General features: G+C 32.0%; 3 protein-coding genes across 9 annotated transcripts; 1 reads left to right on the top strand and 2 right to left on the bottom strand.

The window, feature by feature from the left end:
* Nucleotides 1–14,591: 14,591 nt before the first annotated feature.
* LOC120087017 (tubby-like F-box protein 5) lies at nucleotides 14,592–17,740 on the top strand. 2 transcript variants are annotated; one of them, XM_039043871.2, is made up of 5 exons: nucleotides 14,592–15,069; nucleotides 15,494–15,914; nucleotides 15,996–16,083; nucleotides 16,553–16,682; nucleotides 16,758–17,740. In XM_039043871.2, exons 2-5 carry the CDS (start codon nucleotides 15,558–15,560, stop codon nucleotides 17,422–17,424), a joined length of 1,242 nt encoding a protein of 413 aa, XP_038899799.2. In that variant the 5' UTR covers nucleotides 14,592–15,069; nucleotides 15,494–15,557; the 3' UTR covers nucleotides 17,425–17,740. The 2 variants fall into 2 exon arrangements, with proteins under 2 accessions (XP_038899799.2, XP_038899791.2); XM_039043863.2 differs by having other exon boundaries at nucleotides 14,605–15,069; nucleotides 15,490–15,914.
* Nucleotides 17,741–26,483: 8,743 nt separating this feature from the next.
* Nucleotides 26,484–29,343, bottom strand: LOC120069301 (uncharacterized). The gene is made up of 6 exons (XM_039021051.2): nucleotides 29,160–29,343; nucleotides 28,712–28,760; nucleotides 28,577–28,595; nucleotides 27,226–27,303; nucleotides 27,023–27,127; nucleotides 26,484–26,928 (listed from the first exon to the last, which is right to left on the bottom strand). The coding sequence occupies exons 2-6, from the start codon at nucleotides 28,714–28,716 to the stop codon at nucleotides 26,812–26,814; spliced, it is 324 nt and encodes a 107-aa protein (XP_038876979.1). The 5' UTR covers nucleotides 28,717–28,760; nucleotides 29,160–29,343; the 3' UTR covers nucleotides 26,484–26,811.
* A 1,685-nt stretch (nucleotides 29,344–31,028) lies between these two features.
* Nucleotides 31,029–36,374, bottom strand: LOC120082223 (ARM repeat superfamily protein). Of its 6 annotated transcripts, none has more exons than XM_039037503.2 (7): nucleotides 36,271–36,374; nucleotides 35,524–36,015; nucleotides 34,967–35,042; nucleotides 34,291–34,476; nucleotides 33,598–33,705; nucleotides 32,301–33,424; nucleotides 31,029–32,089 (listed from the first exon to the last, which is right to left on the bottom strand). In XM_039037503.2, exons 3-7 carry the CDS (start codon nucleotides 35,021–35,023, stop codon nucleotides 31,348–31,350), a joined length of 2,217 nt encoding a protein of 738 aa, XP_038893431.1. In that variant the 5' UTR covers nucleotides 35,024–35,042; nucleotides 35,524–36,015; nucleotides 36,271–36,374; the 3' UTR covers nucleotides 31,029–31,347. The 6 variants fall into 6 exon arrangements, with proteins under 6 accessions (XP_038893431.1, XP_038893438.1, XP_090173520.1 ...); XM_039037510.2 differs by having other exon boundaries at nucleotides 35,524–36,012; nucleotides 36,271–36,343; XM_090317394.1 differs by lacking the exon at nucleotides 36,271–36,374 and having other exon boundaries at nucleotides 34,291–34,465; nucleotides 35,524–35,574.
* Nucleotides 36,375–70,594: the final 34,220 nt, after the last annotated feature.

The raw sequence follows: 70,594 nt of genomic DNA, 5'->3' as shown, positions 1-70,594 counted from the left end.
ATATCGAGTGGACATAATATATCTACAATGAGGGGAGTGCAACTATGGGCTTTGGTGGAGTGATCCATTAGTTAAACGAATGAGGGTTAATTCGGTATAAAGAACAATTAACCTCGGATCATTGGAGCCCATGATCTGTAGGTCTACAAGGTATCCCTACTAGCTCATAAATGGATTATCTATAAAGTAGCGTGATAAGTTATTTTGAAATGTTCAAATTAGAATTAAGGGAATTATTAATTATATGAAACATAATTACGCGTTTAATTTTGGAATTAAACGAAATTGGAGAATCAATTAATATTTAAATATGATTTAAATATTAAATTCATGAATAGGGATTCATGAAGAGGTGGAATTTATGTAAAATTAATTTAATATTAAATTAATTAATCAATTAATTATTATTATTTTTATTAGAAAATTAATTTGTAAAATTAATAAATGTTTTCAGTTTTGAAAAACAAAATTCCACTCACCTACCAAGTAACTCACTTAACATCCACTTGATTTTGCTTCAATCTTCCAGGCATGAGTTGCACCTCATGCAACCTTCTTCTATGCATGATTGTCATGCAATAAATAGAAAAGATGGAAGTGGGAATCAGGCATGCATCAGTTGAATTTTTACAGAAAAATTAGAGTTGAAGAAGGTGTTCTTCAAGTGGGAGCATTAATGAGTTCTTCTCCAAATTTCCTTTATTCAAGCTTATTTTGACTCCCACAACTCAATCTAAAGCTCCAAGAGAATAGTAGGGAAGATCTTGAGGTGGTTCACAACGAGATTTGTAGAAGATTTGCAACTGAATTTGAGATTAAAGAGGATCTAAAAAGATATTACTTGAAACCCTCTTATTATTGTATGAGCATGCTTAATTTATAGCCAAAATTGATGAATTAGAATGTTTATTGATCCTTGTTGCTTCCACTGCATGCTGATATATTCCTATAATAACATTACATGAAGAGTTACATACCATTTATTTCAACATTCCCCCCCATAAATGGTAAGTTGACAAATTAAGATAGAAGGTACAGGAAAATGTTTGGTATTTCCCAATGAAAAACTTGCATCAAGATAAGTAGTAAACACTTTGAACTTTCCCTAATGAACATCAATCGAGTTTACTTAGCTAATTAGTGGACTTGATGCCTTGAATTGTCAGCCGTTCTAGAGTAAGTTAAGACAAATGAAGTCACACAGTTTCTCATTATAACAAAGTTGTTAGGTCTTATGTCTTAAAACTTATGGTTTGTAAACATAAACTCATTCTATAAATCAATGAAGTTGTTATTGAAGTTTGATTCAATGAATTTGTATTGAATATATGAATTGTTTATTTCGTTTTAGAAATAAATCTAATAAACTAAAAGATCCATGAATATTAATTGAGTACTTGAACTTTATTTAAGAGTGAATCAGGTTCGAGTAAATAGTTTAAATGATCTATAGTATATGAATAAGGTTGGGTGCCTTATTCTGGTAACACTATCGAATGCGACCTATTCTGTAGTTGTTACAAGGAGTTGTAAAGTGCTACAGATGAAGTGATCCTAATTCGTACATGTAGTGACATGAGGAGTGGGGGCGTCTTGTGCAATGAGTTTGCGTAAGATCGGACCAAGAAATAAGTCACTCTTACTTTATAACATTGTTTACTGTTTAATACTGACTATTTCAAAACGATGACCTAGGTAACTTAACCTGAATCCTGAGCTAACTATGAACTTCTGTTTCTTCGGGATTATCCTTAAATTTGCATAGGTGAGGGTTGGCTCAACAGTGTTGGCTCAATAAGCCTTCCATTTCAAGGGTAAGACCGGGTAGATAGCTGGGGACATAGGATGCAAGATGGAATTGACTCCTACCCGCTTTGAGGGATAGTAGAGAGTTCAATCCCTTAAGTGCTGACTTCGGGTCTTGAACAAGGGACCCCACCCTCTCATTGGCTCGAGAGGGACTCGGTTTGATGATCGGATCACAAACCAATTGTTCATTAGAAGATCAATGGGACTTAAGGAATAAGAGGTAATCTCGGGGGTAAAATAACCATTTGACCCATCCATTATTACGAACAACCTGTGAAGTGTTAACTTACTAATCATGGTTATATCTAGTGGATACAGTGAGGGGAGTGCAACTCTGGGCTTTAGTACTTGGAGTGACCTAGTAGTTAACAAATAGGGATTAATTCGGTGTAAAGAGTTTAACTAATTAATTTATGATCTTTGGAGTCCATGATCTATAGGTCCACTAAGTCCCCCTACTAGCTCACAAAATGATTAACCTTAGAGTAGTGGGATAAGTTGATTTAAAACGATCAAATTAGAATTAAGGAATTAGTAATTATCTGCTATATAATTACACATTTAATTTTGGAATTAAACGAAATTGAAGAATTGGTTAATATTTAAATATAATTTAAATATTAAATTCATGAATATGGTTTCAAGAAGGTGGAATTGGTATTAAATCAATTTAATATTTGATATTAAATTAATAGAATTAATCAAATTGTTTAATTAATTATTAATTATTAATTTTATTAGAAAAATTAATTTTGAATTAATTTTTGTAAAATTAATAAAATTTTAGTTGTTTCTTTTGAATTAAAAACTGAAAATCTTTTTTAATTTTGAAAATAGCTTTCAAAATAAAAAAGGAAAAGAAAAATGAAAAACCAAAAGTGGGTTTTTTCCACTTTTGGATCCAAGCACCTTACTCATATTTTTACTTCAATTCAAACTCAATAATGAAGGTGGAGCTGGAATTCATGTATAAGGTTTGTTGCTTGAATGTCATGCAGTATAAACTTCAGTTCTAAGTGGAAATCGAGATGCATAAGGTTGCAATTTTGCTGAGAATTTGTGTTTGAAGAAGTGTTCTTCACACTATGTAAAACCAGTAATATCATCTCCAATTCCCTTTGTTTCAAGCTTGTTTTGAGTCCCACAACTCAATCTAAGGCTTCAAGAGAATAGCAGGGAATACCTTGTGGTGGTTCACAACCAAAGAAAAAGGAGATTGCAGCTGAAGATCGTGATTCAAGATGTACTTCAAAGATTAGTGTTGAAACTCTGGTTTTAATTTATGAGCATGTTGAATTTGAATCCAAAATTAAAGAATTAGAATGCTCAATGATCTTGTTTTCTTCCGATGTTTTCTTCCTTAATCCAACAAAGTTTGTTCTCATCGTTGTGTTCATTTTGGCCTTGAACTCCGCCTGGTCTCATGAGTGTTTTAGAGAATTCACCTTAAAATTCTCATAGAAGCAGCCCTTTCACACTCAGATAGGTGATTCCTATAAAAAAACATCGTATATGCTATTTTCATAAATAATTATTCAAAAACTTATAGGAATTATTAAAAGCACAATGCTTACCCTAAAACCACACTTGCACTGTCTCATCATCCTTAGAATGGATAAGAGAAAATTCAACGCAGTGCTCACTAAGTTATCTAGAGGTCAGTTTGCCCATTGAACCTAGATCTTGGGATCTCCAGTCAACTAGGTCGGGTTGTTATGAAGCACAGATACTTCATGTGAGACAAAGAATCAGTATTAGACACGTATCGAATACTGAAACTTTCAGATACTTCCCAGATACGTATCTGACACTCGATTTGACGTAATTTCTATTCGTACTTTTTTAAGAAAAAAAGACAGAAAAAATACAAGTAACTCATTTAATCTTTCCTAATCTAAAATTAGGCAACCTATTTAAAAAGCTCACTACTTGAGTTCGAAACTAAAAGAAAAAAAATTAACGGACCAAACCTCAGACTAGAATCACCTAGTCTCAATCTTCACATTTGAGTCCCCACAAAGTTCACCAAAATATAAACCATTTGAATATCTTCAACAATAAGTTCTTCGTTTATCTTCATACTTCTTTCTCTAATATTCTTTTTCTTTCTTTTTTGCAATATGAGTCACTTTTCTATTGCATTTTAATTATACTTCAACATCTTAGATGTTGTTTTTTTTTGTATTGTATTTCATTGTTTATATTCTATTTTGTGCTATTGTTATTAACTTGTATGCTAAATTTATCTATATCTTAGATTTTTTTAGAGAAAAAAATGTATCTTCCACATATTAGTATCCTCGTTTTTTTAGAAATATATATATTAAAAAATATATATAAAAAATGACGCATCATTAGACGTATCCGTATCTTAGTTTTTTAGAATTTGGTAGTTTTTTAGAATTTGGTGAATCGCCGTATCCGATTGTATCCGTATCTTGTAGCCGTATATGTGTCTGTACTTCATAATCGGGTTGCCTCTCTGGTTAACTTTTTAAAATTAAAGGCTTTAATTCCATTCTCCTTTATAAACTTTCCTCCAACTCTTTAGTTAGACCTTTTACAAGCGAATCTGCAATATTATCTTTTGACCTTACAAAGTCAATTGAGACAATTTCACTATAAAGTAGTTGTCTAATTGCATTAAGTCTTCATCATATATGTCAAGACTTATTATTATTTACTAAAAAGGTATAGGTTGTATTCACACTTTAGGAATACTATACAAACATTTTGTAGCCAACTCAAACATGTCTCAACCTCTTTATAAATTATTATTCAATATTCTAAATCTTGGATTATCAATGTAGGAATATCACTTTTTCCAAATACTCCACAATAACATAAGACTTTAAGAAGGTTTCAACCTTTCCTTAATTCACAAGGACTTTCCTATATTTTGATATATGGAATTCCACATAAAACATAATAAATCTTCAACTATGGAGTGACACATTCACAAAATGTGTCTTATCCCAATTTTGGAATCAATCATTTTATATATCAGAAAATTTCTGATTATAAATTTCGTTGCTATGACATCTTCTGTCTTATATATATTATTTTTTCTCCAATGATTTTCATAGTTTTTTTTCCAAATCCACAACTACACACATTATATAGTGCGTTATCTAGTCCACTCAAAATGTGGCTCTTACATAAATATTTTGCATATATTTCTATGCCTCAAGTGCAAGACATTTTTCTTTGATGGTTTCTCCCTCAAACATTATAATAGTATGTTCTTTCAAAAATCTTGACAAAGTCAAAGCACTTGTCATCATTTGGAATTATTGCCATTAAATTTCTCCATGCTTTCCACAAAAAATGGTGCAAGATTTTGTATCGTTGATTACATTTACGTGAAGGATCGCCAAATAATTGTAAACCAAGGTAAATAACTTTACCGAACAAGTTCTCACAAAAGAAAACTTGAGACATTATTCATTATGTTTGAAACGTAAAAATACGAGAGAAAATTATGTTTGATACCTATTATACATAATAGTAATAATGGATCGAAATAAGTCAATTAAAAAAATTGAAATACTGCAATACTCATGGCTAAATCACTGTAGTCATACATATAACTAATATATACATATCATCCTAAATTTTTTTTATGCACAATAAAACTTACAAAATAAAATGGTTATATCCAACAAAATTCGTTTCTTCACAAAAAAAAAAAAAAAAAGAAAAAAAAAAAGAGAACAACTCAAATCCATCACTTGAAAGAGGTAAAAAGTCTCATTTGATTACCCAACAAAATTCAAATCCGCATGACCATTAAACAAGACATTTTTCTCTAATAGCGAAGTGATTATAGGTACTAAAAAGTTGATGAAACTACACAAAACTCATGCAGGCACATTTTCACAACTTTCAGTATGAATAGCCATAATATGAAAGTTTTTTTTTTTAATAAAAAAATATACATATATATAATACAACAATTTCAATATCCTTCCAAACTGGAAAATTACTCAATTTGAAAACATACCGAACAACATCTTTTGAATTCATAGAAGATGTATAAATAATTCTAAAATAGAACACATTAAACCAACGGAACAACGCACATTTTTCTTTTTAGTGCCAAAGTCTATGCCACTAACGCACAATTTTTTTTCCACTAATCTTAGAAAACATATATATGTAACAAACAATTATTTATATATATTATATATAAATAAATGGAATTCATTTCCATAACACAATCAATCCAAAGAAGAGATTTCATTTTTTTTTAAAAAAAAATGTTAAACCGAAACAAAGAGGAAAAAAATCACAATATATAGTTCAATTATTCAATTTTACAGAAAAAGAAAATATCTTGAAATCACCCACATTTTCAAATTGTCCATATTAACAAAATAAAAACCAGCTCATAGATGCACTGAGGAAAAAAAAATACCATATAAAATAGTGAAGATTACAAGATTAATATTCTTAATTCCATTTTTATCTGTAAAAAAAAAAAATTGCACCAACTGGATGCATAACAGAAGCAAAATTAGATATACAAAAGGCCCGAAGGATTAAAAAAAATAGATACATTAAATTTCACAAACATTGATACAAATGCACGAAAAAAAAGTAGGAAATTATATATACAATCAAGATGCACTATATTTGTCTTGAGATTATTATGAAGGTAAAAATACATGAAACTAAAAACAAAATATATACATTAAAGATTTGAGCTCAACAAATTCACGTTGTCTCTTTAAGACAAATTTACTCACCTTGTGTCCCAGGATAAAACATATCACATTTCTTATGGATATAGCACTCCGTCCACAAAATCAATGAACTAAACTTTGTGGATATACTGAACTTGCATAAATTTATAAAAAGAGAGGAAAGTTTTAAGATAGAAAATGCTTATGGAAAAAATTAAGAAAACAAACTGAAGAAATGACATATTTATAGACTAATTCGTGGTCATTCGAATAGTCGTGTCCTTTCTTCAATTTGGTTATTTATGAAGGAGGCAACAATTTATCAAAGAATACAACTTATGGGAATTGAAAAGATATAACCCTACAAGAAAAGTTATGTACCATTTATTCCAACAGAAAAATCTATGAAATACAAAAAAAATAAGCATTAAAATGCCACTAATGTAAATGACATGTTAACTTATTTGAAAATCATAAAATGTTTATTTATTAATTTGAATTTATTTTTTGAATTTTTGTTTTTATAACTTTTTCAAAAATATCCATTGAAATCTACATTTTGTTGATATTTCCATCAAAATTTTTGTAAAATTAAGATTTCGATATTTCGACTGACATCGACAATTTAAACCTTATGATTGTTCTTTTATAATATAACTCGGTTCAATCTCTCTTCAAAGAAAAAAAATCGGTTCAAATATATTTTTTTATATTTTTAATCTAATGTATATAACTAGAGTATATAAATTATAGGGTAATTATTTTAAATGATAAAACTACAGAAAATATTTACAAATATAGCAAAATATTACTGTTTATCAGTAATAGACCACGATAAACATCTATCGCTGACACTGATAGATGCTAATAGACTATGATAGATATCTATCACAGTCTATTGCGGCCTATCACAGATGAACAATAACATTTTATTATATTTGTAAATAAGTTGTTTCATTTTTTTTTATTTAAAAACAACCATAAATTATAAGCTCTTAAGTGAATTATATTTTATAAAAAGTACAATTCAACATTTTAATATCTAAGGCATGTTTGAAAATCATTTGATTTTTTATTTTTAGTTTTTGAAAGTTAAATCTATAAACATCTCCTACACCTCTAAATTTCTTGCAATGTTTTTAAAAATAAAATCAAGTTTTGAAACAAAAAAAGAGTAGTTTTTAAGAATATATTTTTGTTTTTGAAATTTGGCTAAAAATTCACCTCTTATACATTAAAAAAATGAAAACCATTGTAGCAAAATTGAGAGGAAATATACTTGATTTTCAAAAAAAAAAAAAAAAAAAAAAAATCAAGAATCAAATGATTATTCAAACGAGGTCTAAACTTTTAAGATAGTGATTTTAATTTTATTCTACACCTATTCAAATTCAATTTATTTATATATTATACTCTTTTTCTTAAAAAAATTATCTATTATACAATTAACCACAAACTGTAAACCCCTAAACTTGTTTTACTAGCTAATCATGTTTAAGTCCTCGTAATTATGTATTTAAACTCTTGTAATATGTATTTATGATGTTGTATTAGTAACAATATATAGAAGGCTTAATGAATATGTATGTAAGATTGAATGAGGAAAAATATGCTAAGTATGGAATGTTAAGCTCTCGAGTGAAGTAGAAAGAAGTTAACATTTAGAGATTAATAGAGGATTTTATGCATTGAAGCTATGACACCCCATGCGGCCAGTTTTGTTGAACTATGCGGCCAAAAGTCCACGAAGGGGACATTATGGCTAAGAATAGCTAAGTGGTATGTGAAAGGCCATGGAAAAGGTAAGATGGCTCTTGGATGAAGAGGAATGGTTGTTGCTAGTATGGGGAAGTATGCCACCAACCTCATATGCAAATGGTGAGGGCTAAGTTGGCAAACGAGGCGATTTTGGACTGATGCATCGAAGGTGTCGATCAGAAGATGCAACAATGAGTAGAAGTATGTGATGACCAGAAAAGGGCTTAACTGGTCGCAAGTCCATGTAGAGATGTCCAAAAGTCTGCGGGATTGGGGCCCCGTTGGGGCTGTGAATCCCCGAATACACGGGGAATGGGGAGGGAGTAGGGAATTTTTTTCCCCGTTTACAATTTGGCCCCGTCCCGTTTCCCGCCCCACCCCGACTTTATATATAAATTATAAATTTTTAATATATATATTGTAAACTTTATTAAGATAATTATAAATGTTTTAATTATTTAAGTTCAAGATTTTTATTACTTTAATTCTTTAGATGTTGTAATGTTTAAGATAGGATGCTCTAAATGTTTAATTTTAATTTTTACAAATGATGAGAATTTAACATTTTAATTATATATTTTAAATTGCATGTGTATTATTGTTTTAATTAGTAAAATTGATAATATTTCATTTAAATGAAAATTCCATTGAAAATGTTTAAAGAATTGTAAAAAAAAAAATATTTAATTGAAATTAAAAAAAAGTTAGAGAAAAATAAAGGCGGAGAATTTTTCCTCGCAGGGAACCTGATCCCCACGAAATCCTCGCCCCGTTCCCCGCGGGAAAATTCGTGGGGACGGGGAATGGAATAGGGGAGCCTCGTGGACATCTCTAAGTTCATGCCATGGAGTTAAGCTGGAGAGTTTAGCTTTAATCAACCAGTGAGTGGACTAGATGGCAGTCTTAGGAACATTAATTGAGGATTAGGATGCCAAGTGGCATTTAATTAAGTCAGCTGAATCATGTAAGCCCACATATAAATAGAAGTTGAAAAGAAGGGAGTTGTCTTGCCAAAATTTTCATATGCCTAAGAGAAAGTGTTGCTGCCATCTGAAGCTGAGAAGGTGTTGAAAAACTTTTGGGCAAGTTTGAGATAGTTGAGGATTTCCAACCGATCCAAAAGAATTTTATGCTCAAATTCTAAGATAAGAGAGTTAAGATATCTACGAGCGCATTCATTAAAAGGGAATCTAAATTGTTAATGGTTGGAATTAGAACTATGGAATCTAGAAGATTGAAATATGAAATGATATTGTGGATGAATAAGTGGGTAGCTACACATGAAGAACAAGCAAGCAGTTAACCAGTCGATGATATGCATTGATGCATGTAAGCATTAACAAAGTATTCACAGTCGAGGCACGTTGAGTGCGTTGCAGAGTGGATGCTCATTGCATAGGCTAAGATGGGTGTTTTGATGCCTACCGAGCACCATGAGATTACTAGTATGCGATGAAGTTAAGTTTATGCACTAAGCACAAGAGGGAGCTAATTATTCTAACCAAGAGACCTTTCCTTATTTCAGGGCATATGCAGATAGGAGAGACTTACAGACCCTTGGATAAATAGCTTAAGACAATGAGTGACAAGTTTTGATAAATGTTTTCTAATGATCAATTTTGCATCACGTATAATCGATTCAACATGCAGTTTTAAAACCATAATTTCTATGGCAAATGCTTTATTCATCTATTAGACGCATGACCCATGTTTTCAAATAATTGAAATTTCATATGTGAGTTTAGCATTCGATTTCAATAAGTTTATGCCTGTGATTTATACTTAATTTTACAAGGCACTATGCGATGAAATGAAATTTATGAAGTATGGTTAACTCATATGAGTATTTTGTTGTTACATTATATTTTAAATGTTTAAATGTCTTGTATAAACTCTACTCCAATGTTGGTACCAAAGGCATGGTAAGGTACTCAAATTTCAGTTACACTAGGAATCCTTGACACTGAAGGTATGGTAAGGACATCAGGACCCAATCCAACTCTACATGTATGTAGGACCCATATTATCAACATTGATGAGATTGAGCAAAAGGGCTCTCTCTCAACAAAGATTATTAGGGATTAAATAAAAGGGTTCTCTTATATGTTCAGATAGAGGAGTAGAGGTGCTTTACAGGAATAATAATGAGCTTCAATTCAGGGTTTAATATATGCTATACTTTTGTGTTTTCAATTTTAGTTCTAAACTCTGGAAGTGATCATGTAAATGTTTTATGGGAAGCCATATCTATGTTATTTATGTTAAAATGTGTTTTATTTTAAATAGTCACTCACTAGGCATTTTAAGCTTATACTTTTAAATGTTTTCTCCCCAAGTAGCGATCGATGTCCCGAAGCTGAGTAAATCCGCCATTCATTCACTATCAAAATTCTTCAGTAATTTGAAGTATTCTCGGAGTAAGAATCTAGGAGGTGTGGGCTCTATTAGATTTGGTAGAGGGAAGGAGGAAAGAATGATCGTATTCAACGACCAAGTAAGTGGGAGAGTTTAGAGTCTATCATATAGACTTATGTTTGATCGTTTAGAAAAGGTGCATGAACGTTTAGTAAAACAGGTCTAATCGCTTAGACGGTCGTTTAGTGAATCTTACTCAGGCGCGCGATCGTTTAGATAGATGCGTGTGTACACGATCGTTTAGGAAAAACACTTTGAGCTGTCATATAGGCTCTCGTGAGCTAAACGATGGGCAGTGTATAACTTGTGAAACAATTATCTGATTCCTTTGAAAAATGAACACATTTTTCATTTTTTCCTTTCAGTTATGAAAACTGAATGCAACCTCCCACTTTCACGCACGGCTATGGAGAAAACCACCAACAATTATCTCATAATTGTTTTAATTATAAATAAATATAATAACTAACTTATCATATTATATTTATAACCTATAGTTTTAATATCACATCATATGCAACATTTAAACCATAGTCATTTTCTCCTTTACTTGATATAAATCATATTTATATCTATTTCCTCCAATTAATGTATCTCATACATCATGTCAATTATATCATATATAATTGAACCAGTTTAATCATATCATATATAATCAAACTCCCTTTTGTCAATTTGAACACTTCAAACTGACCCAAAAATTGATTCTCAACTTGAATCCATTAAGCAACCAAGGGGACCTTATGGACCTGTAGCTTGAAGCTCCAACAGTACGTGAATAGCTGACTAAACTCTTTAGTCACGAGATCCACCATTCGTTAACTGTCGGGTACTCCACTAAAGATCGACAGCTGTTCTTACCACAAATATATTTATGTGTCCATCGGATATAACCAGTCAACAGCACGATAACTGTTCACAGATGCTCGTAGATACAGCTGGGCCAATTTACCATTTTGCCCATGTAGTTATATCTAACTCCTTAAGTACTATTGATCCCTATAATGAATAATACATCATAGTTCTACTATGAGTGGACACCTCCCGGACTATGAGAAGGTGTATAACGCCACATCATTTAAGCTCCGGAATCAAACCTTAAGGGAATAATCTATCTACTTACCCCTGCTTTGGGGAAGAAGTGAATTCCATCTTGTGTAGCTAAGTTCCCAGCTCCCGAATCAGACGAATCCCCAAAATGGTAGGTTTAAGTCGGAAATTTGGCCACTCGCACCTATGCAAATCAAAGGACCGCCCTCAAAGGTAGGAGTTCCCAACTCACTCAGTATTAAGGTCATGTTACCTATGGTCATCCTAGTGAAGTGAAGTCACCGTCATGAACGACGTTATATAACGAGACTATACACTTCGTGGTCCGGTCTTATACAAACTCCTTTGTATAGGACACCCCTGCTCGGATGTCTCCACATGAATGATCATGATCAGACTATCTGTAGCACGTCACAACACTTGTAACTATCTACAAAGCGGACCACATCCGTAGTGTCACCAGGATAAGGTTTCCCTCCTATATCCATATACTACAAACCATTTTGGTTATCACTTAAGGCATGATCCACTTGTATGTCTCCACATACATGCTTAAGTTATAATGACAACCAGGGATCTTAGTTTATTGGTTTGTGGTAAAGCAAATAAAACATCTCACGTTTCATAGGCAATAGTGAAGAAAATATCTCATATTATTACATCACAAGCGTTTGTTCAATATAGGTGTTTACAAACTACAAGACCCAACAAGAGTTTAGGGCATCAACCCGAACACCACTTGTCATATTTTAAACTCTAATTTTGTCTGTACACGTTTTAGGTTTTGAGGTAGAATTTTGGAGTGAAAGATGTATTTATAAATGTTTAATATCTAGATGACTGTAATATAATGGATGTAAATTTTCTGAATAGTAGCACCTGTGTAGTTAAGTGATAGTTGAGAGTATGTATGTAATTACTATAAGATTTTTAACTGCTATCAGGTCCATAGGTGCTAGAAATACAGGTTCACTAGTATAGGTTGGGCAATACTTGCCATAAGAAGGTTGTTAGCTACTTTCTTCACATCCTTTCTCAAGTTAAGAGGATAATTTGAGAGAAGGTGTGACACAAACAATGTTAGCTTTAGTATAGTTTAGCTAGTTAAAAACACGTCTTCAATCATGATATTAAAGGCTTTTAACCCCACCTTCATGAGTTGAATTTCAAAAATTGGTAAGTGTCCATTTAGAAGGACTTATTAAAGTGTTTAAAAAAAGTTTTCAAGTCTATAGAAAGTCATTTCAAACAAGCTAATAAACTATTAGATAGTACAGAGATTAAATTAGACATTCTAAAAGTTGAAACTTGAGTTTGACATTCTTTCTAATTTTGAAAATATTTTATAAAACTATTAAGGTTAAATTACAAATTTAGTCTTTATGGTTTGAAAGGAGTTAAAATCTAATCCTTATAATTTATAGTTAGAATTTAATCTATATTGATAAGACTCATTTAAGTAATCTCTATTCTAAAGGTTAAATTGTAACTTTTAAAACTATAAGAATCAAATTTGTACTAACTATTAATTTCATAAATCGTGTTTTAACGAAGAATGGTATTAATTAAAATCCTTTTGTGTTCGTTACATTTTTTTTTTGAAGTGGTCTCGATTACAAATTTATTAGATTATTGTATATCTAAAAATGATTCTAACGACTTCAATTACCTTAAAGTGATTCATTCTCAAAAAATTTACAATGACGTTATGGAAAATCAACGTAAAAGTGATATTTTAAAAATAAATTTAGCTAAGCTAATTTTTCCAAAGTGGTTTCTTTAGTTGCCAAAGACTATAATTAAAAATTTCAGTCGAAATTTCGAGATTTTGATAAGACTCCAAATTTTGGTAAAGAGATTTTTTTATTTTTCCTAATTTCTTGAAATTTCGATGGAAATGTTGAAATATTGATGGAAATTTTGATTTTTTTTAAACAATTAACTATTCTAGCTCAAGTGAAGTGCAATTAAGGTTTTTTTCTCTTTCACAATAAAAAATCTTCGTTGTCAAGAAATCATATTTTTTCATTCAAATATTTTCTATTAAATTTTCACATAATTCTACCTCAAACTTGAACTTATGTGAGTTATCTAATATTCCTCTCATTTTTTTTCTCAAGCTCCATCTATTTACTTGTAGATTTTTCTTTTTCTTCTTTCTTTTACATTATGTTGTTATCAATTTTTCTATTAGTATTATGTTAAGTTAGTTTAATGCTATGATTTTTCATTTTTGTATCCACTTCGTTTAATAATAAACAATTTATCGTTATTTTATATGCAAATATTTCATGTCATTTAATTAATCTCCAATTTTAATATTGTTTTTCATTTTGTTTAAATTTCTACCCTCTATCAACATTTACAGAGATATTTTACAATATACATCTAAATGTTATCTTATTTTATAGAAATGATCGATTAAAAAAGGTCAATTGTAATCTAATTCAACTACAACCAAAGTTTCATTAACTAATTACAATAATTTTTATGAAACATTATGAAATTTTATATAAATATTTTCATAAATCGAGATCTCGATATTTTTATCCAACCCTGCCTCCTTGGTAAGGTTTTAAAGAAAAATTGGATTTTTAAAACCTAAGTTAATCCAAATTGAACCGATAAATAAGATCACAAGAACGGAAAATTCTTGGAAAAAACACACACGACGAAAGAAATATTTTCCTACCATTTTTTTAAAATTGAAAATAGTAAAATAATTTTAAAACTTAATTTATAAAACATGAATAAATATTTATTCCTAAATCCGCATCCTCCATATAAAATAAATATTTATTTTGATTTTAAAGCTATAATCCAACCAAGAATGCAACGGGGAAAAAAAATCAACAATAAAATAAAAATTTAATGGATATTGGAAAATGCGAAAAAGATACAAACTGAAATTTAATATTAAATATGAAAAAAAAAAAAAAGAATTAAAGAAGAAATTGGCTGGATCCGTTTAAGCTCGCTGGGCCATGTCTTCTGAATTGAAGCTCTCAGCCTCTGGTGGTGGCCAAGCACTCCTTTGCTTCGCTGTTCAACTCTCACCCTCTTCTTCATCCGCTTCTCCGCTTCAGTTTTTCACTTCACGATAGCCATGGTTGAGGGTTTTGAAACGACGACCAGAACGGGATCTGGGGTTTTGATGTAGCCGAATTGATGAGACTTGTTTGAAGATTTCATGTCTGCTCGTGTTTCTCTGACTCGATCCATGTCCTTCTTCTGATCCGGGAATTTGTTTGCTTCCCAACGAGCTCCTGCATCTTTTTTTAGGAGGCATTGTGGACGGGGAGTTCTGAGTTTGAGCTGTTTTGTGTTCCCGATCTGAGTGATCTTTGAACAGGTTGGTTTCTTCTTTGGAATTTTTAGCGGCATTTTCGTAACTGTGAGGTTCTTTTTGTGGAGTTAGTGATAATCTATGTGTGAGATCACTGAATCCGTAGTTTTTCCCGGATCCCTGTTGAGAATTTGTGACCTAGCCTCGAATTTTTGTCTGGAATATGAGGAGAGTAAAGTTTTTCTTTCGAGGTTGCGAAGAGGAAATTGTAATCTGCCCTTGTTTTTATCATGCGCTATGACCAAAGTAATGATGAAATAGCTGTATCAGAATTTGCAAGTTAAGTTGTTTTAAGTAAGCGGAATGAATGGCTGCACTAGTTTAATTTAATAGCTGTAACGTTGGGTCATGAGAACGCACATTTAAGTTTTTCCCACTTTAGTTTGCTTTGTCATTCAACTTTTTCCATTTATATGTTTGATTTAGTTAGGGCGGTCGGTGGGAGGCTTGATTTTGACAGAAAGGGTGCTTGTGATTGCTTATGCTGGAGAAAGATGTCGCTTAAAAGCTTTGTTAGAGAGCTGCGAGAGATGAAAGATGGAATTGGGAGCATTTCTAAGCGAGGAGAAGAAGGAAGTAGGCATTGGCGAAACCGGACAATGTCACATATTGCACCAGATCAAGAACCTTCTCCATTGGAGTTAATTCAGCAAGGTCGATGGGCAAACTTGCCCCCTGAATTACTTTTAGATATCATCCGGAGAGTGGAAGAGAGTGAAACTTCATGGCCTGCTCGAGCTGTAGTTGTTTTTTGTGCTTCAGTTTGTAGGTCTTGGAGGGCCATTACAAAGGAGATTATCAGAACTCCTGAGCAATGTGGAAGGCTCACATTTCCAATCTCATTAAAGCAGGTATTGGGTTTTTATCCTTTTTCCCTCCTTTTGCCGAACTCCTTTCATATTCTGATTCTGATTTTCTTTTTATAATTAAAGCCTGGCCCTCGAGAGTCTCCATTTCAGTGCTTCATCAGAAGGGATAGAGCAACTTCGACCTACCTCCTGTACTTTGGTTTGGTTCCTTGTAAGTCATCTTTTTTCACGTTGAATACCTTGTCGTTGATGAATTTGAAGGGAAAAAAAACCCGAATTACTTGTCCAGCAGTTTTAAATAACCAAGGTTGTATGCAAAGCTGGCAGGGTATTTGCAATCGTCATGCTTTTAGAAATCCATTTTTTTGCTGTTAACAATTCTGTACAATTTTTGTTTGTTATTTAGCCTAACTAGCATTTTTTTCTTTATTTCCCTTGGGCATTTCCTCTTTTAAGATGAACAGCTATTGATGGATGAAAATGGACAATTAATTTGAATTTTTCTGGACGGCATTTTTTTTGACTATGTCTCTTCGTATTATATAGTCATTAATTCCTAGAACGAAAGTCATACTTGATAGACCACTTAATACTTATTCATTCCTTGGTGCAAATAAACTCTTGGAAAGTTATGGAATATGAATGCTTGCTTTGACTCATGACAAGCATTGAATTGGCAGCGGAGGACGAAAAGGATAAATTGTTGTTAGCAGCCAAGAGGGTCAGAAGAGCAGCTGGTACTGACTTTATCATATCTTTAGCAGCTGATGACTTTTCTCGAGCGAGTAGCACCTATGTTGGTAAATTAAGGTGAGTGTTAATAGACTTTCATTCTTTTGTCTTTGTATTCTTCTCATGATAACTTACTTTACAAACATTTATCAGGTCTAATTTCCTGGGTACAAAGTTCTCGATTTATGACAGCCAGCCTCCTTGTGACCCTGCAGCTCGGCAAAATAGCCGGTCAAGCCGTAGATTTCGCTCTAAGCAAGTCTCTCCCAGGGTACCTGCATGTAACTACAGTGTAGGTACAATTTCTTATGAACTTAATGTTCTTCGTACTAGAGGTCCTCGGAGGATGCAGTGCATCATGCAAACAATTCCAGTCTCTTCAATTCAGGAGGGAGGCACTGCCCCAACACCTACATCATTCACATACTCTATCGACGACCATCTTTCTTCCATGTTTGATTCTATGAGAAAGGATTCAGCCAAGGACTTTGGCTCAAAGATCCAATCAGAACCAGCAGTTCGGTGCTTGGATGAATCCTTGGTACTTAAAAACAAGGCACCGAGATGGCACGAGCAGCTGCAGTGCTGGTGTCTAAATTTCAGAGGACGTGTGACTGTGGCATCAGTTAAGAACTTCCAACTCGTTGCAGCTGTTGATCAATCTCACAATGTTTCAGTTGAAGAGCAAGAGAAGGTAATTCTTCAGTTTGGAAAAATTGGAAAAGACATCTTCACCATGGATTACCATTATCCGCTCTCTGCGTTCCAAGCCTTTGCAATCTGCTTGAGCAGCTTCGACACGAAGCCAGCCTGCGAATGACATCCTGTCATGAATAGCGGTCATCATCAGAAGGTAAGAAAATGCTTGAGCTTGTGGAAAAAGATACTACACAAGCAGCATTATTGACAGCTGAGAAGATGGCTATGCGATTGATATTGTCACTGAGAGTTGTTAATCTGAGGTTTGACTTGTATTTTGTATCATCACCTTAGCTATAATGCGCATACATTATTCTAAATGTCAATCCGTTGTATTATCTATGTAGATTTCTTCATGGTTACTTCCTCGTATGATGAGACATTCTGATTGGTAATGGTTTAACATTAATGTATGGTGGATTGTCCCTCACCGTCCATACGTTTTGCCTCATGAATCAGAAGTCAAAGATGTGTGGGTTTGACTTCTAGGCGTTGTGGAGTTGGTTAAAGGCGGTTGAGTACTATGGTAATGAAAAAATGTCTTAACTAGGTGACTTTATTTGGGGAATTTGTACGGATAATCTTTATTTAGGGGCTAACTCAAAATTTGGTCTTTTACTGATGTCATCCACATGTAAAAGTATCCATTTGACCTTAAAATGTGCGCGAGGACTTGTTTCTAGCTCCTCACTCTTGCTCCCGCTCCCCGCTCTCGCTCTCGCTCCTCGCTCCCTCGTCTTGATTCTCAAAAGACATGCAATTTTTTTCTTCAATTTTTCTTTTCATTTGTTCAGATCTTCCTCTTGTTTTCTCATTCCTGCTCCCCGCTCTCGTTGCTCGCTCCTGCTCCCGTTCTTGTTCCCCACTCCCGCTCCTCTCTACATCGTCTTGTTCTTCATCAGATAAACCTACAAGTTTTTTCTTCGGGAAAAAATTGTAGAACAAAGAATAAAGAGAAAAAGGGAAATCACCAAAGAAGGAAAAGGGAAATTGCTGAGAGGGCGGTGTAAGCGAAAGAAATTGTTGGAAACGAAAAAAGGAAAAAAGAAGAAAAACAGGAAAAATGAAAAAAAGAAATTGTTGCAAAAGAGAGGAAGAAGGAGAAAGAAGAAAGAAGGGTTAAAGTTGAAGGGTTAAAGTGGTAAATTCACATCGTGATGACACGTCAAATTCCATTGTTTGTAAAAGTGAGGTCAAATTTCAAGTGAGTCCCTACATAAATCATCCATACAAATTTTCCACTTTATTTTATGGAAATCCCAACTAGAGCATTTAACCATGGAACCAAACAACAATAAAAATAAATAGTACATAATTCATTTTATGGTAAATATTAATTTATAAAGTTATAAACTGGTTGTATCAATTAATATTTCAAATTAATAATTGTGTTTATTGATGCATGACTCTGGTTAGGTGATATTGGTAACTTCAATGATCGATAGCCTGTGTTCTCAGAGCTCACCTACCAAATAAAATGGGCAACTTGCACATTTAGTAAAAAAAAAATGGAAACTGATAGCGTGTCACCCATTTATATATTTTTTGCAAACATAGCAAAAGGATAAAAGACTCAAGCCCAAGTCATCAAAGTTGAAAAATGCAGGCATTTAGCACAACTGAATTTGGAATCTTGTTAAGGTAATACTGCCATTCTACTACTCTATGACATTCTTTCAAACATTTGTTTTTAATTTCTTGTTCTCTAATTCAAATTATGAAGGGAAGATTGTTCATTTATATTTTTAATTATGAATAAAGACTTGGCCATATGATTGTAATAGAAAAGTACTCAAATTAGTAAGTGTATATTGTGATTTCTATCTTATTACTATCTCAATGTCATATGATTGTTATCTGATTGCCATCTTTTACTAATTGCTATCTGATTGTTATCTCATCATTACACACTACAATAAAATTGCAAACTTTCAATCGCACGTTTCAAGCATTTCCCACAATTGAAATGGAACAAATTCCCACTATATTGTCTCACCGTGTAAATCATTCTATATCTAAAATTTACTTATTTACAAATTGTTAAAGATACTAATTGCCCTCAGATTTTTGTTTGATGTTAATTGTTATATGATTGCTATCTGATTACCATTTGACATCAATTCTTAATGATAATAAATGCTATTTGATAATGATTGCTAACTTACTACTATTTGATATGATTGTTTTCTAATACTGTTTGTTAATAATACCGGTTTTCTATTTAATTATTGTCTAATTGTTATTTAGTACTAATTGTTATATGTTTGTCAATGATATCGATTGCTACCTAATTACTATTTGATGCTAATTCTTAATGAGATTGATTGCCATTCAATTTCTATTTGATATTGATTGTTATTTGATTTCTATGACCTCGAGATCGATAATATAAATTTTATATCAGTTGATGTTGTGCTCGTTTTAACCAAAACTTTGAATCTTTGGAGGATATGGTTGAACTAAAAATTAAAAAAGCGGGAGAAATAAATTTGGCAGTAATTATATAATACAACAAGTTTTGTTTTAATTTGGTCCCTAAGTTTCAAGATTTTACATTTTTAACATTGTTTTTTCATTTAATACTCACTTTCAATCATTGTGTCAATATTTCTTAATTAATTTTAAATAATTATGAATTGAAATTTTAAATTTAATTTTAATAGTGATGAAAAATAGTGAAACTTAATTAATTTTAATTATTATAATCATTTTAAATTTCTTAACATACATTAACACTAAAGATCGAAAATAAGTATTTAGTGAAACATCAAAGTTAAAAGTGTAAATCTTAAAATTATATGTGAAAATGAAAAAAAAAAAAAAAGAAAAAGAAAAGAAATGAGTGTAAATCTTAAAAATCAAAATGAGAAAGCAATAAAAAAACAACAATATACGCCGAAAATGAAAAAAATGGTCCATAGATAAAATTATATATAAAAAAAAATACATACTTTATGATGATCAAGGGAGAGGAATGAAGATTTAAAAATTGAAAATATGCAAATGAGAGAAGATTGAAAAATTGAAAATATGCCAATGAGAGAAGATTGAAAAATTGATATCTAGTTATATCAATTAATTGGCATATAAAATAATATGTGTAAGTGATGTACTACTATAGAAATAGAAAGTGGGAGAAAGAAAATAGAAAAAGTAGAATAAATTGGAATAAATAATGAACGCAAATTAAAACAAAACATTTTGCCACATGTGCAATTTAAAAAAACATGGAGTCACTGTATTGATTTTTTTTTAAAAAAATAATGACAAAAATAGAATTGGGGAAAATATTTTAAAAAATAGGTGTTTTAGAAAAGTATTAATAGATTTAGGGTAGGGAAATCGTGTACCCAATTTCCATGTGGCATATTCGTGTACCGGGTACATGAGTCCATCTAATCCAGTCAGCTGATTGATTGACCGGTCAAATGACTAGTTTAAGTAAAACACAAAATTATATTTGGCTTACAAAACTAAAATTCATGAATGAAAAATTTGTAATCCAAATGTTCTAATTTATGTGTTGGACAAACAATGCTAAAATTAGTATAACTCAACGGACATAAAATTTGTACTTTTGACTCTGTTGGTATTAAATAATATTTACAATTAGTTTTTTTGAGATTTGCAATTTGAAAATGATACAATGTGGGATTTAAAAACGACCCCCTGACCCTTATTCTTCATGGGGGTTTTCGTGTCCCTCTAAATTAGGTTCACCCCGTTGTCGCGCTCGTCGTATCAGCAATATTGAGTCGTCTTGTTTGTTGAATAATACTTTCTACGTTCATCAATGTTTGCTGATACATTGAACCCAATTCTAGATCGGTGTCAACAAAAAAATTATACATACATACATAAACTATACATACGTACATACATGAACTATACATACATACATAAACTATAACTATATATACATAAATACATACATACATAAACTATATATACATAAACTATACATACATAAACTATACATACATAAACTACAACTATTTATACATAAACTATAACTATTTACACATACATAAACTATAACTATTTATACATACATAAACTATACAAAAATGTAGGAATATACCAAGCAAAATTCAGCCCAAAAACATGTAAAAACATACAAATACAGATCAGCCCAACTAGAGAAAGAAATATACCAAGCAAAATTCGGCAGCAAAAAATGTAGGAAAATCGAGAACCACGACTGCTAGATTCGGTGAAGATCAAATGGAGGACTGAAAGTCGAGCAAAATCAAAGTTTTGAAAGATTTCGGTGAAATAGAGGCTTCGGTGAGGAAAATCAACGATGGTTTCGATAAGGGATCGGTGATTTCGGTGAAATAGAGGCTTCAGTGAGGAAAATCAACGATGGTTTCGATAAGGGATCGACAGTTTGGGCGAGGGAAATCGGCGGTAGGGAATATGAGTAGCCGTTTCGGTGAGGAAGAAGAAGGGTTGGGGCGGAGCTTTTAAGGCGTGGAAGTCGTGTACCCGGTACACGACTTAAGGTAATCATGTACCCGATACACGACTTCCTCAGTCAAACTTGCATGACTGCCACGCCAAAATGGGCGTGCCAGGTGGCCAGGGAATCGTATACCGGTACACGATTTAGGCCTTATCGTGTACCCGGTATATGATATAAACACCTATTTTTTGGAATCCTTTCCCCCAACCCTATTTTTATCTTTATTTATTAAAAAAAATTCCACAGTTTTTAATCTTCAAAATATATTTGTCATCCAATACCATTTTAAAAATAAAAGTTCATATTGATGTGATGCTATATCCAACTTGTTCTCATACTCAAGTCAATATTGACCGAAATGGTATTAGGGTTCCATTATTATACTACTCTCTCTAACACCTTGGATCTCATATTAGAAGCTTTGTGACGTTAGGGGTGCTAGTCGGTTTGAAATTTTGTTACTTGTTTCGCGTAGGTGAGAGTTTGTGCACAATCGTATTAGAAGCTTTGTGGTGTCGGGGGCGCTCGAGTTGTTTTTCCTTTTCCATTCAAGAAATATGGATGTGACGAGATTTTTAGGCTTAGGCTTATGGTCCCTTTTTGCCAGTTGTCTCCATAACAATACCAATTTTATCTCAAATTTCCACAAGTAAATCAATGTAGACCTATTAGAATTGTGGTTTCATTTTAAATATGCTAGTGCATAACTTGTACCTTGTATAGCATAACTCTCCCTCTTTTGATTTTCGTTCGTCTGCTTGCTTCAATCGTTGGTCTGCTTCAATTTTTGTTACAGTTCACTCGTTCCTTTTGCAGCCAACACACTGCATTTGAGGCATTAAAGTCTTTTATGTTTCTGTAATTAATCTTTAGGTTGGTAATAAAACAATGAATGTATAACTTTTTCTTAATGGATTTGTCATATTCTAGTTTTACTATTCAATTTTTAGAAGCAAAAGCTTCAAAGCTGTGTTTCATGTGTTTTTTTGTACTACTCTGTCTTCTCTGTCTGCTTAAAAAACAGAAAACGAAAGGGAAGAGAAAACCCGACAACCCAACCTAGTTGGATACCCTATTTGAGCCATTCGAGTAGCCAATCCGACCAACCAAAATTTTCATGTGGGTCCAAAAAAATCTCCCAGTCCAACCTGTGTACAGTCTTAGTATATATTGAAGATGGTCTTTTACCATCTTAGTTGCCAGACTCGTCACAAGGATGAGATGGAAAGGAATTATTGACCTAGTATAACAATTATAAGAATTGGGATTAAACCTTCTACTCATGTGAGGGAGATTTTTTTTTAAAAAAAAATTGAATTAAGTTTGTAAATTAAAAAATTATCTAGTGACTCAGCAAAATCTTCTAAATTCCTAAATGGTATGTAACTAAATATCCTATCGATCATTACTTAGTTCTTCAATCTTTTTTGTTAGGTGATGTTATACCAATTATAAATAGCTTAAGAATGAAAGTTGCCAAATTACTTTATTGTAGTGCAGAACGTAATCCTATACATGTATGTCATACAAAGAGGAATGAGATAGAGATAGAGATTGCATATTGGGAGTGATGTGAGTCGAGGGATGCCCATTATTATGCTCAAGGTCCAATCACAAGATCAAGGGCTAAGAAACTTCAACAAGCTTTGATTCCTAATGTTCGATCCACGGTGAACTCGATAAAAGATTTGAAGGAAGATGTTGGTGTTGTTACCTATATATGCATGTAAGTAGAGTTTCAAGATGGAGTTGCATTAAATTATTCAGTCAAATTTCATTTATGATGAATTTAAGTGTATCTCAAACTTCATTTATTTTTTAGGGTTTACAATGAGAAGTTGAAATGTAATATTCAAATTTGAATTTAAAACGCCTTTCATTATCTAAATTTCAATTAGTCATTTCATTGTTTTTAAGTTATTTTGGTTGCTGGGTTATTGCAACATTAAAACATACTTGAGGACGCTTCAATGGCTGAGTTTAGGTTATAGTTTGAGGGCTCTATAAAGCCAACTTGGTTATATATATATAACAGCATCTAGTTTTTGAATGAAAGTTGCAAAGCCTAGAGCTTGTTTTCCTTCGTAATTCTGGTTTAGATTTGCATGATAGAATGATTTAAGTAGCACTGATCAAGCTATCTTGTTGAGTGATTTGATTCTTGACTTTGTAAATTTTCTGTACTCTTGATGTTAGTCTAGATAAAATTCGTACTAACTTTTCCTTGAGTTGATACAAATAAGCTTGGAGGGACTTTTTGTAGATCAAGACTTGAGAATTTTACTCATAGTTGATAACCTAACATTCTGTTAAAACACTATTATATGGTATTAATTGTACATTTCGTTGATTTTAACTGAAAATTGCATAATAGGACCATCAGTGTCTTTCAAATACATAACCATAAAGGGAAGACCATAAGAAGATAAATTCAACCATGTTTGAAAGATTAGGAGATTGAAAAAGTGTTCACATTAACGGTTGATAATGGTTCATCTAATGATATGGTTATACTTCTTATTATCAAGTTAATTTTAAACATGGGTTGGGAACTCGATGGTGAGTTTTTCTGTATGTTAGGTATTGTCATATCCTTAATTTGAATCGAATTCAAAATGTTGTTATCTTTGTTAAAACTTTTTGTGCTTAGCTAAATTTGAAATATATGGAAGAGAGAATACACTATATATGGGTGTTCAAAGAAACCGATGGCCTAAAAAATTTCATCAACCCATTTAGTTGTAAATCTATTTGGATTAGATTGAGTTCAAATAAATCCAATTTGTATGGATTTGATTGGTTCATAATCTCACCTAAAAATAGTTTGAGTTGAACCTAACCAAACCAAACATATTATTAAAGTTTAAAAATATATCCTTTACTTATTTAATACACAAATTTAAATTCTATATAAATTACTTGTTCTCAAAAAAAAATTAAAAAATAATTTTTCATAATATAAATTAAAATTATGATACTACTTGAAAATAAACAAATAGATATTTTGAAGTTGATATTTCTATCTAAGAATAATCTTCTACTTACTGACATTCCAACTTTTCTTGAGGTAACCAAAAAATTTGAGAAGACATTTGAAGGATTAGAAGAACCTGACAATTAGCCTACTTAAAAATGAAAGAGAACCAAAATCCAAATAATACAGAGGGCGAGGTTGCTTGAATATTACCAAGTTCTTATAAGCCACTCTTTGTATTTCTAGTTTTCCTTATATTACTTCTAATAATCACTTCGATGAAATTACAGCTGCTTAGTGTCTACGAAGATAATCTTCCGATAGTGATAGTTTAGTTATTACTTTAAAAAAATTGAAATATGATAAGTATTTGACAGATAGTGGAAAGACGAATTAGTAAAAATCAAGATAGCAAACACAACATATAATAAATAATCTCAAATATTTGTCATATTTCAATTGCATTTTAGTCACAACATCAACCTTCGCATAAATTTGAATAGCTGCAATTTCTTTGACAACCATATTAGTTGTATAAAAGGAACTAGAATCTCTAAGAGTTGCATCCTAAATTACAGAGACAAGCTTAATAAATATGCAAGCACGAGTTAGATATTATTTGAATTTTGATTCTCCTCTTTCAGTTTCAAGTAGGTTAGGTCGTGATTTTATAATATTTCAAGTGTCTTCTCATTTTTTTTTCACTACCTCAAACATCGAAATATAGAGTTCCAACCAACTTTTAACACCAAGACATATTTCTAGATCTAACAAAAATTTCTTAAATTTAACACACTGAAGAAAATTTAACTAATCTAACAATATTTCAAATTAAAGTCATATCCCAACTCTCACATCCTTAATTAAAACTCCCTCTTTGATCTTAGGTTTATGGATATAAATACTTATGAATCTACCTCACAAACCAAAACATAACAAACTACAAAGCATGTTCACGGACTTCTAAATACCAAAACACTATACTTTGGACTTCTTTTAATTAATAGTAATTTTGGCCATTGAAAACTTTTAATGTCATCAAACTTTGACAAAAATGTCCAAGTTTCTAAATTGTAAAATGTTGAGTTCCTAAACTTTAAAATGTGTCTATCATAAATATAAATGAAAACCAACTTGTTAAGAAAAACCAGAGACCTTAAATACAAAATTAATATAATAAATACATCTTCAGATGCTTTAATATTCAAATACCCATTTAGATACCACCTCAACTTTTAGATACCAAACCTATAATTTAACCTCCAATATAAGCTAAAAGTAACCAAATAAAGAGACTGATAATTTTGACACAAGAGTTGTGCCATATATCCTATCTATACATTTATCAAATTAAAAACACCGTGAAATTTGAAAATAAATTGAGATCACAATATCAAAAGCAAAAACAAAAACAAAACTAGTGTCTAATAGGCTTAAAGACCAAGAAGCTTAAATCAAAACCAAACTCAGAGATCATTTCGACTAAAACTCACTTTCACTATTAACTTGATGAACTAAACTCGTATATATAACAAATCAGACCATCACCATTCAATAAAACCAATTGTTAACACTTATAAACAAGTCACTGCAAAGAGTTACTTGATGTGAATTAGCAGGAAAACAACCTTCATTACAATCCAAGGGGAGACAAGAAATTTCTTCTAAAGTCTTTATTGTTAATATGTATCAAGACTTCCAAGCACTTCATAAATCAATAACAAAATATGAAAAGGTCATAGAAAAACAAACGCAGCCAATATACTCACTATCCATTCGCAAAGATAAACTCTATTCCATACACACGTTAAAAACAGATTGCATTTCTACTAAATAACCTCCGATACCTAAACAGATACATTTTCTAGAGTTACAGTATTTGGTAAATGGTTTCCAGGAAAAGAAAAACTAGAAGCTGATATAGATAGCTCCAAACTTAGCAGAAGGTCAGGCTATCAAATGAAAGTTTGATGTTTATCACAGGGAGAACGACAAGCAAGAAGATTGGTAGGCGAATGGAGTCAACTCAAGAATTTGAACTGAACATATTATGAGATGGCCAACGCTTCTTACTTGGGATTCCTAAGAACGATAATGACTGAGTCTCCTCTCAGGAACATCTTACTGATGAATCTGTCCTTGTTAACAGGCTGAGCCTTTTTCTTTCCCTTCCCAGTTTTTGGTACCTAGTCATAGTAATGAGAAATAAGATACGAGACTCTTGAGTCTATACAAAGCAAGGAAAAGAGTAAGCAGTAAGCACACATCAATAAAACAAACCTCAGTCCACATCTCTCTAACATTTTCCAGAACCATATTACAATGCCGGTCAAAGGCCCTTACACGTCCCAAAAGCTTCTTATTATTGCGACAATTTATGAGAACCTGTCAAGGAGGTACAAAGCATATAAATATCGTTCACCTGAAAAGTTATGCCGGTGATTTACAAAGCGCAACTGATAAACACACAAACAAATGCTTACCTGAGTGTTATTTTTAACACTCATCATGAGAACTGAAAGTGGACCGGTGTTGAATTCCTCTTCTTCATTCTTGCCAGCCTGCAGAGGATTCAAAGTAAGTACTTCATAATCTAGTTTGCAGAAACACTTCAGTAAAGTTGGAAGTCAAAAAATAAACAGAACACACGAAGTTCAAGGATTTTGCACTATGACCCGAAATGAACGCACTAGGGAAGGGGGACTGGATAAATTTAAAAAAAAAGATTCCCAAAGAAATAAAACATTAACCTAACACTACAAAGGGGAAAAAAAGGAAACAGAACCTATATAGTCACTTATATATTAAAAGAAATAAGCTTTATGGAAAAGTTGTAGTTATCTTTCTTTTTAATTAGAAACGTAACTTTTTCTCATAAGTAGAATGCAAAAGAGTAAGAAATTGGTAAACGATCATCAAATAGATAGCGAAAAATACAATAACCAACCATAGAAACAAAGTTGAAAGAGAAAACAGAACTGAATCTAAAGATCATCAGTTTTACTCCAAAAGGTAATAACTAGTCTTAAAAAATCATATTGTTTCTTGCCAACCATAGCACCCAAAAGTAGCAGCAATTTCACATTTAAGTTTTAACAGAAACAAATAGATTTTTTTAAAAAAGAAGTAATAATAATTATGATATTAAAAATAATAAACTGTTCTTAAAAACCAACTACCAACTAATTCCCAACATCGAACTGGTACTGCTCTACTAGAGAAATTTTACATACTTCATACTCATAAAAAGCAAAACTAAAGCATCACAAATATCTGGCCTCCCTGGTACAAATAACAAAGGCCAGGTAAACTTTTTGAATGGTTTTTTATTTAGATAACTACAAATCATAACTTCAAAAAACATCACGTCTTCAAGCATGAACTGAATATATAAAAATATCATTCAACCTGCACAAGTTGGTTTATATTTAAAATTGACTTGAAGCTGACCTTTTTAACTAAAGGCTTAAAAGATAAATAAATTAACTAAAAACATGACAAAATGTTATCCAATATTAATAGATTCAAAAGAAAGAGTCGAATAGTTGCCTCATGGACATTAGCAGAGGTAGAAACAAGCTGGTCCAAGGGCTCATTAAATATTAGAAAGAAAGATAATAGTTTTTCGGTATGAATGATAACATTGTCTTCCAACTTAAAAGAATTGTGTAAATGAGAAGAAACAGGAGCTACAGATATGATACAATGAAATACTTCTGTAATGACTCAAGAGTAAGACATGATTCATTAACACTTGTGCTAAGATGAAGGATGGATGAATTAGGCAACATTTATTGGATGAAAGCACTGGCATAAAAGACTGAAGGAACTTACATCTTCCTCCATTGGTCGGCTGCAATTGAAGACAAAAAAGAGGAGAACACGAAAGCCATTAGTATGTAAGAATCAACAAATAGGATACTAAGCTGTGTGAACAAAGAAGTATGCAAATACCGAAAAACATAATACCTCATCTTGTAACCGGAGGTAGATCTTCAGCAATGTCCTTGGAGTGAGGCTGAGAATACATGAAAAATATATGACCATAAGCACATAGAAAGAATAACAGTAATTACAAACCGAGCAGCATAATTTCATAAACAGTATGTGCCTAAAGTTACCCTAAAGAACATCATGCTCCAGAGAAACCACAGTCTAGGTTAAATTGTTCAAGAGAAATACACAACGAGAATATTAACTCTTCAATGACTACAGTGCATAGCATTCAGTCAGATGCAATATCTTAAGAACGCATAATGGGGAAACTGCAACAGAAATTCAGCAGGAGGAAACAGTGCAACTAAAAGAAGAGAGAGAAAAACTAATTATAAAACGGAACTAAGAGTGAGATGGAGAGAGGAGAACCAAGTTAGGACTGACATGGAGAGAGAGAAAGAGAAACCGACAGAGAGCTTACCGGAGGCGGAGAATAAGACCGATGGAGAAGGCAAGGGCGAGGTTGGCGGCGAAGTGGCGAAGAATAACGAAGAAGATCGAAGGAGAAGATGACCAGGAGAAAATGGTTCGGGCAAGGAAAATATATGTTCATTTTACTCTTTTTTTTAAAAAAAAAATGAAAAACCCTAAACGCGAAGTTTTTTGCGTTTTTGTTTTAAAATATACAGATTAAATCACAAATTTATAAGATGTGTCGCGTCTATTAATTTTTTTTTCAATTATATATAATATAATTTATATTTCTATTTTTTAAAAAGGATAAAGATTATTTGATAGATGTAGGTTATCCATTGGAAATTTGTTTTGAATGTACAATGACTGAAAATATTTTCAAATAAATAAAATGTTAAAGTCTATCAATGATATACGATAACATTTTACTATAGTTGTAAATATTTTTATTCATTTTTCTATATTTGAAAACAATTATATATATATTATTTTCTTTCATTCTCTTTTAGCTCTCGTTCCTTTTCTCTCTAAATCTTCCTCTCTTGTCTTTTTTTAGATCACTTCTCTATATTTCATCTTCGACGTTCTTTTCCCTGTATTTGGTCATTGGAATACAATGATAATGACGAATAGGGTAGCTTTTTCTTGCTTCAATAACGTGCGAAGGTTAGTAACAAATGAAGTTTTTCTAGATACCAAATGAATCAGATGTAGAAGGCAAGAGCAAAGTAAACAAGCACTATAAGAACTATAACTATAACAACAACTAGAAGGTAAGCTAGAACTAGAGCGAGAAAATAAGCTAGAGCAAATACTAGAATTAGAACTAGAGCAAGAAGAGGAAAAACATCGAAAAAGGGCTTGGTGACAAAAGGTTAGAAAACCTTGTTTTAAAAAAGTAGGTAAATTTTTATTTATGCAAAGAAATGTTAGGTCGTGTAACATCCCAAATAGTTTCATTCAAGGTAAATTAAAGGAATAACTTACATTTGTTGGAAAAAATATCATTAACATTACACATATTAGAAAAAACTTATTTTGAAGAGACTAGGTGAATCTCATTTTGGACACAATTTTTTTGTTAGAAGTACAAAAACTTTTTTTTAGTATAGTCCTCCATATTTCAAATAAGTTTCTTGACATTTAATTTTGTCTAATGAATTTAGAGTTTTCAATTCTTTATCAGATAGATCCTTAAAAAAGATCTATTATACATCTAACGTCAAATCAATTTTCTTAATTAAATTTAATGATTTTGTCAGTAGAGTAATCTCTTTTTTAGTTAATTTAGAAATTGATATTGAATAACTATTTAAACTTATTCTTGAAAATAGCCAATTTGAAAAATTAAAGAGCAAACACACAAATAATTGAAAACTCAAGGATGAAAAATAATAATATTCTGAAAATATCTCTATTAGAAAAAGGTCAAAATCACGTACACATATGTATAGGAAGAGGGTAAGGAGAGCTACACCATTAAGCCAAGTGACTATCTTACCATTAAACTGCTATCAATCTTTTGTATAGATGACCCAACTCTAATTATGACTCGGATCTTTAAAACAATGAAAATCAACCTTCTGTTAACGCCACATACCACTGAACAATGTGAAACTATTTCTCAACCAACACAATGCACTTTAAAATCACGTTAGTGATCCAATAATTTACAATGGGTGAGAATCTGCAACCGTAATAACTAATTCAACGTTGTTTAATACTACATGAATTGTGACATAAGCAGAAAATTAATTTTCATTATTTCTAAGCTTCTGGACTCATCAATACAAATATTTCTAAACTGCAACGCGTACTAGTAAGTTTTGAAAGAGCCCCTAAGACCCAAGTTACCTCTCTGCCAAGGGCAAGTTAGTTATAGAGAAAGACAAATCCTCTTTAGCCTTCTTAAAGTTATATACAATACAACACACTCTTAGTCCAAAGCCAAGGGGCTTCAGTAAATTTCAATAAACTGCCAAATGAATAAGCTAAGGCCTACCTGCTGAAACCAATATCTGAACCCTTCCCTACAGAAAACAAATGTACATGATTGATTATAGACACTAATTACATATACATATATATTAGCCCTTCCCCAGAATCATGTTTACAACTTAGAATAAGAATATCAGATGCAGTTTTGCACAGCTTTCCCAAGGTCAAAAAACAAGCTCAAGACGAGACAACAGTTACTATTTCTTTCGAGGATTGCGCTTTGAGAATATTCCAAGAAATCCAGACTTCTTGCTCGGTTTTCTTTGCTCAGAGCTGCATGGGGGGTCGTACAAAGATGGAGGTTCAGAAACACAAGATTCTTGAGGCTCGTTATCCTGAACGTCTCTTAGAAGTCGGAGTAATTCAGTGGCACCCGCTTTTCCTTTCTCACTCCCCTTCATAGAGATAGTGCTAAGAGGAGGTATCACACCTTCCTCCATTACTAACTCACAATATTCAACTCGTTGAGAGCATAACGAAAGGAGGATAGTAACTGCATGCTCCTGGTCTTCAAGACTGCCCATCCCCAGACGTTGTGCAATGGAGCTAATGCAGCCACTAGTTCCAACAACAGAAATTCTTGCCTCTTCCGTGTGGCACAAATTTTTCAGGATAAATATACATTTGCCTGAGAGATTGTCATAATTTAGCAAGGGAACTAGTTTCGGGATGCACCCCAATGATACGATGTCGGAACAGATGTCGCTGTTTGTGGACAAATTGTATAAAGTTTTAATGGCAAATTCTTGCAAGATTTCGATCTCTGAGTCAAGGTACTTAGCCAATGAAGCGAGGACACCGGATGTGACAAAATTAGAGCTACATTTGCTGTGGCCAGATATCGCTTCTAAAATGGCAAGAACTTCGTAGTTCACTTCTGAATTCAGTAAACTAGCCAACGATGTCAGAACCTTCTCAGGAACACTCAGTTTATTTGACCTGCAATAAGGTCAAACGATCAAGCACTACTCCGTAAAAGATGTGTGATTCAAAGAGTATCTAATAAGGAGCTTAAAACTGAAAAACATGAATGATACATCAAAATATATAATTATGATAAATTAATGGGTTGAAAGAAAATAAAAGCAAAAAGTGCTAGCTGCTCTTAAAGATGTGAATACTAAGATACCGGAATATTGCAAAAAATTACCTGCTTCTTCTCACAAGTGAAAGAAATAGCTCAGATCCATTTTTCTGAGCTTCGGAATCCTGCTGATCACATGCATCCTTTAAAAATAAGGCAAGTTGATCCATGACGGTTTCAGATAAGGTCAGACCAACTCCATTTTTGTTGATGGCAATTTTCATATCTTTCATAACCTTGCATTTTGATTCCCATGAAAGCTCACTAATGGTAGATGGAAACTCCAAGTCTATTTCCTCAGCATTTGAATCAGATTGAAACTTTTGCAGATCATCATCTTTACTCTGCCCAAACTTGATAGCCAATTCATTGCCACCATTGAGCCTCAATAAACCTGGATAGTAACTATTATCAAGACCTCCAAGTGACATATTGCTGAAATCAATGGGTAGACGTATATCATTCATTGAACTTCCAAAGCTAGCAATGGAATTCTCCCAAACCTCAGGGCATTCTGGTTCCACGCTTGGGTCAGGAATCGTGACTCCAAACTTTATGCACCATTTATTAATTAAATTCTTCAGATCAATATTAGGTGTCATTGAAAAACGGGTTAGTTTCATTTTGGTTTGCGGGCATGTATCACGACCCTCCGCAAACCACTTTTCTATCCACACCTTCTCATACGTCACTCCAGATGCAATTACAACGGGATCATACATCAATCTCATTGATATGGGGCACTTAAATTCCTCAGGGGGGATGGCCCTATTGAGTATTATGTCAGCCTGAGAAGCATAATTTCTGTGTCTCAAATTAGCTTTAATTTCCCCAGATCCGTTACTACTAGAACTATCAGCTTGGGTTTCTCTGATTTCTTGCAGTATCAACTCCCCATGCTTCTTCAAAAGATATAGGAGGTATGTCAAAATCTTCTTTTTTGGGGGATCGTCATGACCAACATCATCTAATAGTTTTCTGATTGATCGTCTCTCGAACAACATTTCCTTGGATGATGAAATATTAAGCCTCAAAGCAGCAATTTTAAGAGCCTTGATTTCAGAATTTTCCAGTTCATCTGGAGGCGAAGCACCTAGCTTCAGCAATTCTCGCATAGCCTTCCAAGCCTCTTCTTCAGATAAGTCGAGGATAAATTTGGCAACCCTAAGATCATCTGCTATTTGAGAGATCTGCAAACAATGATTTCATTGTCATCCTACTACTAAAAGCACAAAAACGCTTGGACTATGGATAAATATGGATAGTGATACTAGATGACATCATCGTTGAGCACATTCTTGCACCGAGAGATCAAAATAGGGGATAGGAAAGAAAAGGAATGGTGAAAGTGAATTCAACAAACCTTCCGAGCCAATGCCACAGGAACCATGTATTTAATTTTACGCAAATTAAGCTCTAACAAAGTCCTCACTCTATGACATCTAGAGACGATCCTATCTCCTGTCAATGCCTGAAAGAAATATACGAGTATCATGAATTGAACGATAGTTGCCACAGTCGATGATAGAAAAAGGAACTCAATCATCAACAAGCATTATTTTAGTGCATGGCATGTTCTATAGGGGTGACAGCACTATTGGCAATAATTCCTTAATATCATTCAGGAGAATGTTTAATAAAGCTAGATTAATAATAAATAAGTATTCATAAAACCGGAGTCCAGGAAGTGAACACTTGTATAATCTAAATTTGAAAAGAAAAAAAAAACGACATTTTCACAAAGGAGTTAACCATGGAACTTTATTCAAGTTGGAGAACTAAAAATGAGATTTCACAAGTAAAAGGAAAGAAGTGAAAAGTGCATAAAAGTTTAAAGACCAAAATCAACCATCAAAAGTATTAGGACACCAAAGGAAATTTAAAAAAGTATATGCACCACAACTGCATTTATAACTTTTCTTAATGCTTGAAATTTAGAAAAATTCTAACTTGAAAAAATCATTAGTTTTTAGTGATTTAATAGCAACCACCTAATCCTTGAGAAACTAAAAAAAATAGTCCATATAAAAGTCTGTTATTCAGAGGATATGCTCACCAGATAAAGTTTACTAGAGTCTCGACAATACTGAAGAAGTAGCTCTGCTTTCATCTTTCCATCATTTAAATTGCACAGCGCCTGCCTTCCTTCCGGACTTCCAGGCCGAGCTGCTTCAATTTCTGGTAATATCTCCGAGACCCGGTCAACCAATTTCATTAACTCATTGCACATTCTACAATGAACCTAAATTGACATGGATTGCACTGAGACAATTTGATGTATGATCCCAATTCTAGAACTTCCAAAAAAGTAATATTCATTTATAAGATAAGAAACATAATTTTTAGAAAATAATCCAATTTCTAAGGCCCATTTGATAACCATTTCGTTACTGGTTTTTTATTTTTTAAAATTAAGCCTATAAACACTACTTCCACCTCCAAATTTCATCCTTTGTTATCTACAATTGTATAAAAACCAATCCAAATTTTGAAAACTAAAAAAAAATAGCTTTTAAAATTTTGTTTTTGTTTTTGGTAAAATTCAACCATTGTACTTAAGAAAGATGCAAATCATTGTAAAGAAATTGAGAGAAAATTGGCATAATTTTCAAAAACAAAAAACAAAAAACGAAATGATTACCAAATAGAACCTACATTTTTCTGCTTCATTACATTTCTATACATAAGCCACATGTTCCAAAAGGAAAGAAAATTATAGATTTCAATGATACCTTAAAGGATTGGACATTTGAAACTGCATCCACATTTTCAGTACTATCAGTTCCCATTCACAAGAGTCCACCAACTCTGAGAAAAATTAAAACCTTAGTTAGTAACGGGCATTACCAACCAACCAATGAATGATTTAGCTTCAAACATAGAATTTCTAAAGATAGCCTATCTGACTTGGCATAGAAATATCTAAACAAATAATTTGTAAGAAACTTCTTAAATGTTTTTATTTGCTTCAATTTACTCAATCAATGCATCATTTTCAACCAGGGCCACAGCAGGAAGAAGAACTTTGAAAGATTCAACCAGGACAGAAACACCCAAACTACCCAGCTTCAGGAGGTTCTTTTAGACCACGTAATTAATCATCATTGACTTAAATAACAAGACTTAAATAACGACACCATACAACACAACACAACAAAAATTAGCAAAAATAAAAATAAAGGTTGTGGTTCAAATCCTCAGTGGTACATGACAAGTTTCAAGAAAAGATGGTAAACAAATTATGAACTAACTTTATCATAAACAGCTTGTGAGAGAGACAGAAGTTTACTCTGAGATGCAGAAATCAGAACCAAAATGGAAGAATCCCTTGCAGATTTAACTGAGAAGGCAAGTAGAGAAAGACTCAAAAATCCCACCAGAAACTCTTATGGGAAATTAACAGAAACCAAAAATCTTCCAGAAAGAAGCAAAATCAGTCCTCAGAACCCAATAATTCCTTCAAAATCACTAAATATCAAACAGATTCCAAGCTGCTTCAAGGGAAAAGGGGAGGAAAAAAGCCCCAAATTAGAACAGCCTCCATAACCCCAAATTATATCTCCCTCGAATTCCAAACCAGATTTCACAAATGTTCCATAAAATTTTGCACACAAGCAAACTAGTACAACCAATATATCTTCTTCTTCGAACCCTTTAAAGCAGAGTATTAACAAACCCCTTTCTTCAGGAAATAGGCATAACGCACCACCAAGGGAGTTTCTCAGTATGGTCAGTGCGCTCTTTGACACCGCGGAACAAAAGCGAAAAAGGGTTCTCGCTGCTAATAAAGTAAGATAATTACGTGAGAAACCAAATTAAAAGCAAACCCCACAATTAAATATGAACAGAAAACAATTCCTTGCCACAGCAGAGTCTTTAAATATCAGGAAACAACCATGAAAAAGGACAATCATCAGAAACAGAAATAAATGAAAGAGAGCGGATAGTCTCCAAATGATTGCAGTTAATTTCCGAAGAAAGTTCAAATTCATTCACTATTCAGAAAGATGAGGTTCAATAATTAGAAAATTCTTACTAGGGAAATCGTCAACTCGGTTTCCATTTCTTGCTGGGTCATCCATAAATCGTCATGGGTTAATTAGGTAGAAAAGATAATACGCTGTGGATCAGACTCAATCAAGTTCATCGAAATCAACGGCTACAAATTGATATCATGGAAAATGCTTTGATGAGCTACAATACAGGAGATCATTTCTTTAAATTTTGATGTGACGTTACAAAAAATTTTAGGCGGCTGCATGCGAAACTCGAATATTATATCAAACAAGTTATTTAAAAAAACAAAAAGTAAACAAATTAATAACTTTCATTATTCAAAGTAATTAAAGTATACACGATACCCTACTAATTCAAAATAAATACGCTAGGAATGATTAGAAAAATATATATATAATAAAAGTATATCCCACTGTCATTTCCTCTTCTTAAAAAAATATATGAAACAGAAAATCCTCATGGGTCCGGTCTCCGCAAAACCCCATCCAAATGGATTAGGAATTAGGATGAGGGAACAAAATTATACTCTCCCATTTTTCGAAAATAGAATCTCTTAACTTTAGAAGAGAAGTATATCTCAATTTTTTATTTTGATAAATTTATCTAACATGATTTAATAAACCTGTCACGTTGATTTATAATTTCTATTTTTTTAATCAATAAAATGTGTATATATCCAAATAACTATAAGATACATATTTAAAATATTTTTACAATTTTTCTTTTATCTATTTTAAGACAAAACTATTTATTTTAAAATTTTCTTTTATAAATTTCAATGCAAAAGGACTAGCTACATTGTGGTGATATCCTTCAATAAATGTTTGAAAAAAATTGTAGAAAATCTTAGGTCACTCTAGCGTGATTACTTCTTAGACACTATTAGATGTGAATTTGAAAACATGCATATCTCATTAACAATAGTTAGATGATACCACTCTCTTTGAGATTGGAGATTGGCTCATTAGTACTTAACATGTACTTCTTCCTTTGAGTTAGTAGGTTCTCACATTCTTGCAATTATTTTACTCAAAAAACACTAAGTTGATACAATGTGATGTATTTTTGTAGGATTTTAAAAAGAAAGACATATGATACTAATTATATTGACTTGAAATAATAGAACCTTATAGGACGTGGCTTATTAGTATATTATCTGTTTAATATAAAAACCATCGATAACTCTCTAAATGAGCTATCTTTCTTGGGCTAAATCGTGCTAGTTCTAGTGAATTGTAATGTTTATTCTAGTTCTTACACATGTTATTGAACATAAGGAGCCTTCGGGATAGTCTGGATGCATTTCAGGCTTAAACGAAGCATTTAGCAAGTAAAACGGAGCAAGTCAGATAAAATAGGGTTGGTGCAGCAGCACCGTGCTTGACGTTATTTCCAGAAGACACCTAATTGGTGCAGCGCTACGACGCTCTGGAGGAATTCATCAAGCACGCACACACGTAGCATTGTTGCGCCCCTTAGGAGCACAATGCTACATTTCGACAAGAAGGTCTCAACGTTGTGGTGCTATTGCGTACAATATATTTAATCCTCATTTTTTAGGTAAAAAACATCTTTCATTCACATCTTTTTCTTTCCATCTAGCTTACAGCCGATTTCTCTCATTTCTCTTCTCTTTCACTTGTAGTTTCTCCATTTTCTCATATAATTGATAGAAACATATGGGTTTTGTCTTCTCTATCATCATGGGAAGGTAAGATCTAGGTTTTTTTTAATATAAGAGATTTGGAACTCTGTAATTTTTAGAATTTTATCTTAATGTAATTTATATTTCTTGGTTATGAGTTTTTATCTAATTGAATGGCTATGTCATTGTATTTTCTCTTGATTGTCTGACAAACTATTTGGGAATTTATGGTTGAATGCTTTGGATTAACTTATAATATGTAACATGAAATTATGGGTTAATCTTTGAGAATCAATGTGTTAGATAAGCTTGCAATTCATAGTCGACGATGATGAGTATTGTCTTATTGACCTAGGAAAAATCACCATTACAAGAAATCTGGGTTTTGATGTCGGTTGGAAAGACTACAAGCGGGTGTACAATATCAGTTTCTTAAAAAAATGGATCTTTAATGTCGGTTTTAAACCAACATTGTAGGCGTATCTATAATGTCAGTTTAAAATCGACATTGCAGGTGACCCTGTCTTTTGAATCTCAAACAATTATTTAATCTTCATTTTTTTTGTTTTTCTCTCTCCCCCATTTTCATTTCCCTCTCAAATTTTATTCCCCTCTTTCCCCAATTATCAATTAGAAAATAAAAAATAAAAACAACTCCAAATCTTTTTTTCCCGTTTCTCTTCCATTTTTTCCTTTCTTCCACCTCTCCTTCCCCTTCTCCAAACCCTAATTCTCTCTTCTTTTCAAGGCTCTCCCTCATTCCTCCATATCTCCTCCCACTTTCTTTCTCCTTGTTGATCACTCTTCTCTCACACAACTCTCACACCCTCAACAGCCCATCATCTTCATCTTCTCTAGTGTCATTGAGGTCCATCTATGTTGTCAAGATAAGTCCAACATCATTCATGAAGAAACCTATGAAGGCTCTGAGCGGAAACGTGGATTGATCCCAATTTCAATTTTACACATAATGAAAATTACAGATCATGAGTTATGCAATAACACAAAATTTATAACATGCAATCAAAATTAAACATAAAAGAAATTAGGGTTTCAAGTAAACTTATCCTTGAAGAACCGTTCTTCTTCACGAATTCTTTTCTCCAGTCACGATCTACCACGAACCAAAAGACCTCCAACAATGAGGATACCGCCACAATAGAACCTCGTGTATTCTCTATTAGGATGAGAATCACTAAGGAGTTTTGTGAGCTCTTAGATTTTTTTAGAGTGAGTGATTAAGAGGAGAGAAGAGTTTTTCTTGGGAGGTTTTCCAAAGTCTCACACACAGAAATTGGATCTCCTGTATTTTCTTCTGTGAAGAAGAAGAAATCAGCCAATCACACACCACTCACCCACGTAGAAGGTTGAGATATTAGGAGGAGGGAGTTAGAAATAACTCCATCCATTTTAGATTCAAAATTTAAAATAAAATTAATTAAAATTTATTTCAATTTATTTAATATATATAATTATACATTAACTAACTTAATATATAATATATACTTACTATATGTTATATCCAATATAACATATAACCTATAATTTATATTATATCAAATACAATATAACCTATAGTTTTTATTTCTCTCATTAATATATGGCATTTAATATAAATCCCATTTATATTAAATTTAATTTATAAAACCAATTCACATAATTAATATTTGAATCATATTCAAATATTTATTTCCTCTCAAATAAATTTTATATTATAATGTATCAAATACATAATAATTATATCATATATAATTAAGTAAAATTAATTAATCACATATAAGTAATTCCCTCAATTAATTTGAACAATTCAAATTAATCCAAAATTGATTCTCATTAAATCCCTGTTGAGCTATAGAGGGGACCTCGTGGACATGTAGATTGAAGCTCCAATGGTACTTGAATAACTTCGCACTACAGATATATTTCTATGTCCATTAGATATAACTAGTCAATAATGCGATGACCCTTCACAAATTGCTCTTAGGTACACCTAGGCCAAAATTACCGTTTTGCCTCTGTAGTTATATCTAACTCCTTAAGTACTACCGATCCCTTTAATGAATAATAAGTCATAGCACAACTATGATCAAACCCCTCTCGGGCTAGGAGAGGGTGTGTGGCGCTACATTGTTCAAGCCCCAGAATCAACTCTTAAGGGAGTAATTTATCTACTTACTCCGATAGTTGGAAATGAGTGAATTCCGTCTTGTGTAGCTATGTTCCCAGCTCCCCAATCAAACAAATTTCCAAAATGGTAGGCTTATTGAGTCAGCTATCTGGCTACTCTCACCCATACAAATCAAAGGACCATCTTCATAGGCAAGAGTTCACAACTCACTCAAGATTAAAGTCATGTCACCTATGGTCATCCTAGTGAAATGTAAGTCTCTATTATGAACGGTGTTATATAATGAGACTAGTCATTTCGTGATTCAGTCTTGTACGACATAAAAGTTGCTTCATTATTTTAGTCTCCAAGTCAAATTTGTGGAAGAAAACTTTGTTTACTGCAAACTTTTGTTTACTTGCATGTTGACTTGCTAAAAGTGATTTCTATGTGTAAACACAGGTTGCCAAATTCTTTGCAAGTAATTTCTTCTTCCCATTCTCAGACTATTTAAGAGCAAATAATAAGGTCATTGTTTTTAGGTTATATTTGAAGGATCTCTTAACGAAGAGCATCCGTGGCCTTGTTCGGATCTTTCCGATTTCACCGTGACCGAAATACAATATATACATTTTAACAAACAGTTATGCAATTTACACTAATTAAAGGCATGCTTCAAACAATAAAAATACGAAGGAAAAGAGTTCTCATACCAGTTGAAGACGCTCTTCAAGCTTTGGAATTCGGACGTAGCGGAAGAACCTCCACCCATACTCTATCACCCAACAAATGCATCGACTGTAACAGCACGATCAATCACGAACAAGTGAATGCAGTGGAGACGATACCACCAAAATGGAGCCCTTGGTATTCTCGGAGTGAGAATCCAAAGTGTGGTCTTTGGTGAGTTTGGTAGAGGTTGGAGAAAGAACTAATCGTGTAGATGATAAGCAAGTGGGAGAGAAAATGAAGCTATCGTATAGCTAAATGCTTATCGTTTAGAAGAAGCTACACGATCGTGTAGGTTTTACTAAGCGATCATTTAGTAAATGGTAGACGATCGTTTAGAAAACACGGCACACTATGCGATCGTTTAGGAAAGCTAAGCGATCGTTTATAAACTAGTGTGCGATCATTTAGGCATTGAGTGACTATCGTATAGGCTCTTGACTATGCGATCGTTTACGTTTTCACATTGATGCCAATTCTTTCGAACTTTTGTAAAATGAAACTAATTTTCATTTTATTCTTCGATTACCATAACCGAAGTGGCTGCTCCCACTAACGCACGTCCGAGAGAAATTTTAGGCCAATTATCATATAATTAACCAATTAAATAATTAGTAAATATAATCATATTATATTCTTACCTTATATTTTGATATCATATATCTACTATAATAATTTCTCCTCTACTTGATATAAATTATATTTATATCTAATTTCCTCCAAAATAATATATCTCATACATTTAGTCAATTATATCATATATAATTAACCAGTCTAATTATATCATATATAATCGAACTTCCTCTTGTCAATTTGAACATCTCAAATTAACCTAAATACTGATTCTTGACTTTATCTAAGCTACTCAGGGGACCTAATAGACCTCTGGCTCGAAGCTCCAACAGTACGTGAATAGTTGACTATACTTTTTAGTCACGAGATCCGCCATCTGTTAACTGTCAGGCATTCCACTGAAGACCAACAACTGAACTTTTCTTACCACAAATATATTTCTCTGTCCATCGGATATAACCAATCATGAGTACGATGACCCTTCACAGATACTCATAAGTATAGCTGGGTCAATTTACCATTTTGCCCCTGTAGTTACATCTCACTCCTTAAGTACCATTGATTCCTCTAATGAACAATACAACATAATCCAACTATGTGTGAACACCTCTCGGGTCAAGCGAAGGTATGTGGCGTCACATCGTTCAAGCTCTGGAATCAACCCTTAAGGGAGCTATCTATCTACTTACCCTTGCCTCTAGGAAGGAGTGAATTCCATCTTGTGCAACTGAGTTCCCAACTCCCAAATCAGACGAATCCCCAAAATGGTAGGTTTGAATCGGCGACCTGGTCACTTGCACCCATACAAATCAAATGACCGCTCTCAATAGCAAGAGTTCCCAACTCACTCAGGATTGAGGTCATGTTACCTATGATCATCCTAGTGAAGTGAAGTCTCTATCATGAACGGTGTTATATAACGAGACATTAACACTTCGTGGTCAGGTTTTATACAAACTCTTTGTATAGCGCTCGCATGTCCCCAACACGAATGATCAGGATCAGACCATTTGTGACAAGTCACAACACTTGTGACCATTCCACAATGTGGGCCGCATCCGTAGCGATACTAAGATAAGGTTTCCCTCATATATTCATATACTACAGACCATTTTGATTATCACTCAAGACATGATCCACTTGTATGTCACCACATACATGCTTGAGTTACATACAGATAACCAGGAATTTTATGTTTATTGGTTTGTGATAAAGCAAATAAAACATAACTGAGTAAATTACAAGATGCGAAGTAAATATCATATATTATACAACACAAGCGTTCGTACAAACTGTTTACAAACTACAGGATACGAGACTTTAGGGCATCAACCATAACAATCTCCCACTTGTCCTAAAGCGAAGTAGGGTGTACATATAACTAGTACAAAACAATAAACTAGGGCATAAAAGCCCAGTACAAGAAAATCTCCCACTTGTCCTAGTCCAATTGTGGGCGATCCTGTAGACCCCATGCTCTATAGGTGACCCTCAAACACTGTAGCCGTGAGAGCCTTCATAAACGGGTTAGCAACATTGTGCTCCAAAGCGATCTTCGTGACGATCACGTCTCCTCGATGCACTATCTCACGGATCAGATGATAGTTCCACTCTGTGTGTTTGTCGCGCCTGTGACTCCTTGGCTCTTTGGAGTTTGCCACTGCCCTACTATTATCACAATATAGGGTAATGGGCCTAGACATATCTAGAACTACTTCCAGTTCTGTCAAGAACTTCCTGAGCCAAACGGCCTCCTTAGTAGCTTCGCAAGTTGCTACGTACTCCGCCTCCATAGTGGAGTCGGCTATACACCCCTACTTAATGCTTCGCCACACTACAGCTCCTCCGTTAAGAGTAAAGACTGACCCTGATGTGGACTTGCGAGAGTCCTTATCAGTCTAAAAGTTGGAATTCGTGTATCCTATAAGGATCAAATCCCTAGAACCATACACGAGCATGTAGTTCCTCGTTCTCCGAAGATACTTGAGGATGTTCTTCAATATTTACCATTTTAATCTCCACACATTTAAGTTTGCATTTTACTGGTCTCTAGATTTTAGTTTTGAGATTAAATAAGTCTTTAAATTTAACCAAAAAGAATTACGATAAATCTTTTAATTTTTAATTTTGTATCTATAAGTTTCTTATGTTTTTTTAAAAGATGAACCGTATGGTAAAGAAGGATTGAAAAAGTTCACAAAAAATTAACCAACGAAGTCATAATTAATAGTATCCAATATGCAATAACCACATCGAAAAAAAAAAATCCCAAAAAACATGGAGCTCTTCAAGGAGGGAGGAGCAATTCTCATGAACAAAATTTACACAAGAAGGCGGGGCAGTGAGCAACATAATTGCTTAATCTTGGGCAATAGGAGAATGAGACAACTTCCCAATCTCACGCAAACCTTCTTATTTCTTCAACCACGTTCGAAATCTCCATTAGGTCTATTGCCGTGTTGTTTAGCAATGAAACACCTTCACGAGCGTCTAACTCCACGCATAAAAGAGGACATGGGGCACTCGACAAGCTTTTTATCTCTTCATAAACAACCTTGGCATCCAGTAGCTTAATCTGATTCGGATTCGAGCAAGTTCTTTCACCTCATTCTTCTTTGTTTAAATTCGTTATTTTTTTTAAATTGATTAATTTATTGGACACACAACTGAAAATTTAATGTGTTTTAGCATACAAAATTCAACTTGAAATTTAATGTAGTTTTGAATATAATTAAAGACCACTAGCACAAATTTAAAAATATAGGAACCTATTTAGACATTTTCCAATTTTAGAGATTCATTATTCGATATAGACTTAAAAGTTCCAGTACTTATTACATTAAATACCTTTTATAATTAAACATCAATTAGGCAATATAACTATAAACATTCAGAAAGACTAGACTTATAATTCATTCACTTTGGAGAAGTTTATGTTGGAACTTAGAAGCAACGTATTGAGAATTTTTTTGTCTTTATTATTGCGTCATATCTCCTTATCAAAACTCGTAAAAATTATATATTTTCCAAAAAAAAATATTTATATCTATTTTTGAGAAAGAAATATATTTTTATTATATATATTAAAAATAGATGTCCAATGCTTAGTGTCTTAAAAATCAACTCTTCTGTCTCCCCATGTGTCATTCTTCATGTTGTTTATGTGACTTGTAATTATTTATGTTTAGTGTTCATGTAAGATCACATCCTAGTTATCAAATGACCTATAAATAGCAGCATTTTGTGGAATTTAAAGAGCACATACATTGGTGAGAAACTTCCATAAATTTCTTATTTTTCTTTCATAATTTCCTTTAACTATTTTATTTTAATATTATATTTTCTTTATATCCTTATTTCCGTTGTACGTTGTTTTGCTCTTCATTTTTATAACACGTTATCAACATGAGCTTCTATCGGTTCCTCTGTTGAAGATAGATTTTAAATGTAGGCCGTTTTCTCCTCTTTATTATAATTAATAAATTAAATGTTATTTTGCATATATTGAATTTCTAATACAAATACAATGTTTTGTGATAGTGTTATTATGGAAAAGCTTAAGAAATTAGAATTTGCAACCCTTGACATTAATGACAATAATTATTGGGTGCTTGATGCCAAAATCCACCTAGATACTGTGAACCTCAAGGAAACAATTAAAGGAAGAAATATGACATTTAGTCAGGACAAAACAAAAACTATTATTTTCCTTTGTCATCATCTCCACGAAGGATTAAAGATGGAATACTTAACAATGAAAAGTCCCTGTATCTTGTGAAAAAATTTGAAAGAGAGTTATGATCATAAAAAAATAGTTATTCTTCTTAAAGTTCATTATGAGTGGATGTACTTAAGGCTACAAAATTTTAAATCAGTAAGTGATTTCAATTCCGCATTATTTAAAATAAGTTCAAAATTATTGTTATGCGGAGAAAAAATTACTGATGCGGATATGTTAGAGAAGATATTTTCTACTTTTCATGTCTCCAATATGCTCATGCAGCAGCAATATCGATAGAAATGTTTATTAAAAAATATTATGAACTCATCTCATGTCTTCTTATGGCCGAATAAAATAATGAGTTATTAATAAAGAATCATGGATCTCAGCTAACTGAAATACCACCATTCCCTAAAGTGAATGCTGTGAATTTTAATAATCATGGTCGTGGTCAAGGTTAAGGTCGTGGTCGAGGTCGTGACTATGGAAGAGGAAGAAATAACTATTATTTTCAAGGTGGTCGTTCAAATCATCTAAATTTCAAAAGAATCGCTAAAAATGACGATCATAAAGGAAAGACTCCACAAGATAAGACTTCAAAAGATGATAAACAAAAATACTTCTAATATGATACGACTGGGCATTGGTCACGTATTTGTCGTACATTGAAACATTTAGTTGATCTCTGTCAAGCTTCTTTGAAGGAAAAAGGGAAAAGTGTGGAAGCTAGTTTTGCCTACCAAGATAATGATATATTTGACCCATCCAATATGACAAATTTGGATGTGACAGACTTCTTTAAATCTCTCGAAGAGAAAACCAACATAGTTGATAGAACGTCAAGTGTTTCTTTTGACCTTGAGAATATCTAGACTTAATGTTTTTGTTGTTTTTTTAATCTATCTTCATTTTTTTTCTTAGTTAATGTTAACCTTTGTATATTACAAATGTTGTTTTTCTTATTGTAATTATTTTTTTAATGAAGAAACATGGATCATTTTCATATGTTGGGTGATTAAAAAATAAGCAAAGAAGATCTATGTCTGGCAAAAAGTGCAACTACACACAATACTTACAAGTAAAAAATACTTTTTCAAATTGACAATGCTAAAAGCAAAAGTAAATACAATATCAGGTTCTGCAAATGTAATTAAAGGATTTGAAAAAGCAAATATTATTTTGCCTAGAGGAACAAAATTTATAATTGATAATACATTGTTATCTAGTTAATGAAAGAGAATTCGAGAAAACCGACACAGTTGATGGAATGTCAAGTGTTTCTTTTGAATTTGAGAATATCTAGACTTAATGTTTTTGTTTTTTTTTTTAAATCTATCTTCATTTTTTTCTTAGTTAATGTTAACCTTTGTATATTACAAATGTTGTTTTTCTAATTGTAATTATTTTTTTTTTAATGAAGAAACATAGATCATTTTCATATGTTAGGTGATTAAAAAATAAGCAAAGAAGATCTATGTCTGGCAGAAGGTGCAACTACACACACAATACTTACAAGTAAAAAATACTTTTCCAAATTGACAAAGCAAAAGTAAATATAATATCAGGTTCTGCAAATCTAATTAAAGGATTTGGAAAAATAAAAATATTATTTTGTCTAGAGGAACAAAATTTACAATTGACAATACATTGTTATCTAGTTAATGAAAGAGAATTCTTCTAAGTTTTAAAGATATACGTTGCAATGATTATCATATTGAGGCTGATCAAAAGAATAAGATAGAATATCTTTATATCATATCTGCTGTCTCAAATGACAAATGTATTTTGGAAAAGTTACCTGATTTATCTTCTGGATTGTATTATACTCATATGCAAGTATGTTGTAATTAAACATATGCAATAATGAACCTGAAGTTCATGAATCCAAACATATTTATAATTTGGCATGACCGATTAGGTCATCTAAGATATATAATGATGAGAAGAATTATTGAGAATTCACATGGACATCAATTGAGGAGTCAGAAGATTCTTCAATCTAATGAATTGTCATGTGATGTTTGCTCTCAAGGCAAATTAATAATTAAATTATCACAAGTTAAAGTGGGAACTAAATCACCTGTATTTTTAGAAAAAATTCATAGTGATATATCTGAACTTATTGACCCACCAAGTGGACTATTTAGATATTTTATGGTATTACTAGACGCATCTGATAGATGGTCACACATATGTTTATTATCAAGTTGAAATCTTACTTTTGTAAAATTACTTGCTCAAATAATTAAGTTAAGAGCACAATTTCTTGATTATACAATTAAGACCATTCGTTTCGATAATACTGTGAATTTACATCTTAAGCTCTTGATAATTATTGTATGTCAATTGGGGTAAGTGTTGAATATCCTGTAGCTCACGTTCATACGCAAAATAATTTAGAAAAATTATTTATAAAATGTTTGCAATTAATTGTTAGGCTATTTTTTTATGAAAGTCAAGCTTCCTATATCTGTATGGGGTCATGCTATTTTACATGCTTCGTCACTTGTACGTATTAGGCCAGTAGTTTATCATAAGTACTCGCCATTACAATTAGTTTATGGCCATGAGCTAAATATTTTCTATCTGAGAATTTTTGGATGTGCAATATATGTTCCAATTGCTTTACCACAACGTACTAAGATGGGTTCTTAAAGAAGGTTAGGAGGAATATATGTTGAATTTGATTCCCCATCAATAATTAAATATCTTGAACCATTGACGAGTGATGTATTTACTGCAAGAATTGCTAATTGTCATTTTAGTGAGACAATTTTCTAATATTAGGGGAGGAAATCAGTTATTAGATGCATTTGTAGATGCAAAGAAAGCAACTAAGCCACATATACCAACTGCAAATATTCCATAAAAAATATATATCCCAATACGACAAGTTGTCACTAATGAATTTGGAACACTCCAGAAGTGTGGTAGACCAGTGGGTTCCAAAGATAAAAACCCTCGAAAAAGAAAAATAGTCAATAGTAAAAAAGACTTGGTTGAAGATGTAAATATCCATGAAGAAACCCTAGACATGATTGATAGTCGAATTAGTCAAGAAAGTGAAGTACCTAACGATAATAACTAGATTTCAATAAACTATGTTATGATAGGGAAAAGATGGAACCGAACTAATGTAGTTATTGGCAACATTTTTGCGTATAATGTTGCTCTTAATATTTTATCTGAAAATGAGGATTTTGAACTAAAATCTGTTGAAGAATGTTGACATAGAAAAGACTGACTTCAGTGGAAAGAAGCAATTGAGACAGAATTAAACTCACTTTCAAAACGCCAGGTTTTTGGACCAGTGGTAGAACATTAAAAGGTGTCAAACTTGTGGGATACAAATGTGATAGAATACACAAACATGCAACGAAAGCAAACAGAATCAATAAGCACTCTAATTACATTTAACTTAAGTTCTAAAGCATGTTATTTCAAAAAATTGAAGAGGTTTCAAGATGAACATACCGTTAATGATTTCTCCCAAATCCAAGCTACTCTTCATGTGTTTTTAGCTCCAAATTGATAGTGAATCAAAAAGAGATCTTCTCTACTATTCTCAGCCTTGAATTTGAGTGGTGGAACTCGAATGTGAGTGAATTTGGTGAAGAAAATTGAGAGAGTTTGTGAGGAAGAAGGTGAAGTAGCAGAAAACTATTTTAAGCTCAAGTTCCCCCTTCGTTTCTTCTTCAAATTTGAGAGTTTTTATTGGATCTCAGCATGCAACAATCTTCAATCTCATTGATGGCCAACAACTACTTCCCAATTCAAATGGGAATTGTGTGATTGTGCATGAGAAGCACCTCATACTTGAGAAAAGTTGGAAAAAACCCACTTTCTCAAATTTCCAATTTGTTTTAATTAATTCTATAATTAATTAATATTTGATTTAATTAATTCTCAATTAATCAAATCTAAAAAATACAAAATCCAATTTATTAAATTAAATTTAAAATTAGAAATTAATTTGATTTTTAATTAATTAAACATATTTAATTAATTAATTAATTTAATATCAAATATTAAATTAATCACACAATTAATTTTAAACATGAATCCTATTTGTGCAATTAATATTTAAATCAATATTTAAATATTATAAACTCTCCAATTTCGTTTAATTTCAATAAATTAAACGTTAATTATATCAAATATAATTAAACAAACCCTAATTTGATTTTGAACTTATTCAAATTCAAACCCTAATTCAATTTGAACAATTCAAATTGATATCATTCCAAATTTACCCAGTTTATTAATTCAAGATGTTCATGTTTTACTAGCTAGTAGAGGAACCTTATGGACCTACCGATCATGAGCTCCAACGATTAAGATTAATTGGCTAAAACTCTTTAGACCAAATTAATCAATATTCATTAACTATCAAGTCACACCACTATAGCTCGATAGTTGCATTCTCCTCACTGTAGATATATTTATGTCCACATGATTTAACCATAATCAGTAAGTCGACCATTCACAGGTTGTTCATAATAACGACTGGGTCCATATGTTGTTTTACCTCTGATATTTCCTTAAGTTTCTACTGATCCTCTAGTGAAAAATTGATTTATGATCTAATCACTAAACTGGATCCCTCTCAAACCACTGAGAGGGTGGGGCCCCTTGTTTAAGACCTGGATGCTAATTTGGATCCCTCTCAAGCCATTGAGAGGGTGGGGCCCTTGTTCAACACCTGGATTCAGTACTTAAGAGAACAACCTTTCTCCTATCCCTAAATTGGGTAGGCGTGAATTTCGTCTTGTACCCAATGTCTCCAGCTATCTACCCGGTTTTATTCCTGAAATGGGAGGCTTATTAAGCCGGCACTGTCGAGCCAACTCTCACTCATGCAAATCTAAGGATAATCCCAAATAGATAGGAATTCATAGTTAGCTCAGAATTAAGATCGAGTTACCTAGGTCATCTAAACGAAACAGTCAGTCTTAAACAATAAACAACGTTATAAAGTAAGTGTGACTTATTTCTTAGTCAGATCTTATACAAACTCATTGCATAGGATACCCCCAATGAATCTGGATCACTTTATTTGTAGTATCTTTACAACAACTTGTAACAACTACAAAGTAGGCCACATTCAATAGTATTAACAGAATAAGGTACCCAACCTTAATCATATTACTATAAACTGTTTTGGCTATTTACTCGAACTTGATCCATCTCTATATCTCTACATAAAGTTCAAGTATTCATATAATAGTCATGAATATTAGTTTATTGGATTTAGACTTTATGAATGTAATTAATAGATTCAATACCTTTATTGAAGAAATGTTGAATAACATCTTTATTGATAATAGAATATGTTTAATTTTTACAAACTATGAGTTTTAGGACATAAAATCCAACAAAATGGGTATTTGTGAGAAAAAGAAATGAAAATAATGAAGCCATAAGTTATAAAGTAAGACTAGTTGCACAAGGTTTTTCACAAAGACCTGACATTGATTATAAGGAGACATATTCTCCAATGGTAAATGCAATTACACTAAGATATTTAATTGGCTTGACTGTGTATGAAAATCTAGATATGCATCTTATGGATGTAGTCACAACATATTTATATAGATCTCTTGATAATAATATTTATATGAGAATCTCATAAAGATTTAAGGTATCTAAAATATATAAATCAAATTTTCGAGAATTGTGTTCAATAAAGTTATAGAGATCACTATATGGATTGAAATAGTTATGACGAATGTGGTACAATCGCTTGAATGGATATTTGTTGAAAGAAGGATATCAAAATAATTCAATATGTCTGTGTGTTTTTTATAAAGAAATCATAGTCAGAATTTGCTATTATAACTGTATATGTTGATGATTTAAATATAATTGAAACTTTTAAAGAGCTTTCAAAGGCATCTTAAGAAAGAATTTGAGATGAAAGATCTCGAAAAAATAAAATTTTGTCTTGGCTTGCAAATTGAGCATTTAGAAGATGAGATATTTGTTCATCGATCAACTTATACAGGAAAATTTTTGAAAAGGTTTTATATGGACAAAACACATCCATTAAACATTCCAAAGGTAGTCCATTCACTAGATGAAGAAAGATATATTTCGACCTTGAGATGATAATGAAAAACTTCTTGGTCCTGAAGTATTATATCTTAGCATAATTGGTGCACTTATGTATCTTGCTAATAATACAAAACCAGTTATTGTATTTTCAGTAAATTTATTAGCTAGATACAATTCTTCTCCAACGAAAAGATATTGGAATAGATTAAGCATGTACTCCATTATCTCCGAGAAATGATTGATATGAGTTTATTTATTCAAATAAATCAAATTTTGATCTAGTTAGTTATGTAGATTCTGGATAATTTTGATTTAGTTGGCTATGTAGATTCTGGATATTTATCTGATCCATACAAAGTTGAATCTCAAACAAGTTATTTATTCACATATCTAGGAACTGCTATATCATAGTGACCAGTGAAACAAACCATAACGGCCACTTTCTCAAATTATGCTGAAATTCTTGCAAATCGCAGGGTTAATCGAGAATGTGTATGGTTAAGATCAATGACTCAACACATTTATGGAACATGTGGCTTGTCTTCTAGTAGAAATTTTCCAACGATATTATACGAGGACAACATAGCATGTATAGCCCAAATCAAATGAGGATATATTAAAGGAGATAGAATAAAACATATTTCACCAAAGCTATTCTACACTCATGATCTCGAAAAAAATGACAACATCGTTGTACAACAAATTTGTTCCAAGGATAACCTGATCTATTTACAAAGGTATTGCCTACCGCAACCTTTGAAAAATTGGTACACAAAATTGGAATGCAGCGATTCAAAGATCTCAAGTGATGTTTCCATGAGCGGGAGAAAATATATTGTATTCTTTTAGGATTATTAAAAATTAAATGAAATATGTACTCTTTTTCCTTCTCTAGGATTTTTTTCTCATTGGGTTTTTTCTAGTAAAGTTTTAACGAGACATATTTCATATATAATGTGCATCTAACGGGGAGTATTATATATATATTATCAAAATAGATGTCCAATGCTTAGTATCCTAAGAATCATTTGTCACTCTTCCATCTCCCCATGTGTCATTCTTCATGTTATCCATGTGCCTTGTAATTATTCATATTTAGTGTCCATATAAGATCACATCCTAATTACCAAATGGCTGATATTTGGTGGAATTTAAAGAACACACATTGGTGAGAAATTTTCATAAATTTCATAATTTACATTCATAATTTTCTTTAATCATTTTATTTTAATTTTATATTTTTTTTCATATTTGTGTTTCTGGTGTTTCTGTTGTGCGTTATTTTGCTCTTTCTTTTTACAACAAATTTTTATTTTCGTCTTTTTTTTTTAATTGAATTTTCATGGCTAGAATTGTTTTGCTTGTTATAGTCAATATTTCGATATTTTCTGTCAAATTGAGGAAGAAACTCCAAAATTACTTTAGTTACATTTCATTTCATTTTCCACGGTTGACTTGAAGGGAAAAAGGAGATAATTATAAGAAGTCTAAAAAAAAACAAAGACCACCCCTTTTTTTTTTTTTTTTTTTTCCATTTCTAAATTTAGAAAACTGTCAACGCCTTTTTTATTTTTTTTATATATAATAATAGTAAGGCATTATGTAGATAATTCAAAACGGTTATCGGTAGATTTCTTCAAATGCGAAATTAATGAAAGCAATACTTTTTTTTTTAGTCCTTATGATATGAGTCAGTTTCCACTTGGTTCGTAGATTTCAAAATGATAGACATTCTCAAGTTTTGAGTTTGGTGTTAATTCAATCCGTATGTTTTAAAATTTTACCTTTAGAATTTGATTTAAATTTATTTCAATTTTAGTTTTTAGGTTTCAAGATTTACAATTTTAGTTTTGATTTTCCATTAAATACATGCTTTTAGTAATTAGTTATTAATGTTTATTAATTTAATTTAAAATAATTATGAAGTAAAAATTTAATTTTAATTTTGGGTAAAATACTTTTTTGATTCCTAGATCTTGGGTTAATTTCTATTTGGTCCTTAGGTTTCAAAATGTTACACATTTAGTCTAAGTATGGATTTTGGTTTCAATTTAGTTTCAGGTTTCAAAATGTAACAATTTTAACATTGAGATTTGAGTTTTGTTTCAACTTGATCCCTTGGTTTCAAAATTTTTAATTTTTAACCTCGATTTTTCATTAAATATTCACTTTTAATCATTAACATCAATCTCTATTAATTGACTAAAATAATTATAAAGTGAAATTTAAAATTTAATTTTAAAAGTGATAGAAATGGTTCAATTTAATTAATTATAATACATTTAATTACCTTAAGTTTACTAATGTACATTAACACTAAAGATAAAAAAATGAGTATTTAGTGAAAAACCAAGGTTTAAAATGTAAATCTTGAAATCTAAGGACCAAATAAAAACAAAACTCAATTGTCAAAGGTAAAATTGTAATATTTTGAAAACTAGAGACTAAATTGAAACGAAACTCAAAACTTAAGGACTAAATATATAACATTTCTAAACCTAGGGACCAAATAAAAATTAGACCCAAAACCATAACATTCCGAATTTTGGATAAATTGAGGTTAATTGTCTTATTTTGTTGGACTTTAATTTCCTTTAGTTTTTAGATTTTGGGGCAAACTTAAAACAATTGAGTAGATAATTAATTTTATGTGGTTTTAAATTGATTTAAATATTTGGAAGGAATTAATTTGTATCAAATTGATGATTTTATACCCTTTTTAATTTTGATTTTTGGAGAATATGACAAGTTAATTGATTTATTAATTTGATAGAATCTTTGGAGATTTTGGAGATAATGTAATAAAATATTTGATTTATCTTTTTAAAATTTGAAAAAAAAAATGAAAGAATTAAGACATTTGAAATTAAATGAAAGTGAAAAGAGACAGAAAATTGGAGAGAAAGAAAGCAGTTTGATTTTCCAACGATAGCTTCCACAAAATGGTAGATTGTGAGAGTTTGAACCATTGGGTCGTCTTGAAATTTGGTCAGTTTGTTTGGGACATATAAGGTCTTGTTTTGAACGATCAGATCGTTGTTTGGAACTTTAGTTTGTCCGTAATCGTTGTTGAATAAAATCTGTAAAACTGGAAACCCTCTTCTCTCTCACTCTTGCAAACTCTCCTCATGCAAGACCCTCAATACCAGCCGTTAACCTAAACAATTTGTATCGTTCAACAGTAGCGCCTGTCGCCCATCTATGGTTGCTGCCACCGCCACCACTGCTAGCACCTTTGTCTCCATAATTGATATTTTGAGTAAGTTATTTGGTATTTTATGAGTTTTCTTGGAAGATCTTGAATACCCATCAAATTTTTGTTAATATTTGGCTTACCCATATTGTTTTCATGTTGAAAATATTGTGGTATATGCCCTAAAGGCTCGTAGTTTTATGTTAGTTGATCAATGGTTGATTGATTTTATATTACTTGTGCAATAATCCATTAACCTAAGATCCAAGGTTATCTGATGTAACTTAAATATGTATGTGCAGACATATAGATGAATCATATTTAACTGATAACCTAAATGGTCTATAGTATATAGATAAGATTGAGTGTCTTATCTTGGAAACATTACTGACATGACCTGCTTTGTAGTTGTTATAATTGTTGTAAAGTACTACAAATGATCTGATCTTGATCATTCTTGTGGAGGCATATGAGCGGGAGTATCTTATACAAAAGAGTTTGTATAAAGATCGGACCACGAATTGTTAAGTCTTTCTTTATAACGTCGTTGCTAGAAGATACTTACATTTCACCAAGATGACCATAGGTGACTTGAATCTTGAGTGAGTTGTGAACTCCTACCTATGAGGGCGATCCTTTGATTTGTATGGGTGAGAGTGGCCAGATTCACCGACTTAATAAGTCTACCATTTTGGAGATTCATTTGATTGAAGAGTTAGGAACACAGCTACACAAGAAAGAATTCACTCCTGAAGGAACTCTAATTAAAGAGGATCTATGAGCAGAAACAGATCATCCAAACTCCATTGTGAAAGAACACATACATTCATAGTCATACGAAACAAATTATACATTAAGTCATAAATACAACATGCTTCTTGAAATAAATACAAAGGATGAGAAACAATACCTTTTAAGAACCTGTCTTCAAGTGTTTCCCTCGATTAAACTCGAACGCAACGAGCAACTTGAACTTGATTTCCCTCGAGCAACAGCAAGTATAAACGCGATCCTTGAATAGATTTGGACACAACCACTAGACTACCTTGGTATTCTCGGTGTGAGAATCCAGGAGTGGTCGACTCTGGCTTATTTTGGTTAGAGGGAAGGATTGGAGTAGAGGAGAAGACGATCGAGTATACGATAACACAGTCGTGTAGAAGATGGAAGTCTATCGCATAGACTTGATGCTCGATCGTTTAGTTAAAAGCACTATCGTATAGTAAACTCGATCCTATCATATAGTCACTCGATAGTAAATATGATAATGCGTGTTTCGTTGAATAATTAGAAAAATTAATTTTCATTTTATCCCACTTTTGCCATAAAAACGTGTAACCACCTACTAAGGTTGGTTATTGAGAAAAAGAAATTTAATTATCAAATAATTAATAAATTATAAATAAATATAATAACTAACTTATTATATTATATTTATAACCTATAGTTTTAATATTGCATCATATACAATATATAAACCATAGTCTTTTTTCTCTTTTATGGCATTAATATAAATCGTATTTATACTAAATTTAATAACTATGAATCTTATTCATAGATTTATATTTGAATCATATTCAAACATTGGTTCCTCCAATCATACAATAATGTATGAAATACATTATGTTAATTATATTATATATAATTGAATTAATTTAATTATATCATAAATAATCAATTTCTATCTTGTTAATTTGAACATTTCAAACTAACCTAAAAACTAATTCTCAACTTGAATTCATTGAGCTACCAAAGGGACCTTATGAACCTGTAGCTTGAAGCTCCAAGGGTACGTGAATAACTGACTAAACTCTTTAATCACATTATCCACCATCTGTTAACTGTCGGACACTCCACTAAAGACTGACAGTTGTACTCTTCGCACTACAGATATATTTTTGTGTACATTAGATATAACCAATCAACAATACGATGACTCTTCACAAATCACTCGTAAGTACAATTGGGCTACATTTACCGTTTTGCCCCTATAGTTATATCTAATTCTTTAAGTACCACTGATTCCTCTAATGAACAATAGATCATAGTCCTACTATGACTAAACCCCTTTGGGCCAAGAGAGGGTGTGGCACCACATTGTTCAAGCCCTGGAATCAGCCCTTAAATGAGTAATTTATGTACTTATCTCTACTTCGAGGAATGAATGAATTCCATCTTGTGTAACTGAGTTCCCAGCTCCCCAATCAGACGAATCCCTAAAATGGTAGGCTTGTTGAGTTGACGATCTGGCCACTCTCACCTATGCAAATCAAAGATCCACCCTCATAGGCAGAAATTCACAACTCACTCAGGATTAAGGTCATGTTACCTATGGTCATCCTAGTTAAATGAAAGTCTCAATTATGAACGACGTTATATAACGAGACTAAACATTTCGTGGTCCGATCTTATATAAACTCCTTTGTATAGAATATCCCCGCTCGCATGTTTAATACATGAATGATTAGGATCATATCATTTGTAGTACTTTAAAACATTTGTAACACCTACAAAGCGGGCCATACTCGTAGTGTCACAAGGATAAGGTATCCCTCCTTATCCATATACTACAGACCATTTAAGTTATCACTTAAAACACGATTCACTTGTATGTCTCCACATACATGTTTAAGTTACAACGATAACCATGGATCTTAGTTTATTGGTTTGTGGTCAATGCAACTAAAATATCAAATATTTCATAAACCGAAGTGAATAAAATATCATATATTATAAATCACAAAGTGTTTGTTCATACAAGTGTTTACAAACTATAGGACCCTACGAGATTTAGGGCATCAACCTCAATAATTCATTCCTTATAGTTAGGGTAAGAAGATAAATTACTCCCTTAAAGGCCGATTTCGGGGCTTGAACAATGAGGCGCCTCAACCTCTCTTGGCTTGAGAGGGGTTTGGTCATAGTTGGACTATGACTAATAGTTCATTAGAGGGACCAGTGATACTTAAGAAGTTAGATGTAACTACAGGGGTAAAACGGTAATTTGACCTAGTTGTATTTATGAGCAATTTGTGAAGGATCAATGCACTGTTGATTGGTTATATTCAATGGACATATAAATATATCTATAATGTGAAGAGTTCAGCTGTCAGTCTTTAATGGAGTGACCGATAGTTAATGAATGTTGATTAATTTGATTAAAAGAGTTTAATCAATTAATCCCGTAGCATTGAAGCTTCAATCTATAGGTCCATAAGATCCCCTTGTAAGCTCAATGAGAATTGATAGGAATTAAATTAATTTTGGTGTGATTTGAATTTTCAAATTAATTAAAGGTAATTAATTGTATAAGATACAGTTAAATAATGTATATTGATACATTATATAATATAATGTATGTTGATATATTTTTATGAGAGAAATAAATATTTAAATATGATTTAAATATTAGTTATATGAATCTAATTCATATAAAAACTATATGTTAAAATTTAATGTAAATATGATTCATATTAAATTTATATAGTGTTATGAGAGAAATAAATGTTTGAATATGATTCAAATATTAATTATATGAATATGATTCATATAGGAACTATATGTTAAAATTAATATGAATATGATTCATTTAAATTTATATTTTTACTGAGAGGTGTTAGAATTTGAGTATTATTCAATTATTATTTATATGAATGTGATTCATATAAAAGCTATAGATTAAAATTAATATGAATTTGATTCATATTAATACCTTAGGTTATTTGAAAGAATAATAAACTATAATTTATGTTATATGTGATATAATATTACTATAGGTTATATGTTTTATGTGATATAACATATAGTTTATGTTGAGTTTTATGTCCTAAAACTCGTGGTTTGTAGACAATAAACTTATTATGAAAATTCAATAAAGTTGTTATTGAATATATGAATTGTTTATTTCGTTTTAGAAATAAATCTAATAAACTAAAAGATCCATGACTATTATATGAGTTCTTGAACTTTATGTGGAAACATAAAAGTGGATCAGGTTCGAGTAAATAGTCAAAATGATTTATAGTATATGAATAAGGTTGGGTGCCTTATTCTGATAACACTATCGAATGCGGCCCACTCTTAGTTGTTACAAGGAGTTGTAAAGTGCTACAAACGAAGTGATCCTGATTCATACATGTAGTGACATGAGGAGTGGGGGCGTCTTGTGCAATGAGTTTGCACAAGATCGGACCACGAAATAAGTCATTCTTACTTTATAACGCTGTTTACTGTTTAAGACTGATTATTTCATAAAGATGACTAGGTAACTTGACCTTAATCCTAAGCTAACTATGAAATCCTATTTATTTGGGATTATCCTTAGATTTGCATAGATGAGGGTTGACTCAACAGTGCCGGCTCAATAAGCTTCACATTTCAGGGATAAGACCGGGTAGATAACTGGGGACATAAAGTGCAAGAAGGAATTCACTCCTACCTGTTTTTAGGGATAATAGAGAGGTTGTTCCCTTAAGTGCTGACTCTGGGTCTTGAACAAGGGACCCCACCCTCTCAAGCCTAAGAGGGACTCGATTTGATGATTGGATCATAAACCAATTGTTTATTGGAGGATAAGTGGGACTTAAGAAATAAGAGGTACTCTCAGGGGTAAAAAACCATTTGATCCAGTCGTTATTATGAACAACCTGTGAAGGGTTAACTTACTAATCATGGTTATATGGAGTGAACACAATATATCTACAGTGAGGGGAGTGCAACTACGAATTTTTGTGGACTGACCCGATAGTTAACAAATGGGGGTTAATTCGGTGTAAATATTTTAGCCAATTAATCTCGGATCGTTGGAGCCCATGATCTGTAGGTCCACTAGACCTCCTACTAGCTCACAAACGGATTAGCCTTAGAGTAGTATGATAAGTTGATTTGAAAAGTTCAAATTAGAATTCAGGGAATTAGTAATTATATGTGATATAATTACACCTTTAATTTTGGAATTAAACGATATTGGAGAATCGATTAATATTTAAATATGATTTAAATATTAAATTCATGAATAAGGATTCATGGTATTGGAATTTGTGACAAATTAATTTAATATTTGATATAAAATTAATAAAATTAATAAAATTGTTTAATTAATTTATGAATTTTATTAAAAAATTAATTTTGTAAAATTAATAAAATTTCAATTTTATAACAGAAATGAAGTTTGATTTTGGAAATCAAAATTTAAAATAAAAGAAGAAAATTGGAAATGAAAAAATTGGTGTTTTCCCACTTTAGGTGCTAGCACCTTATTCATTAAACCACCAAGCTTTCCAGCTCAAATTCACAAGCATGAGCTGTGATTCATGTAAGGCTATTAGTTGCATGAAAGTCATGCAATATAAAGCTAGAATGTTGAGTGGAATGGGCATGCAATCGTTGCTGAATTCTGAGAAATTAAAGGTTGAAGAAAACTGTTCTTCATAGTGAAACCAGAAAACCGTTCTCCTCCATTTTCCCTAATTCAAGCTTGTTTTGAGTCCCACAACTCAATCTAAGGCACCAAGAGAATATTTAGGAAGACCTTGAGGTGGTTCACATCCAAAGGAAGGGAGGATTGCAGCTAGAATTCGTGATTCAAAGGTACTTCAAAGATTAGTGTTGAAACTCTGTTTTTAGTTTTCGAGAATGCTGAGTTTGAAGCCAAAGTTAATGAATTAGAATGCTTAATGATCCTGTTTTGATTCTGCTGCTTGCTTCCTGAATCCAACAATTTAAATATATACTAAGTGGTTAATATGTGTATATATATATATATATATATATATATATATATTAAATTCAAAAATTTTAATTTGAATTTATTAAAAATAAAGGAGAGGGAGTTATAACTCCCCCACCCCTTAATCTCTCTCTCACACATGTAACAAATTGGAAGAGGGAGAAAGTTCTCTCTCTGTATATCTCTCTAGTTCTCCTTCTTTATATCACAAGTTATGTTCTACTTCTTGGTAATGTCTTTATGGAAGCTAGTATGAGATGTTTATTCAGTTATGACTCTAAAAAATCGATGGATGTTAAAAGTTATTAGACACCATCTTATCTTATGAAAGGATTGCTTAGAAAGAATAGACAGATTAAAAATCTTTAAACTTGATGAACTATGTAGTGTTATGATATGACAGTATAGATAGTAAAGGATGTATCTATCTAAATCAGAGATAAAGTAGTCCAGTTGAGAATTCACTAAGGAATGGTGATATGTTTTGGCATTAGGTAATGAAGTTGGTGGTAGAACGAATAAATCGTCCTCACAAGGCTCGCACTCAAGTATAAGGTTATAGTAGCTTTATAAATAAGAAAAAAAGGAAGAGCTCTATTAAAGGCTACTAGATATTAAAGTCAAAATATTTCAAGAGGAAATTCGAAAGGATTAATAGGTCATGATCATTTGTTTTTGTGGTGTTGGAGATTGGTGGGTTGAGTAAGATGTTATGCTTTGGTTCTTCATGTAACGTGCCTAAAAGGAAGAAGAATTACTAGTTGGAATTGTTAGTTCTTGATAAAAGCTTTTGATAGTTATCATTACTCTTGTGATATTTAAGGTGGATGGACTAAATAGGATACCGTGAGTTTTTTCATGTGTTATGTCCTAAAGGGTTGGAAAGTAAGTAAACTTAAGGTGAAGAATATCTTCATAAAAGTACCTAGTTTAGTTGATGTGATCAAAAACAAAAATTATAATTTGAAAAGTACCTAAGACTTGAAGTGGAAAAAAAAGGTTAAGGAGAGATAATCGAAAATGGAGTTCTTAGTAACAAAGATTTTCCAATATAGAATGTACTATGAGTTTGCATTGCGATTTTATTGTGAATAATGGGAGTATGGGTGCATAAAGGAAGTTGTGCCAATGTAAAACACATGTCAAGCATGAAACTAAGGTTGTTGATGGATGAAAAAAAAGTAGATTTGAGAGGTTAAGGAATTATAAAGGTTTGAATTCAAGATACTTCAAATGTGCTTATGTTTTGTCTATGTCTTTGTTGTGATGAAAAGACTCAAGTTTAATTAGCCATACTAAGAGGGAGGATAAGTATTTGGAGTTTAAGAGCAATGTTAATTTGTCGAGGTTACTCTCTTCTAAAGTTTAAAAAGTTTAAAATTTGAAGTTGAATTGGATTATTATAGCTAATCACATGACTTGCTTGGTATAGAGATTATATTTCATTTGGGAAATGAAAAGTGCACCTTAAAATTTGTTGGCCTCAACAAAGATAAGTGTGAAGAAAAATAATAATATTTTAAAAAAGTTTTTATTATATTGAGAAGATAAAGGAAATTCATATTTTGAGATCAATGATTAAGTTTGGTTTGACTTTCTAAGTTAAGAGTTGGATGTTTACGAGCATTTGAGTTTGACTTGAACTGTCTTTGCTTTGGAAATTTGGAGACATTATTTAAATGGAAAGAAAGTATAGCTCCTTCCGGACAATTAAAGTTTGAAGTGCTTATTCACTTAGATTGACGAAGCAATCCCAAAACAAAAGGACAAGGTGAGAACTAAGCATCAAAAGCTTTTCCAAGATTTGAACTTTCGTCTGGAAAGAATGTGACATTCTGAGTTCTGGATAAATTAAGGTTAATTAGCTTAAACTCTTGGATTTATTTCCTTTAGTTTTTGAATTTTGGAGCCAACTTAAGACAGTTGAGAAGATAATTAATTTTATACGATTTTAAATTGATTTAAATATTTGGAAGGATCTAATTTGTATCAAATTGATGGATTTATACCCTTTAATTTTGGTTTTTGGGGCCTAAATTAAGGTAATTTAAGAAGTTAATTGATTTATTAATGTGATAGAATATTTGGAGATTTTGGAGATATTGTGATAAAATATTTGATTTATCTTTTTAAAAGTTCAAAAAAATAAAAAATTGGTATATTTGAAATTAAAGGAGAGTGAAAAGAGGCAAAAAAAATTAGAGAGAAAGACAATAGTTTGATTTTCCAGCAACATCTTCCACAAAATTGTCGATTTCCTGAGTTTGAACCGTTGGATCGTGCTAAAATTTGGTTAGTCTATTATGGACATATAGGGTCTTGTTTTGGACAGTTGGATTGTTGTTTGGAGTTCTAGTTTGTTCGTAATCACTGCTGAAAAGAATATGTAAAAACTGGAAACCCCCTTCTCTCTCACTCTCGCAAACCTTTCTCATGCAAGACCCTCACTACAAATCGCTAGCCTAAACAATTTGCATCATCTTGCAGCAGCACCCACCACCCATCTATGGTTGCCACTGTTGCCATTGCCGCTAGAGCCCTTGTCGTCGAAATTGATATTTTGGATAAGTTATTTGGTGTTTTATGGTTTTTCTTAGAACATTTTAAATACCCATCAAATTTTAGTTAACTTTCGGTTTACCCATATTGTTTTTGTTGGGATGATGCTCTAAAATCTCGTGTCCTGTAGTTTGTAAATAGTTTGTACGAACGCTTGTGATGTATAATATATGATATTTACTTCACTTCTTGACTTTGCCCATTTGGCTGTTTTATTTGCTTTACCACAAACCAATAAACTAAAATCCCTGGATATCTTTATGTAATTTAAACATGTATGTGGTGATATATAAGTGGATCATGTCTTAAGTGATAACCAAAATGGTCTGAGTATATGGATATAGGAGGGAAACCTTATCCTGGTAACGCTATAGATGTGACCTGCTTTGTGGAATAGTTACAAGTGTTATGACTTGTCACATATGGTCTGATCCTGATCATTTGTGTTGGGGACATGCGAGCGAGGCATCCTATACAAAGAGTTTGTATAAGACCTGACCACAAAGTGTTAACGTCTCTTTATATAACGCCGTTCATGACAGAGACTTCACTTCATATGATGACCATAGGTAACATGACCTCAATCCTGAGTGAGTTGGGAACTCTTGTCGTTGAGGGCGGTCATTTGATTTGCATGGGTGCGAGTGGCCAGGCCGCTGACTCAAACCTACCACTTTGGGGATTCGTCTGATTTGGGAGCTGGGAAATTAGGTACATAAGATGGAATTCACTCATTTCCCCAAAGTAGGGGTAAGTAGATAGATAACTCCCTTAAAGACTGATTTCAGGGCTTGAACGATGTGGCGCCACACACCTTCTCATGGCCTGAGAGGTGTTCACATATAGTAGGACTATGTTGTATTGTTCATTAGAGGCATCAGTGGTACTTAAGGAGTGAGATGTAACTACAGGGGCAAAACGGTAAATTGGCCCAACTGTGCTTACGAGCATCTATGAGGGGTTATCGTACTCATGATTGGTTATATTCGATGAACACAGAAATATTTCTGTGATAAGAAGAGTTCAGCTGTCGATTTTTAGTGAAATGTCTGGCAGTTAACAGATGGTGGATCTCGTTGCTAAAGAGTTTAGTTAGATATTCACGTACTGTTGAAGCTTCAAACCATAGGTTCATAAGGTCCTCTTGGTAGCTTGGATACAAGTTGAGAATCAGTTTTTGGGACAGTTTGAAATGTTCAAATTGACAAGAGGGAGTTCGATTATATATGATATAATTGAACTGGTTAATTGAAGGAACTTTGAAAAGAGTAACTATGAGCGGAAGCGGATCTTTTCAATTCATTGTGACAAAATTTCTACATATACATTTAGACATACAGATATGCATTAACAACACTAAATTACTGGCATGCTTAAAGGATAAAATACAAGAGACCGAGAAAACATACCAGTTGAAGACTATCTTCACTTGAAATTTTGCCCTCTCCACGAACGACCTCTCGCTCTCGCTAGACCAGCAAGTAATCGTCTAGCAACACCCCGATCGTCTATATGAACAGCTTCGCACGAACAGCAGGAAAGGGGACGACGCCACTACTCGGAGCCCTCAGTATTCTCGGAGTGAGAATCCAAAGGGTGAGCTTTGTTCGGATTTGGTAGTGGTGAGGAGGAAAGGCTGTCGTGTACAAAAGATCAAGCAAGTAGGAGAAGGGAAAGACTATTGTATAGTCGGGTGCTTGATCGTTTAGTGCGAGGTACACGATCATGTAGTAAAAGGTAAACGATCATCTATACGATCGTTTAGTTAAGCTCAGGCGCTAAGCGATTGTCTAGGAAATGGTAAGCGATCGCTTAGAGAAAGGGCACGCGGGTGTGCTATCGTTTAGTAAGCACGATGTGCTATCGTATAGGCTCTTAAATACTATGCGATTGATTGCAAACATGTCGTGAGCGTTTATGCGTCTCATTTGCAAAATGAAAACCATTTTCATTTTATTCTTCAGTTACGAAAACCGAATTGAACTTCCCACTATCTAATGGTTGCAGAGAAAACTCCGGGCAATTATGTCATAACTGTTCAATTAATAAATTAATAAATGTAATCATATTATATTCATATCCTATAGTTTAATATCATATATTAACCATAGTGTTTTCTCTTCTACTTGATATAAATCATATTTATATCAAATTTCCTCTAAATTAATGTATCTCATACATTTAGTCAATCATATCATATATAATTAACCAATATAATTGAACTGTCTCTTGTCAATTTGAACATTTCAAACTGACCCAGAAACTGATTCTCAACTTGTATCCAAGCTATCAAAGGGACCTTATGGACCTAGAAGCTCCAACGGTATGTGAATAGCTGACTAAACTCTTTAGCCACGAGATCCACTATCCGTTAACTGTCAGACATTCCACTAAAGACCGACAGTTGAACTCTTCTTATCACAGATATATTTCTGTGTCCATCGGATATAACCAATCATGAGTATGATAACCCTTCACAGATGCTCGTAAGTACAGCTGGGCCAATTTACCGTTTTGCCCTTGTAGTTACATCCCACTCCTTAAGTATCACTGATCCCTTTAATGAACAATACAACATAGTCCTACTATGTGTGAACACCTCTTATTCATCTCCTTATTTCTCACTCGGAATAATTTATTTTGCTATGTTTGTAAGATTTTTCTAGAAAAACCGTGTTACTTAAGTCAATTTGAATTAATTTCGATTGGAAAATTTATGTGAAATTGAGTAATTCAATTTTTTAAAAAAATTATGGTTGTTTTTATTAAAATTTATTATCATGTTATTATATATATCATTGTCGAATAATTCAAATTGCATATATGTAAGAAATACTCGAATAAATTAATTAGAAAATGTGAACTCAGATTTACCTGCATTAACATTATTGTTTTTCTCCAAAAATCGTACTAAAAGTTAAAGAAAGCCATTACATAAATTTTTATATATAAGTAAATTAGAAAAATAGAGGAAGAGAGAAGAATAACTTCATATTTGTTAATCAAACAGTTAAAAATATCTATCAACATGTGAGGATGGATATGTATTAAAAAAATAAAGGTTACCTATTATATGCCAAATATTTTTAAGAATAATGTTACAACATTTCTCAGAATATTAAACCGTATCAAATAGAAAATAATAGAAACACCAAAATTTTGTAACTCAATTCGGTGAAATAACACCTACGTCTGGGGATAGTGTGTCTAAAAAAGATAACTTTCACTTATATAAATGTTAAGCAATTACAACGTAATAATTATCTGTATCAACGATACGATTACAATGACATCCGTAAAGCTTAATCACTCAAATGATCAATTAGACTCTCCTTAGATGTGAGACTCTCTCTCATGGAAACTTAAGCTCCCCCTAAGTGTGGATATTAGTGAAGGAATACTTAGGCTCCCCTAAGCTTAAGGCTTCCTCTCGAAGTAACTTAAGCTCTCCTTAAGTCGTGAGACTCTCTCTCACAAATACTTTTATCTTTCTTTTTCAAATGAAAACCACTCCACTCGAATATCTTAGATTCCCTTTAAGTTTGATAATGCTTCCTCAAGATGTTTACAGAAGAAAACAATACGACTTGGAGTAAATATCCAACCATATAGCAACACGATCTTCATCTTTTTAAAGATTGACACACACACTAGTGGAAACTTCTCACAAGACAATGACACATGTAATTCTCATTAAACGGCCAACCTAAAACACCAATCACAATTCCTTTAAGTATGCACAAGAAAATGTAAGTGAACAACCCTAATTTCTAAAACAGTCATGCACTGAATGACATGAAATCTATAAAAATACTATAAACAAAAATTTTAAAACAAGGAAAATATATTTTACAAGATCAACATTTTCAAAAACAATCCTTAATCTGATATAACAACAATATATACAACTCGAGTAACATCTACGGACTTAAATAAATATTGCCAATACAATATTTCTAATAATGTATTGACTACTTAAATCTTAAGAGATGGTTTAGATTAATTTTCTTTTAAAAGTTATATTGACCGATTGAATTGCACATTCAAATGATTTCATACATATATTTCTAACCAATCAAATTAATTACAAGATTTTAACTCAAATTAGTTGATTTTATGAATTATACAAATTAGGTAGAGATTAACTTTTAAATAATCAAAAATATTTTTCTAAAAGTCGATTTCAATTGTTTCTATAAAACTAACTTAGGGTCCGATTGAATTAACTTAGAAAAAAGTTTTTTACAATAAACTTATTTTTATTTAAACACTTTTGATCAAAATTGTTTAAAATACACTTGAAAAACTGTTTTTGAGTGGTTATTAAACACTCTAATTTATTCATTTTTTAAATTAAACGCTTGAAAAATGTATTCTAAACACGTTTAAATTATTTTATAATCTCATTTTTTCGAAAACTATTTTGAATAGATGTCAAACATTTCCATTTTTTTTCTATATTAACTCTTTTAAAAAATTAAACATAAAAAAAAAAAAAAAAGTTAAACTGACAAAGACACTTAAGACTATATAGTGCAGGTTTTCGTGATATCTTTTGGCCTTTCCCTATCTGGTAGTTAATGTGAAAGGTGTGCTGAAAAATTAAAGTGCGCCCTTTTTGAAATTACATTAGACAAACTGGCGCGTTGGTAACGCCCACCACCTGTTTGTATTAATGTCTCAACCAACTTCCCCTCAGCTTTTTCAACCTCCACGCCCGCCATCGTTGCCTTCCAGTGGCGTCTAACTCTTTGATGTGCCAGGCTCCTCTTGTTGGATAAGATAAGCAACCAAAACAAGGCCGTCGAGAGTGGGATGGCAGAATGTTGCTGAAAGCCGTGGGCGGTCGGAAGTCGGCCGAGGAGATTAAGAGGCCAGTATACCCAATTCTCGTTCACAATGTCGGTCATATTTAGTCTGGCTAAACTGCCATTTCCCTAACACTTCATGTGCTAATTCATTGCTCTTGTAATGTCATTTTGCTTCTTTATTGTTCAACGACTGGAGATTGTTTTAAAAATAATAATTAATATCTTAATTCATTTAAATAAATTAGTCATGCAACTTGTTTATATGAAAACGAGTTTTTGTATCTTTTTGTTGCCATGGATTGTGAGAGAATCAAAAAGGTCTTAATTTAGTAGCAACCTAAAATTTCCCATTTTCATATATCCCTTCGATCATAAGAGTTTGCCACGTATCAACTTGTGATTTAGCATTTGAGTGGATTGCATCTAAATACTTTTTTTAAATAGATAAAATGAGTTTGACTCAATAATATTGGTATGTGTTTCGTTCCTAGAGGTCGGATGTTCAATCTCCTTTCTATAATTGTTCTACTCAATTTTTTTTGTTAATTAATATTTAAAAATATTATTTTGGTGATTGTACTTTCAAATGTTCAATTTTAATATATCTTAAATTTAATCTTTATTACTAGTTTAATGATAAGTTTTTTAAAAGATTTTTATTATATATTAGCATTTTTAACTATAAATTTTTGAAGCATATTCATATATTATATTTTATTAATGGTATGAAAAATATTATTATTATTATTTATTTATCTCAATAAAATATAATTTCGAGAGATTAAAACTTAAGATTTATGGAAAGTATATGGACTAAAACTTGACATTTAAAAATATATGAATCAAAATTGAACAAACTCTAAAATAAATGGACCAAAATAATATTTTAACCTCTTTTCAACTTACTGAAAAACAATTAACTTTTTTTTATAATACTCTTTTCCTTTGTTTAGAACATCATAAAAGAACATCTTTTAAACTCTTAAAAAGATTCAATAATATTTTTTTATTTTTTTAAAAAAAGTTTAAAAATATCTTTTCCCATTAATTTTTGGATGAAAATGTTAATTTGTTAAAAAATATTTCTAAACTTTCCAAAATTTTTATGATTAAAATATCATTCTTGATCCTTATAAGTTTGTTCAATTTAATCCTTATACAATCTTAAATTTAGTCTTTAATGTTAGTTTATAGTTGATTTTTAAGAAATTTTTTTTTATCTATTCACAATTTTACTAAAAGTTTTTTTATAACATATTCACATATTATATTTCTTTTCATAAAAATTATTGTTGTTATTATTGTTATTTAACTAATTTTGATAAAAGTTAAGAGACTAAATTTAAGATTTATTAAAAATACCGTGACTAAAGGTAGCTTAACTAAGTTTTATTAACTTTTAAAATTTTAAAAAAAATACTTCTACTATTAGTATATTCACAAAAATCATTAGTTAAAAATATTATTGAATTTTCAAAATCTACATTAATATTCATAATCTTAAAAAAAAATAAAAAAAATCTTACTATTACAAAAAATCATTTATCAACACCCCATTAATCTTCTCCCTCTTCTATGCTCTCTCTCCTCTACTTTAGTCTCTGGTTTATCAAATGATAAATTTCTCGTTTTTTTTTTCTCTCACTTATTTAATACACCCTCTTAATTTCAATTTTTTATTGTTTAGAAAAAATAATTCTTTCATTCCGATCTTAAAAGCTTTTTCCATTTCTCCTCTTCATTCTCTCTCTTCTTAAATATCAAAATTTAAGTAAACAGAAAGAAGCTCTAATTTCTAAACATTCTCCTATATAAATATTAAATAGAAAATTCAGCACACAAATAGTCAAGTTCGTTGTAGTTATATTGAGTTGGGAAAAAATAAATTTGAAAGACAATTTATATTCAATATTGATACCCTTATTATCATTATATATAAATACTTTCATTTTCCCTCCATTTTTCTAATTTTTACATCAATTTCTCAGCAACCAAATAAAGCCCAAAAATTCAAATTAAAATATGAATCCCACAAAGTGTCAAAATCAGAATGATGTGATATAAAAAACACTCTGAAAACCCTAAAACTTTAGAAATTTGGAACTCGTCAGTTAAGTGAGGCCCAAAGTATCCATTTCTAAAACCCACCAAAATCAATTTGATTTAAATCCAAAGTAGAGGATTAGATGTTACCTTCGGTAAAAAAGATTAAGATATAAAGAAAATTAGTTTATTATTCTACGTTTGAGCACTCCACAAACAAATTGGTTAGACCTACCTAAAATATTCTTGGTATAGAATTCTAACTCAAGAATTATGAAGTGGCAATGAAGCTTTGTCAATACTCAAAACTCAAAAGCTGACTTACAAGTTGTTAGAAATTTATGCGAGATATAAATAAATGTGAAATAAATACCCCCTTCACATGTTAGAGTCAAATAAGTACTCAATTATAAAATAACAAATAATAAACGAAAGGAAAAAGAGATAACAATATCACAAAATATACTGGTTCGTCCTAAATTTGGGACTACGTTCAGTCTTGTAGGATCTACTATGATGGAGATTACAAATCTTAAAGATTCTATATAAATTACTAGATGAAACCAAGATAATCATCTTTCAGAAAATTATAACGCTAGTGGCTAAATAGTCCAATACGAACTATTTGATTTTCAATACCACAACTCGATATCTTGAAATAAACAATGTAACAAAAGAGAACAAACTAAATTTTCTTTAAAATACATTCACTGTCATACTAAAATGTTTGAATAGGAAAAACCACCAGTGTGATAAGGATAAATACCAAGCACAATCAGCAGCTAATGAGGCGCTACAACTATGCTGATATGGACTCCTCTGCCACCGTGGATCATTCTCCCCAAAATACAAATTCTATAGTAACGGCCTACCACTATTCTTTCACTGCCAAGATTCCTTTATTCTTTATCCTTATTCACCTATTTAGTGTATATAAAGAGAGCATCTCAATACAATGAAAAGTGTGGAAAAATATATATACCAAAGGAGTAAGAAAACAAATTATTTTCAGAGGCTGTCATCTTCTTCCTTTCCCTTTCTCTTTTTATTTGTTGCTTGACTTGGTATCAGAGCGAACAATGGCGAACACTGAGTCGTCTCTGTCATCAACCAGCCTCCTAGGCGCTGCCATCAACAATGGCAACATTGCAGGCCCCCTACTGAACCAACTGCTAAACCA

This window comes from Benincasa hispida, chromosome 1, assembly GCF_027475165.1.
Source record: "Benincasa hispida cultivar pf3 chromosome 1, pf3_genome.v1.1, whole genome shotgun sequence".
Lineage (NCBI taxonomy): Eukaryota > Viridiplantae > Streptophyta > Magnoliopsida > Cucurbitales > Cucurbitaceae > Benincasa > Benincasa hispida.
Note: the sequence above shows the minus strand (reverse complement) of the source record. Positions and strands in the feature narration are given on the sequence as shown.

Bases quoted from the DNA above. Each gene is read 5' to 3' on its own strand.
- LOC120087017 (XM_039043871.2), top strand. From the start codon at position 15,558: ATGTCGCTTAAAAGCTTTGTTAGAGAGCTGCGAGAGATGAAAGATGGA. The intron at 16,084-16,552 runs GTAAGTCATCTT...TTGAATTGGCAG, and splicing joins GTACTTTGGTTTGGTTCCTT to CGGAGGACGAAAAGGATAAA. The intron at 16,683-16,757 runs GTGAGTGTTAAT...AACATTTATCAG, and splicing joins ACCTATGTTGGTAAATTAAG to GTCTAATTTCCTGGGTACAA.
- LOC120069301 (XM_039021051.2), bottom strand. The intron at 27,128-27,225 runs GTAAGCATTTGT...CCTCCTTGACAG, and splicing joins GTGTTAAAAATAACACTCAG to GTTCTCATAAATTGTCGCAA. The intron at 26,929-27,022 runs GTTTGTTTTATT...TACTATGACTAG, and splicing joins TTAGAGAGATGTGGACTGAG to GTACCAAAAACTGGGAAGGG.
- LOC120082223 (XM_039037503.2), bottom strand. From the start codon at position 35,023: ATGGGAACTGATAGTACTGAAAATGTGGATGCAGTTTCAAATGTCCAA. The intron at 33,425-33,597 runs GTTTGTTGAATT...CATTGTTTGCAG, and splicing joins CTGTGGCATTGGCTCGGAAG to ATCTCTCAAATAGCAGATGA. The intron at 32,090-32,300 runs GTAATTTTTTGC...ACCTTATTGCAG, and splicing joins TCACTTGTGAGAAGAAGCAG to GTCAAATAAACTGAGTGTTC.